The sequence below is a fragment of the Acipenser ruthenus genome, chromosome 8, assembly GCF_902713425.1.
Source record: "Acipenser ruthenus chromosome 8, fAciRut3.2 maternal haplotype, whole genome shotgun sequence".
NCBI classification, from domain to species: Eukaryota; Metazoa; Chordata; class Actinopteri; order Acipenseriformes; family Acipenseridae; genus Acipenser; species Acipenser ruthenus.
This window is the reverse complement of record NC_081196.1, coordinates 3826677-3898765: the sequence shown is the minus strand read 5'-3', so window position 1 is coordinate 3898765 and position 72089 is coordinate 3826677. Positions and strand designations below refer to the sequence as shown.

The following is a 72089-nucleotide window of genomic DNA, read 5'->3' as shown; positions in this document are numbered from 1 at the left end:
TGTTTTCCTCTATGTGTTCCCACTTGACCATGTTTTTCACTATGTTTTCCTCTATGTGTTCCCACTTGACCATGTTTTTCACTATGTTTTCCTCTATGCGTTCCCACTTTACCATGTTTTTCACTATGTTTTCCTCTATGCGTTCCCACTTTACCATGTTTTTCACTATGTTTTCCTCTATGTGTTCCCACTTTACCATGTTTTTCACTATGTTTTCCTCTATGTGTTCCCACTTTACCATGTTTTTCACTATGTTTTCCTCTATGTGTTCCCACTTTACCATGTTTTTCACTATGTTTTCCTCTATGCGTTCCCAATCTTTGTCTATGCTTTCTTGTTAAGTTGGCATTGCCTTTGTGACCTTGTTAATGCTTCCTATTTGAAGTTAACGAATGGGAATATGTTTCTACTCAGACATAATTTACCAGTTAAAGCACTCAAGTATTTATTTTGATACCCATCGGAAAATAAAAGGCTGTTGGCTTAAATGCTTCCGATAAGATTTATCACTGGGGGGGGGGGGGCAGCGCACATTTAATCAAAAGAAACTTAATAACCCATATCAGGAGCGCACTGAGCTCGCAGATAAGCTCGTAATAAAAGTGTCCGAAGTCATAAACCTGGTAAAGTTGTCAGTTACAGGCCTGCTGAAATATTTTCTCACCTTGAGGAGCGGTCCACCGCATCATTACGTGGTGTCTCAAGCAAATAGCACTCCGGCGGCCACCATATCCATTATCTCACTCTTACTGTACCACAGCTTTAGTGACCCCTTCCCAGCCCCTAGCCAGCCACAGTCCCTCCCAAAAAACAACGTTCTAGAGGACATTGTACTGGTCTTCTCCTGGTTTAAAAAGTAGGAAAAACACATCCTGTGGGATCGATTGGTTTAATATATATAAATATTATCCAGTTCGTTAATGCCCTGCCCTTTGTAAATCCAGCTGTATACAGCCCTGATGATGAAAAATGACCTTGTTTTGGCAGCATTTCCTTAAGAAAGATGTCTGGTTGAGTTTCATTGGGTTAAATCAAGCTGCCCAGTAAAAATTAAAAAGGTGTTCAGCTTCAAATCAATAACTCTGTTCATCAATCATAGTGCTTTTAGTGTTTTACTCCACAGTTTATAAGCTGAAGGTTATGATGTAATCACAACGCACTAATAACAGCAGAATCTAAATCTCAGTAATAATTATGCACACAGCCGATCAATACGCTTATGCTGCACTTTTCAGCACTGTGTAAAATACTAGCCCAGGCCCAGTATTAAAGGGGAACCGTAATTTCTTTCTGACAGTTGTCACCTTTACGACTCCACAGTTATTTATGGGGCATATGCCACCGAGATGGATTTTTCCCCGACGCTCCGAAATGAAGAGGTCTGTCTGCTGCATTCAGACACAGAGTATGGAAATGACTCTTTGTCAGAGAAATGTCCTAAAATTTCCAAAGATGTTTTTTAAATATCTGAAACACTCGCATGGCTCATATTTCTCTCCAAAATCCCCTCTGAATAAATCCATAATGGATAAAGTCAGAATGGGATGAATCCACAGCCTGTCAGGTGATAGATTGTAGTGACCAGGTAAGTCAGGTTTAACCAACTCCACATTCACTCCATAATGAGTGATTAGGAGAGATTCTTACCATTACTGTGTATGTAGATGCTACCAAAATGGTGCGAGAAAGTAAGAAATCAATTGGTAGCAGAGCAAATAACAGATATCTTTTTGGAATAAACACCATTATGCTAGAAAATATCTGTCTCCTATTTTGTCTCTCTTTCTCTAATGTCCATTTTTTTTACCTTTAAACTGTGTTGATTTCCTTTTTCCGTGTCTACATGACCTGCTGTAACTCGTGCTATTCAGACCTCTGCGTGGTTCAGTCACTGTGTGTATAATTGTACCAGGTTATTATGTTTCCTATCTATGTTTTGGCAGGGCAGCTTCTAAACCTCCATAGAGTTCACACAAACTGTTTTCAAATGTCTAGCAATGAAAAGCCATGATTGAAGAGGATATAGTCATTTAGCCAGCTGCTTGCAGTTGTTTTGATCCATTGCCTGGTTTAACAGAATGACTAGGGCATGATTGTGTTATGTAGGTAACAGCAGCTGTATTTACTATGCAGGTTCTCAGTTGGTGAAATTAATAGTCGAGGGGTTTGAGATTTTTTATAATTCTCTCTGTCTGATCTGTTGCATCCATCTTCCAGTTCTATTGAAGCAATTAATAAAAGGGGGTATTGTTTATCCATGTCGTCATTGGGATCTTTAAGAGTCAACTAGACTAAGTTCTGTATGCCAAATATTGCAATCATGGCTGTCATTTTTAATTTTGCCCTCAAAGGCAAACCCAAATATCAATAATATTGCTATTATGGTTATGTGTAGTGTATTAGCATGTAGGGCTTTAAACGTGTAAGGCTTTCTCTCTCCCCTCTCTTTTTCGATGCAGTATCTCTGTATTTCTGTACAGAAACAGATACACTACACACATATTGAATGGCGCTTGTGGTTTCTGCTTTACTGAGCCAGTGTAAGTTAGTTTTAGTAAACAGATCAGACACCATTTCCCAAGGCCACTGCAAGCCTGCTGCTGTATGAATGGAATGCAGCACAATGAAAAGATACCCAGCGGTCTCAAGGTTCAGAAATGTCAGTTTGGAACACAGGGCTGCAGCACATTATGAGATGCGGTGCTGCTTGCAGCTGTACAGTGAGGAAGCTTTGCGTTTGCATTACACCAAGGTTATGGAAACCCAACAGTGTATGTGAGTCTAACAGCAAGGTTATGGAAACCCAACAGTGTATGAGAGTCTAACACCAAGGTTATGGAAACCCAACAGTGTATGTGAGTCTAACAGCAAGGTTATGGAAACCCAACAGTGTATGAGAGTCTAACACCAAGGTTATGGAAACCCAACAGTGTATGTGAGTCTAACACCAAGGTTATGGAAACCCAACAGTGTATGTGAGTCTAACACCAAGGTTATGGAAACCCAACAGTGTATGTGAGTCTAACACCAAGGTTATGGAAACCCAACAGTGTATGTGAATCTCTGTAGTGAACTTCTCTCAGTAGCAGTAGTGTCATATTTTTAATCATTTAAATGACAAAGGTATTTGCTTCTGTCACTGTCTGAACAGACCCCAGGATGGGAATTGTGCTGTTGCCTCTCCAACTGAGCACGATAAGAGGATCAGTGTTCAAAAAAATAAGACCAACACGTACAATCTCGTACAAACCAGTGCCCTAGATTTCAGGACATGAGCAGAAATACACCTAATGCTGACTGAGCCACTGAGATCCGTTTTCACACATTACTATCCTAATCTGGTAACACTTTGCATGAAGTGTCTCTAATTACTGTGTATTTACAGAGTAGTTACTTAGCAAATACATGCGTACTTACACATCATTACAACGTTACAATGTACCTGATGTGTAATTGTTTTTTTGCACAATATAACCCTAAGCCTAACCCTAACCCAAGCCCTATTCTGATACAATTGTCTACTTACATATATCGTGCAAAATGATTTGCACATTAAGTACATTGTAACTATGCATAGTATCATTGTAGTTTGCGAAGTAACTACCATGTAAATACACAGTAATCAGAGACACTATGTAAAGTGTTCATCTTAATCTTTTAAAACAGCTGTCATAAATAAACTAAAGTAATATTCTATGGGATGTCTGTCACCGGTAGGATTCACACCTTTTTTATTAATACTGACCCTGAATTGCGATATGTTTTTTTTTTTTCAGTGGGAGTTGGGTCCTGCTGCAATGGTCCTTAAAGCTGGATACCCTTTGTGGCTGAACTGAAGCATTTCATATCTAGCTTGACAGCTTGATTTCAAGCCTTGATTTGGCCTTTCATTTTAATTTAGTCCCCAAAGGAGCTGAGCATTTGTGTCTGCCTAAGACATGAGGCTGTTTATTCAATGTGCCTCGCTCATTCTCTTCCATTAAAACAAAGTACATTCAAGTGTTAGCTGACTGGTAAGAGAAGGTGTTAAGGGTTCTGTACTGTCCACACAGGTTTTACTGTACCCATTTGGGTGGCCTCGATTTGCATTGCTGCTCTGTCAGTAAATCCATGTTTTTTGGGGGTTTTTTTTCAGGCGATGGAATACCTGCACATTGGGAGATAATATCTTATCTGCTCAGTCGTGTGATGATGAGCGGCTCTGCTGCCTGGGATCATGTTCCACTCAGATTTCATCTGGCTATGCGGCCTGTTTGCTCAGAACAGAAAAGACACACGTCTGGTAAAATGATACCTTTTGTTGTGCTAAACAATGGCGGTGAGAGAGGCAAGCAGTCCGCCAGATTCCAAATATAACCAAGTGCGGTGTTTCATGCACTTGTCAACCTGTTGCAGCAGAGCAGGCCAGTTCAGCAGCTACCCACACTTTGAGCTGGGGTTACCGTGGGTTTAGACTGAATGACAAGCCAATGGTCTCAGTGTTAAGGCATTACATTAAACAACAGCAGATTTGGATACTGCAGCTGTTTGTATTGATATATAGAGACGTGGATTTCAGGGCCGATAAGTGAACATAAGAGTTTTGCGCCACCACACTTACACAAGAGTCTGCAAGATTATCATAGATTTTGTATTCGTGTTGCTCCAGCAATGTGCACTGTGGTTGTTTGAAACACCCAAATCGAATTTTGCTTCACCACTGCAACCCACTTTCTGTTTTTTTTTTTTTTACAATAAAGCCAATACTTGTGCTGTTTATTTCTGTTACCCTGGACATGGATTATTCTATCCTAGGATTGCCCACTTACTTGTATATGGATAAAAGCAATTGTATTTATGTAACTAGTGTCACATACAGTATGCAAATGTTAACTTTTGAAGCTACATTATGAAAACAATATGCTATTATCATAGCACACATATGCAACATCAGCAGTAAACACCAATCCGTACAAGATTTTGAAGGTTATCAGGCTTTGAATCAGACCAAACCTCATTATCTGGCCCTGAATCAGACCTCTAAACCTTGTGAGCTGGTTTGTTCCCAACCTCATTGTCCCCACTGATCCCAGTCAGCAAAGGTTGAGAGGGTGGAGGGTTTGATTCAGCCCTTCTAGTTCTAAATCAAGAGTGGACACCATAATTACAGGAGCAAAACAGGATTCAATACTGTGTTTTGTTTTTTATAGCCTTTTACATTATTAACAGGGCCATTAAAAAAGCAGGTCTTAATAAGAGTGCTGTTCAGGAAACCTCTTTATAACCTCCAGGAGGAATCAACGTGTCAGTGGGCAGTTGTACAGAACCCTGGGCACATTCTTTTTTATTATTATTTTGTGGGGGAAATAATTGGTACAGTTAATATGGTACTGTGATTCTAGAAACTCAGCACTTTTTAAAAGCTGGATAATTTATTCTGACAACAAACCCTTCATAAATATACCTATACTGTATACTCTATACTCCTGCAGGAAGACACAGTAAGTGCAGGCATGCTGTAATTGATCTCCCTTGGTTATCTGCAAACCCCCTAAAACGTTGATAAGGTTTTATCCATGTGACTTTTAATGGCTACCACTAGCCCCCATTACCAATAAAACAAAAGAAATGTTGAACATCCCCCACAGTCACTGTCATTACTTCATATTATTATTATTATTATTTATTTCTTAGCTGACGCCCTTATCCAGGGCGACTTACAATTGTTACAATATATCACATTATTTTTACATACAATTACCCATTTATACAGTTGGTTTTTTTTACTGGAGCAATCTAGGTAAAGTACCTTGCTCAAGGGTACAGCAGCAGTGTCCCCCACTGGGGATTGAACCCACGACCCTCCGGTCAGGAGTCCAGAGCCCTAATCACTACTCCACACTGCTGCCCTCATAGAAATCAGTATTAAAGAGAATCAGATAAAGCAACCGCAGGTTAGAGGTGATTCTGCAACAAGGTGATTCATTTTCTAGGCAATGTTACCATGTGGCGTGCCTTCCCCATTGTTACACCATCCATTTACCATGCCTCACCTTCCTGATCTGTGATTTACAGATTACTGATTTTACTCTGCTTTACTACACTGTGCCATGCTCTTACCATGGTATTCCACGGCAACCCTTTAGGACAATGCTTTCAGTTCTTATAGAGTGAAGGGATGCTTCATTCCAATGCTTCCGCTTGTTTTCACCTCTTCAGTGAATAAATATCTCTCAGCCAGGAAACCCTGCAGTCTTCTACTGGAGACCCTGTCAGCGACTCCACTAACGGTCATGTCTTTCTATCTAAAGTTGGGGCCTGGGTAGGTTTCCATAGCAATTAGGTTAGCTGCCGCTCAGGAAATTGAAAATATGTCTGCAGTAATCGACTGCTATGAAATGATTGGAAAGTATCCACAAGGTGGTCAGGGAGGGTAGTTCACCTCATGGTGTTTAGAGATCCTTGCAGATCAGGGGCCCCGTAGCAAATATTTCCCAGGCCGGGTCTTCGGCTCCAAGGTTGAGTTATTTGATTTGCTTAAGTTGAGTGGAAAGAGGTGATTGCCTTGACAGCAGGAATGGAGGTTGCCAGTTGATCTTCAGTCCTCTTGATCAGTAGAAAAAACTGGTTTCAGGAAGGAACAGTTCAATTGTTATTTGAAGTTGTCTCGCTAAAACAAGCAGTTCTCTACACCAGCAGCAGTGTCAAGCTACCCGTATCCTGACCCACAAGGTTATACTTCTGCAATCCACTCCACCCCATCTCCAGTGATTAGCAGCAGCCAGTATGTGATCTACGATCTTGTAGTCAATTTTCAGTGGCCAGGCTAATTACACCAACAGCACTGAACTCATTATTGTGTTTAGATCTTTTACTGCTGTTACATTATTCAGAGTCCATTAAAAAGATTACTGCGCCTTTGAAAATACATGGTTTGCACAAGAACATCCCCTGTGGTCCTTTAAGGTGCATTACTGTATATAAAGTGCGGGGTGTCCCTGGAGCTGCAGCACAAACTTCTAAATGTTTCAACTGCCTCCTCCTCAAGGGTTCTTGTCTTCACAAGGGAACCTGTTTAAAACTGCTTTATTATTTCTGAATTTATCATTTGTAATTGAATACGGTACAGAATAAATAGTAAGGCATCATTTGAACCTGAGGCCTTCAGAAACTGCATTTGTTTCAGTGTCTTTTCACTCTTGTCGTGTAGATATCATTCTTTTTTTTCTATAGAACAGCTTCTGTGTATGCAGATCATAATCTAAATGCTGCTGGAATGTTCCGAATAATGACCTTTTGACCACTGCTGGCCACACATATTAACGAATCAGATTGTGACTTGCACCACAGAAAAATATCTATGTGAAGAAAAATGACACCAAATATAGAAGGTCATGTCAAGAGAAACCAAAGTTATATCCCCATGTGTGACCTCTCATCTTCTCTAAAGCTGGTTATGTCACATTGGGGGGGCTGTTATATATATATTAGGTGGTGTGTTGTATGACTGAATACCATATGGAGAGCAAAGCTTCCAATTTCAGTTTTGGCTTCCAGACTGTCAATACAGGAGTGCCATTCTGAATTTAAGACAGCACACAGAGCAGAGGTCAGTAATTGACTGAGCTCAGAACCACAGTATGTGTGGTTGTATGTGTTCCCCTCGACTGGCAGACTCGACGGTAGGTGGAAACCGGAAGTCGGACATCTTGGGGAAGTACTCTAAACAACTCCATTGCGATCAGATACGGGTCAGGCAGTGATTGGATAAACCATGGCAACAGGCTGATTGCAGGGAGGAGTTTGGTGGTATAAAGGGGAAGCAGCTGTGTGAGTACGGTCCTTTACGGTGACGATACTGATGCGCCGGAGTGCTGTGTTTTTTTTTGTTTTGTTTGAGTTCCAGAGGAGGAGCGAGCGACCCAGGAGCTGCAGCCACAGAGCCAGCATGGAACCTTGAGCACCTTCCTTCACGGCACACGCACAGCATGGACACCTGGAGCACCACTTTCCCCAGGACCTACAGAGCATAGTTTCATGCATGGAGGATTGTGGTTTCCGAGTGTCTATCTAAATAAATTATTATTATTATTATTATTATTTATTTCTTAGCAGACGCCCTTATCCAGGGCGACTTACAATTGTTACAAGATATCACATTATACATTATTTCACATTTTACAGATACAGTATTAAAATAAATACACACAGTATTAAAATATATATATATATATATATATATATATATATATATATATATATATATATATATATATATATATATATACATACATGTGTGTATATATATATATATATATATATATATATATTGTATTTTTTGGAACTAAAGCTCATGTGATACCCTAAAATAATCAGCGAATCAGTGACCAAGCGAGATCTCAAACAGCATACCAACTAAATTGCAGTTGTTTTTCATACAGGAACAGAAACAGTAAAGATCAATGTATGGGTTACATTACATACATTAAAGCTGGAGTTCCCCTAGCCACTACCCTGTGCACCCAGCAAAGGCAGCCTGACACTGGGCTCAAAGTAACACCCAAAGGCTTTGGTCCAAAGGGTTTTGCCGGGCTAACAAATGTACGAGCGTGGCTGTGATAATCATCTCGAATTGGACTCCAGCACGCAGCTCCATCTAGTGCAAGGTCGCTATGTTGCTTAGTAACCATGACACATAACTGACCTTCACTGTGTGGTCATAAAAATGTATGAATTCCCCTTCCCAGCACACACACACACACACACACACACACACACACACACACACACACACACACACACACACACACACACTGTTCTTTTTCCTAATCTGTTTTGTTTTTCAATTCCAAGCTAGTGACTGCCTTAGAAAACCAATCATTTGTGTTTTATAATAGAAGGCTATTTGAACCACAATGTAGCAGCTTGAAAACATGTGAGAGAAGATGATTCAGCTACAAACACTGTAGAAAAATATGCAGATGTGATGCAGAAGACGCTCGATTTGGAATAATAGGAAGAGAAAAATGAACATTGCTTTGCTAAATACCATGTACACTTCACCCTCATTATAGTGCTGCCCTTGGGAGGCAGTATTTTGTGTGTTTTCAATTTTAATAGACGTGATTTGATAGGAGCTTGGGGCAAGGTATAGCAGCCTGGCTGCATATCAGACGATGTCTTACAAACAAACGCTTTACACACAGTATTAAAAGAGTGACAAGTGATGTTAAAAAAGCACTTTCTTATTAGCACTAAAAACATTAGCACTGGTTTCCCCATTGATTGTGTTCTTTGCTGTTTGTATTGCTTTCAGGCATTTGTATATGTTTCTCTTCCCCACAATAATTCAGTAGAACCCCAGAATAACAAACACACCAGGAATGGAGGATGTTAACAAGACGGGAATGTCTGTAGCTCTGACACTTGTATGATTAATGCAATGTATCTGAACAGTATTAATAAAATGTCTGCTGTACATCTTTACCATGAGAGATGAAAATAAGAAAACAAAAAAAAAAACAGGAGAGTTCCTGGGAAAAATGGAATTCCAGGAAGTGCCAGATTTCATGTAGTCATGAGATATTTTCTTTATTCCAAGTCAAATCAATCAGCCATGCAAGAACGTGATGTCATGCAACAGCATTTTTGTTTTTCAGATATGATCATTTTTTCTCAATAACCTTAAATGGGTTGTGGCTGTGCGCAGGGGGGATTCTGAAGGGAGAGACACATTGGCAGGTGGTTCTAACCGGCCAGACACTCAGTGAGCTCACTGACACCTGCTCCCCAGTTCCTGGGTGTAGAAGAGGAAGCTGGCTCGGTCGCAGGGTACCAGATACACTTGGAAGCTACACATGATTCTGAAAACTCTATTGAGGCCACATGGGCCCTTTATACTTCGAAACTTTACATGGGCTCTTTATACTTCGAAGTTTTCAGAAGCCAGCAGGAGTTGTGAATCTAATCAGCAGTAATACGTGAATAAAGACATTTCACAGCCATACGAAGCTGCTCTTTAGGTTCAGCTGCTAAATGTTCCTTTAAAGATATCCGGCCAAGGCACCAGGGGACTCTGAGACACTGTTTGGAGTTACACACCACCTTGCTTGTAATGCTGAGTGTCATGTTCCTGCTCCTCCAGGGCATACAGATGCTGGGGTGGCTGCTCTGCAGTGATAGCACTGCCATGGAGGGAACATCTGCTGCAGTTCCACCGGCTTGCTGCTCTCTGTGACTAGAGGAGCAGGGGGTGGCTGAGTGGGAGGCTGCGTGTGAGGTGAGTGGGCTTGACTGCTTCTGCTGGTCGATTACACAGGTATTAAGGGTGCTGTAACAGGTGAAACGCTGCTAGGGTTTTATTTATTCTTACCCTAATTGAATACCTAACCCTAATCCAATATCTATAACCCTAACCCTAATCCAATATCTATAACCCTAACCCTATCTCAAACTCTACTTCTAACTGAACCTTACTTTAAAAAGCTCAAAACAGTTATGAGACCAGGAAATGCACCCACTTAAATTACCCTGCTTTTTAAACGCCTCATCATCTGATGGCTGAAACAAATACTATTTACACTTCTGCATGTGGTCATTGTCATCTGAAATGATTAGGAGAGCTAAAACAATGAAACTGACAGACTCCCCCCATGTTCAGAAGGCAGTTCCTTAGCAGCTCCGTTGAGTTCCACCGGACCTTGCCTGGAGCAATCGGACATGATTCCAGGATCCGTTTACTGCAAAGCAAGCAGTACATGCGGTAAATAATGTGACTGAGTGCACAAGGCGATCATTTGTGGAGCATTATTAAATGGCTTGTAAAGGCTCTCTGGTGCATTTTCTCGCATCATTGCCTGTCAATGTTGCCCATCACAGAGGATGGCAATCTTTTTAACTGCTGTGTTTGGAATCTGAGCAACTTCATGCACTTTCACTGTATCTAAATATTGTTGTATAGAATGAAATGTCTACAAACTGGTCGTGCTTTTATATAAAGCTTAGACAACTTAAATATCGTTTGCTTTGCTTTCAAGTGATGTTTGACCACATTGTGAATGAGTAAAATCCAGGTAATCTCTAAAAAAAAATTGCATGTACTTATTCAAACACAACATCCTAGTTGCTTATCCATCTGAGAAATATTTGTCATGCAGAATTTCTGTTAAAATTGAGTCGCATGCAGCCATTTGAAATTATGATGTAGTTTTGTTAAAATTTTCAGGAGCATAAAAGTATGGAGCAATATCTATATATCTATCTATATATATATATATATATCTATATATATATATATATATATATATATATATATATATATATATATATATATATATATATATATATATAATTAAGAGGGAAAGAATTGTAGCCATGATACTATAATAATAAAAACGACTATTCTAGTGCTGTGAAGAACATAGATGTTATACCTGCGGCATTCAGGCCTCAGCTCTCGATGAATTGGATTAAACCAGTAGCTTCTACAATCGGAAGAGCACCAGCATAACTCCAGTGCATGATGAACCTTCAATGGTGAATCCCCAGTAGGGCTCCAGCCTTGTTTTGTTTAGAGCTCTTTTCTCAACACTTCCTTTCATGTGAAGATGAAAGCTTGGTGTAGGGGCTCCAGACTCCAGCTTGAAAACACTTGTAGATTCTGCTGCTCGAAAGGCTGTAGCCAATCCCAGCTCATGCATCTCAAGGCTCTTTATTCTTACAACATTGGAAGATATTTATAGAGGATGGATCCTCCACTGAGATGCAACGTCATGATTGTTTCCTGGGATGAATGGGCTTTTGAGTACGAAACATGTGCCATTATAATTCAAATTAGCCAGAGCAACAGGAATGTGTTTAGGACAAAATATGTAAGCTCTACTGCAAGTTTTTTTGTTTTAAAGAACACAGTGCTCCCAAACAACATACTGTGTTCCAACACAAAGGGAGTCCTGAGGATCACAAACTTCAGTACTTCCTGCAGTATCCAATAACCAACCTCAACCCTCCTTAGCTCTGTTAATGTCCTAATGTTTACCTGTCTTGTACCCTATTATGAGTGCTCTGTATAATTCTCCATGGTTGATTCTCTTTAGATCACCATGTGCCATGCTAACTAGCCAATCCAGAAAACATGCTTCTGAAAAGACTCCGCAAGGCTGATTTTCAGAAGCGAGGTGGGAGTGCCGTTGTGCACTGAAGCGTCATGACATGTGTTGGAGAATTCATCATCCCACCTTCCCCATGAGATGAATTGTCACAAAGGAAAAATCAATAGCATTTCCCCTGCCTGCTCTGTCATTATTCTGTGGCTGCTTGTACCCACAGCTGAGATATGCATGCCGGGCAATCCGTCACAAGGACAGCTAATCATTTAACACTGCTTGTATGGAGTGTAGCTCACCTATCACAGGTATGAGTTAATGTATGAACAGGGTAAGGGGCTTGTTAGAAATCCAGCACCTGACAAGATAACTGCCGGTAACTGTCTTTCTGATCTTTGCTTAGAAATTGCAGAAGTTGGATCCCACATCCCTGCCTTTTTTGATGCTGTTTCAAAAAATACATTTGTGCCCAAAATGGTAGACGTGCCCTTGAAAACTTAAGAGGAACACTGTGGCATGGAAGATAAAGAATCCCCTACAGGATAGTGGACCACTTGCTCCATGTATGGATAGTATTGTCTGTGATGAATGTGGCAGAGATATAGTTAAATCCCTGCCAGTTTGTTGTGGGTATCTTCAGATTTTTCAAGCACCAGGGTGAAGCTAAACACAGTTTACACTTCCTTTTTCTATTACTTCCTGTTGCAAAGGTATAGTTCCATGACCAAACAGCCTCACTCTCTTACTCTGGTAGGAAAGGGTACCAAGGAGGATCGACAATTCACACAAAGAAAGAAACAAAAAGACGACAAGGTAACTGTTCAAATAAAAGTAATAAGTCGCTTCCCTTGGTTTAAAGATTCAAATGCGCTACTGTAATTCCCTCAGTGATCCAGAAGTAAACCAAGTAAACACTCTAGATCTGGCAGAAATCCTTCCCAGCAGGTGGCTGGACCCCCTGCGGAGCCTGCATGAACTCTACAAAAACAACGTGCAGCACCTGGAAGAACAGGCACCCTAGACATGCTCTGCACTAAACCATCTGCTCAATGTGATCTGCTGTGATCTAGTGTCAAAGTAGACCAAAAAGTGAATGGGTCAACATATATCAAGCCTGCTTGAGTTTCTTAAAGACCTGGTGCTCTGCAAGGGCAGAAAAGGAGATTTAAAGTTGAAACATGTGTTCAGGTCATTACAGTCCATCTCTTTAATCCCAGATTGCCCAGCTATCCCAGGCAGTAATTACACAGTATCCCATACCGGACGTTAATGCCAACAGATGTACGTCGTCTAAGACAAGCATTATGTACTTAGGGTTGTGCCAGTAATTCTGATTACATCTTGTACCGCTGCACTCAGAACCTTGCTAAGATGCACTGTGGGCCCTTTCTTTCACTAGGCACCCTTCTCCAAGATATTCAGTTGTCCTCAGATCAATTGTAGTTCTTACTGTATTTAAATGTACAGTTAGTGAATGCACAATATTTCCCTGGGAGTAATATTCATTTCCAGGTAAAATTCATGTCCTTTTCAGAGTGAGGCTGTGTTTGTGATGTGCCTCTCTGATACCCAGCAGTTAAAGTGTTTTTCAAAGACGTATTGAAGTGTAATCTGAATCTGTCCTCCAGAGAGGGAGTGGAGGGGTGGGGAGGGATCAAACAAATACTGGTTTCCGTTGGGTAAACACGCAAGCACATGTGTGCAGCGTATTCCATATGCTGCTTTGTATATTCAACGTCACATTAAAAACAAACATTAAAGAGTACCATGTCCATATCAGTTGCAACAATACATGTAAGATGTGTTGGACTTTGCTCTGTTGTTTCCTATCTTCCCAGATCATTTAAAATAGCTTTCAGTACTTTTTCAACATGAACTATTTCTGCAGTATGTTGGATGCACAATATTAACAAGAAAACCTGACATTGCATTGGACTGCAATGGCATGCTTCATACTACATATATGACTATTTTAGAAATACTGCAATATACAGCATTTTGAGAGATGAAAACAGAATAAGGACTTAAAAGCAGCATATGCTTTTTTTCTCATGAAAACGCTTGTGAAAAAAAAAACCCGTGTGAGTGTCTCTTTAAATTGATCCTGGTTGACCTGTTATTGTTGTCCAGACGCTGACAAAGGAAGATGGAAAGGCTGCCGGTTTAATGTCGGCTCTCCTTCTTCCTCTGCTGCCGTCACAAGAAACAGTTTCACAAAGATTAGGAATCGGTGCTCTGGTAAAGAAGATTTGCATAGCAAACTGTGAAGCACTTAATTCCGCTAATCCGGGTAATTCGCTCTACTGTGTGTCACATCACCACATACAAGCAGAGGAGGCCAAAGAAAAGGGAAGAGAGAGCCCTCTGGTGTATATCCTTGGCACTACAGCAAAAAACATAGCAACAGTAGTATGCTACAGTACACATTCTATTTTCAAAGCTTTTTACTCCAAAGTTTAAATTACAACATGTTTACTAAACATCCCACTCAAACTGCCTTACAATAAATACTTTTTAGTTTTCTCCTTTTTCAATATTTTCCTCTACTTTCCTTTTTTAGTTAGCCCTTGTAGTTCCCAATAATAATAACTGATCAATATACTTGCTTTGATTTTAATGTAATATTAAATAACTAATATGGTTAATGAATTGCCAAAATAATCTTGTGCAGCTTGATAATGCACATGCAAATATTTAGAGTACAGTATAGTATAGTTCCTAGAATTAAACTGTATTACCTGCAATAAGGATGAGTACAGTGTGTTCATCTCTGTATGATTATAATAACCCTGCTGCACTGGACCAGATGGTATATACAGCGATATACAAGAAAAAACCAGCCCTTTAGTAATACAAACAACTTTCCTGACAGGTGTCACCTAACAAACTGCTTTTGTTTTAAAAATCCATTTCGTATTACCTATCTTCCTGCTGTTTGCAAGGCAGGTCTAAGATGTGTTATTTTCTACCTTCACACACCTTCCAGGAGTGAAGAGTTATTCTTTGCATGACTGGCTTTCACAAGGACAGAAGACATGACCAAAATAATGTATTAACAGCCTTTGGGGTTAGTGGCCTGGGAACTTGCCTGATCTCCTCATAAGGAATCAGACCAAATATAGTACCTGCTTCCAGCTAGCTTTATCCATGAAGATAATTCATGTATACAAAACAGAACAAACTGTGGTGTTGTCTTTTTATTATTATTATTATTATTATTATTATTATTATTATTATTATTATTATTATTATTATTATTATTAGTCTGAATGGGTTAGACATTTTACAACCTTAACCCTGGATGGAAATATCTTCAGATAGTTCTACAAGATTATTATATTTTAAAAAGATTTCATGGGTTTTAACTATGTATTATGTATTCCAAGTATGATTCTCTGTGGCTGTTGAAGGTGCTGTCATCTCACAAGACAAAACAAATGAATTATCCATCATTATAACTGCAGCACAGTACAGTTAAACTGCACAATACAATATCCGCCCTTCTGCAATTGCAGGACCAGTTTGTTGCATTCTAGCTGCTATGGGTTTTAAGCACATTAAACAAGTCCCTTCTGTAGTGGTTTGATGAAGAATTATTTATATTCGTTTTTTGAATACAACATTATTAATTACATACAAACCCGAACACCAGCAGTTACCACTAGTTGTTTCTTCATTACAGTGCATATACAGTATATTGAACCAATACGTACTTCCAAAAAACAAAACCCTATCAAGATAAACAACACTGAACATGGAAGTGATGAATAGAAACTGAACCACTCAATGATCTGACCTAAATAACCAGTGAGTTTGCTGAACCTGTGATGTGTTTTCCACACACCAGGATACCAAGGGGGTTTGTAATCTGTTCCCATGCGTTTTAATAAAACACGAGGCGTGCCGTGTGAGACTTGACCGTTTTATTCCCCTGCTTGTTTTTCTCAGAAAATAACCTGCATGAAAATAGATCTTCCACCGAATCGTTCATTAAAGAGGGCTGTGTTTATTTCTGACTGTTTCCAATGAGAACAAACTTATTGACATTGAACATTACAGGAAGCACTGTGTTGAGGGAATGGGAGTTTAATGCAGCTGCAAATCCCACAGCAATAATGCAATCCCATCTTTTATACATGAAGAGATTCCAGGTGGTGCTGGTGAGCTGGAAACCCTGCTGCTGCCTGCAGGCCTCTTGGATCAGTCAGTCCCTTACTGTAAGCAAACAGTCAACGAGCCCCTAGCTTGGTTCTTCTCTGTCTAGATCTGTGGTTCTCAAGGCTGTGCCCGCAAATTTGTGCCCGCAAAACCGGACTGTTGTGCCCACGATAGTAATTGACATAATCTGCAATACAGCAATACTGTACTGATGTATCGCTAGGGGAACTGAAGCCATTACTATCAACCGCTCTGTTCTCTCAATCTCTGCTTTTGTGACCATTGGTTAAATCTGTGTTTAACCAATGGTCTTTGAGGAACACTAGATTCTTAGGCGACAATCTTCACAATTATTACTAGATAACATTATCTAAGATTTATTTAAGATTTAAAAGCTGCTGTGTCCTGTTAAGTTATAGACATGTAGATACCGTGGTGTCTGTTTACTACAGTCTTGACTTATAGTTTTACCTCTGACCTGTATTTATTGTACATACAAGGATCTTGATTAAAAAGGCCAACATGTTTTGTGGAATGCTGTGCAAGGTGAAATGAACTAGGACCTGAAAAAGAAATCTGGGTATCCAAGAACTTTCTTTATTTTCTAAAATCTCCTTTAGCAAACTGTGTGCATATGACATATACATAGTGAGTTAAAAAAAAAAAAGACAGAAAACACTGAAAACATTAAACGCTACTTCTAATCTTCCAAGAACAGCTGAAGCTTTGGAAGGTAGAAAGCTGACAGAAAAATGTATTAAAACATGACTCCCCTTGGCGATGCTATTGACTGAGTGCCCACTGTGCCAGAGAGATACACAAGGATTTACAAACACAGGCGTTGTCACCTGTTTCTGTGAATGCTAATGCTGGGTTCCTCTTAAAGGACAAGCACACATCTAAGCCCCAGCTCCTCTCTGCACAGGGTGACTTTGCGTATACCTGCTGCTCACAGAGCCCAAGGCTCTCCTAGAATCTCTGCCAATGGGCGCTTTCCTCAGCCTGGCTGTCTCACATCCGCAGACATGTGAAAACCAAAACATGTTGCATACAGGTAACATGCACACTATCATACACTACATTGAGATTCGTGCATAGATCATTTTATATGAAACGTGTGCATTAGATTAATGTTATATCATATTATTCTGTATACTGTTTAGGGTACAAACTCATGACTTGCACAGTAGATTACTCTCGAGGAGTTGAACAAAGCTCACTCACATTCCTGATGACTAGCAGCCCTTGAGCTAGAGCATTATTTATTATAGGAAAGAGTTCAACTCAAACGCAGGCCAGTGAGCTAATCTTGTGATGTCCAAAAGGGTATAACAAGAATATCTAGTCTCATTAGGATCATTTTTATTTTTATTTTATGTATTTATTTATTTATACAGGAAATTAACCCATTGAGGCCGAGGCCTCATTTACAAGGGGGTCCTGTCATACACAGACACAATCATACATAAAACAACACAATTAATATTTGTGTGGCCCAGCCTTAGACAGTAACAACAAATAAACAAAGGAGCAGTAACACAGCGGGTATTTATTTTAATTTATTTTCAATGTGGACTAAAAGAAAAGCAATGGCATGGAGTTTTCAGCAAATCCCTGATACGCTCTTTATAACCAAAACATGAGAGGCTATCAAATTCCATTCTTAAACCAGGTGAAAAAGTGTTCCAGGTTTTTGGGAGTCGATAAGAAAAAGCCAATTCTCCTAATCGCGTCCGTATCCTTGGGACTACCAAACTACCAGAATCATGAGATTGCAAACTATAACCAGTATTGAAATTTTTTGACCAAAGTATTAAGATAATCAGGAACCATACCTTTTAATAACTTTAAAAACGAAGAAATACCAGTGATAAAGCCTGCGATTTGTCAATGAGAACCATCCTAGTTTTTTATACATCTGGCAATGATGTGCCAAAAAAGGACACTCTAAAATAAAACGGCAGCATGAATGATATATTACATCCAATTTTTGCAAAGACTGCTTGGAAGCAAACTGGTAGATAAAATCAGCAGAGTCCAAAACAGGTAGAATAATAACAGTCACTAACTTTAATCAGCTAGCCTGTATAATGCATATAGACTCTACTGTGACTCTACAAACAGGACCCAACCTTTTGGAACTCTAGGGCAGCAGTACTGTAGCTATCCTGGAGTTCGCAGTGGTTCTAGTCTATTGATATGACAATGGGCAATTTACTGAGCATTTACTGTGAAAAACCAAACCAAAGAAAAATAATGCCACATAACCAGCAACTAACATTAATGCAGGAGTTCTTAGATTAATACACTGAGTTACTTAATGAAAGATTTATTTTGGGGGAAGGGGGGGGGGGGGGGGGGGACCACTGGAGCAAATGTGTAGTAAATCTCGATAACTGCCGAGTGCACTAACAGTAGATTGCTGACTAATAGTACATTATACCTTGAATTTAGTTTTCTCCTTCACTCTCTTTTTCTTCTACTTATTTACCTGGTTCTAAAAATAAACATCCATGTAATTTACCTTCTATGGTAACAACATTATTCAAAGCAAACCTAGCCTTTGATGACAAGTGAGAGGTTTAATGAGCAACCGGAGTCTTTGTGTCAAAAAAGAACCTGATGTGGTTCCTTTAAAACTCCCAAGGGGCAGAGGATAGCTCACAAGCTGGCATGATCATGAGGCACGAGCAGGGTGCCACTTCACAACCTGGCACGATCGCTGAGGCACGAGCAGGGTGCCACTTCACAACCTGGCACGATCACTGAGGCACGAGCAGGGTGCCACTTCACAACCTGGCACAATCACTGAGGCACGAGCAGGGTGCCACTTCACAACCTGGCATGATCACTGAAGCACAAGCAGGGTGCCACTTCACAACCTGGCACGATCACTGAGGCATGAGCAGGGTGCCACTTCACAACCTGGCACGATCACTGAGGTGTGAGCAGGGTGCCACTTCACAAGCTGGCATGATCACTGAGGCACGAGCAGGGTGCCACTTCACAACCTGGCACGATCACTGAGGCACGAGCAGGGTGCCACTTCACAACCTGGCATGATCACTGAGGCACGAGCAGGGTGCCACTTCACAACCTGGCACGATCACTGAGGCACGAGCAGGGTGCCACTTCACAACCTGGCATGATCACTGAGGCACGAGCAGGGTGCCACTTCACAACCTGGCACAATCACTGAGGCACAAGCAGGGTGCCACTTCACAACCTGGCACGATCACTGAGGCACGAGCAGGGTGCCACTTCACAACCTGACACAATCACTGAGGCACGAGTAGAGTTTCACTTCACAACTTCATCTTCTTTCTATTAAGGTCCTGGGTGACATACAGTAGGTAGCAAACAAACAGACAATTATAAACATTTAACAACATTACAAAAAGAAATCATGCAAAAAAAAGCAGCTGTTTAAATGAAGAAGACAACTAATATTAGGTATCAAAAAGTATGAATAGACAAGAGTCCTGTGATGCTTTCAATCTTGGAGTGACCATAAAAGACAAAATCACTTCCTGTTAAATAAAAACAAAATATTTGGTGTAGGACAGAACTAGACATTATTCCTCAATGTGTTTTAGCAGTGAGCTGCTATACACCTGTGCATCAGACAACACGGTTAGCAATGAGTTGCCAAAGAGAAATCCACAGGGATCTACAGCTAGTCTATATCTTTGCGGACCTACTGGCTCTATTAGGTGGAAATCCTCTAATAGATCTCAACCTCGATTGTTCTGTGGTCATTTTTTAAAAACGCAATCATATTGCCACTATAGTGTATTTCCATACAGGACATGTACAGCAAGCAAGAGAAGCAATCTTGCTGAAGGGGTATGCTCCTGAGCGCATCCCCAACACAGCTCTGGAAACCATATTGGCATGCTGCCCCATCCCCCTCCAGACCTGTCAGTCAATAGTTTACAGTGTAAATGTTTAGTGGATGCCATGGTTCATAATTGAAGAGGTAAAGCACTCTTCTCAAGCAGAATTAGCTTTGATAAGGGCAAAGCCACCTATAGGTAAGCTGTTAGTACAAATGACTAATGCATGAAACATATGGGCGAGTAATGAATTCTTCCCCAGCTATGATGTCTAATGCAGTCCCTGTGTTTTTCCGCACACTGTATACATGCTGAGAAACTGAAGGAATCCCCATTCCTCTCCACATCACATTTAATTAGTTCCACTTCACACAGCACCTTTTCTGCTCGAATGGAGATTGGTCTGTGCTCTTAGGTTTGCTTCCTTTTTTCGGAAGTGCGTTTTATTATTTATTATTGATTGATGAGGATGCTTTTATTATGATTTATTTAGGTTTCGCTGGGTTTTGGTTTGTTGTTTTCTCTCTCTCTCTCTTCTTTGTAATTGTATAAGCTGTTGTGTTACCACCATGATAAGACTCCTGCTTTGTTCTCATTGAGCCCACAATTAAATGAAGTCTCAACTAGAAGATGGAGCACCTGTTTTTAAGTCAGTAGCTTTAAATACAGTTTGAATGTTTTGCTATCATTCTGGGTGCTTCAGAGTTTTGTAGCTCCACATTTGTCTCTAAATCTTCCTATACCTGGCTTTGAGCTTGTTTGGAGAATCCTAGATGGCTGGACTGGACAGCCATCCTCATTACAGTTTAGCACACAAGTGCCGTTTTCTCAAGTACTGTATAATACACCTATGTGAAAAAAAAGATGAAGTGTAATTTAAAGCTTGACACGTTTCATACAAACCCAACGCAAACATGCTACGTTTCAATCTACACAGCAGTCAAGCCGCGTTCACTTAGACGGCAATCTTAAATCTTTATCCCGGCTTCGCCCTTTAAAGGCATTTAACCCTTACTCTCCTCCCCCTTTTTTGTCAAATTAAAATAGAAGTCGTCATATCCGTCACATGTGTTTAAGGAAGTTCTTTTACAAACATTCCTCAGCGCTGAAGTTTCAACAGGCATATAGAAAAGTTTTTTTCACGAAAAAGCTCAGCACAACATAGACAGTTGAACAGCATGACTCGATGTAGTACTGAGCAATGTGAAGACGTTTTAAATTAAAGGGAAACTGCTCTTGGCTGATGGTTGGGATAGTTCTTGTTGCTGTTTTGTTTTGCACTGAGTGTAGTAAAAATGAAGACGCTTTCGTTACTGTGTTTGATGTTTTTCTTTCCCAGTACTTGTGACTCGAAGTTCACTTTCCCCCTAAAGATTTACACTGGAAACTTCAATTCGTCCGTGGATATAGATTTCAGTTCTTTGGAGAAAAATGAATCTAGTTCGACAAATGAGCTTTCATTGGCAACAGACCCAAGTGGGAAAGTTAACTTTTTGCAAATGGTCAACAACTTACAAGGAGACTCAGGTCGTGGCTATTATATAGAGATGTTACTGGGAACTCCGTCTCAAACGGTAAGGAATATAACTTATGTATTAACTGAACTTATCAATTAATTAATCCATTTATTTATTTATTTATTTATTTATTTATTTATTTATTTATTGCATATCGTGTTATACTGACTTTGAATAACTCACAAACGTGAAAACCATAACCATTTTCAACAGGTGGGGTTAACATACAGATCGCAATACGACAATCATTTATTTAATTTGGGTTTAGGCTACTACTACAGGAATTGTTAAACTATGCCTTCTATTCAGTGTGATACAGTACTTGTGACGGGGGTGTAGTGGTTGTCGCGATAAGAAAAGGTAACACATTTGAAGGTGTTGAAATGCATGTAAACTGCATACCTGTACCCTGTTACTGTAGCTGTCTTCACACTGGTGGAGGTTATCACGTTGATACATTGTAGATTAGGACTTTCACATCTGCTTATTGCTAGATTGATTCCTTCCAGAACTTCTTTTTTTTGCTGTCTCCTGAATTTTGTTTTAGAGGTATTAGTATTATTATTATTATTATTATTATTATTATTATTAGTTTATTTAGCAGACGCCTTTACCCAAGGCGATTTACAGAGACTAGGGTGTGTGAACTGTATGCATCAGCTGCAGTCACTTACAACAACGGCTCACCCGAAGGAGCACAAGGAGGTTAAGTGACTTGCTCTGGGTCACACAATGAGTCAGTGAGTGAACCGGATTTGAACCGGGGACCTCCTGGTTACAAGCCCTTTTTTTAACCACCGAAACACACAGCCATTATTACAGTACCAAGTCACTGTCGCACAATTACAACAGTACTCAGGGATAGAAACAAGACTCCCATTGCATAGCAGTTTGATCCATGCCTGGTTTTACTGCGAGTTTAATAAGACTCTGAGCGTGTTCCCTATACACTGCTGCTGATCACACATGCTTTAAAACCTGGAATGCGTGAAACCTCTATTCAATAGGAGTCTTATTTCCATCCCTGCAGTGCAAACTGTAAAACAATGAATTGAGCTATGAAGGAAAAGGACAAAATGATACTACGTGACAGCTATTGACATATATCGGAAATATTAGGTTAAGAAAGATAAAAGTAAAATCCACAGCACTATTTTTTCCCCCCCAGGGGAGAAGTTAAGTCAAGTAAACCCTAATGGTTAAGTTTAATACCTCTGTTTAAAGTCAGTGATGTACTACCACGCCTAGATTGTACACTATCCTCTATATCACCATGCCAGCATCCACCACAAGCAAATGTAAAGAGAAGGTTGGTTCATACTTGACTACCTGCGTTGATAAAACTGTCAACCAGCCTTAAAGGTGTAACATATGGACAGATATCCCCAGGTTATGATACACTCCTATCCTTTCATCACAGCTGGACAAGAGGTTCTCTAGATGTATGTATAAATGCAAGTGTGACACAGTAACAAGTAGCCTCCATATGCCCCCAGATTCTGATGCTGTTAATAACTTTGGGTAAAAATGTGTTGGATGAGAATTACAGCAGAAATGCTTGCTGAAATTTCAATTACAATGCTCTTTTGGTTCATTACAATTAGTTAGAATTATGCTGCAGTCATTGAAATTATAATCACAGTTACACTCAAGTAACAAGTAGCTTCACACATTAACATGTTTATTCTACCAAGCAGCAATCACAGGTGCAAATGCACAAACATAATGTAGAACTTTCTTTTTTTTTTCAAGCAAACGGGGTCACTAAAAGTAGTTGAAAATAGCAGAAGAATGTTCGCTTAAGGTAAAACATGACATGGAACTGTGAATGATTCAACTTGGAAAGGTGTGGAATTGAACTGGAATTGATCAACTGGAGGCTGAGGTTCAATTACAATTACATTGTATTTTCAATTATAAATTACACAATTACAATTGGAATTGAGCCCAGGTCTCGCTGTAGCCCTAAAGGGAGATAATTATGTATAAGCATGGATCAGTAGGGAAAGCATACATTTATTTCCTTCTGTTGATCCCTGCATATCTTTTTTATTTTTCTATTCTAAAATAAAATGAATCTTTTGCTGCTATGAGCCTTGCTCCTGACTTTTAAGATCCTTTTATTTCTGCCTCTCATGATCTCACATGATCTAGCATGAGTCTGTCCTGGAGTTATAGAGGCAGCTGATGAGGATTAATAAGAAACAAGGGGCTTGAAAGAAGCTTTTGCTTTCAACAGAAATGCCGGTGCCGGAGGCTGGCCATGTACAGAAGTGTGTCTGGCCAGCCGGCCCGCTCTGCTTTGTACAGTTCTAGCAGCATGCCAGTTTCTGTCTCCTCGTTCGGTGCACTAGCTGCTGCACAGCACACATACTGTGTTATACCTTTTTGTTTGGATGTCAGTTTTTTGTGAAAGCTTGCAAGGCTTGTAACTTCTTGCATTGGTTTTTATCCTGCTTCACAATGGCGGGGGAATGAAACAAGCAAAGTTCCACATTTGTAGAACAAGGGGGTCCCTAAAAACTCACAAGTAACCCACATATCCACGGTTGGGTAATTCAATTCCAATTCCCTTTTAATCCGTCTTGGTTAGAATTGATTTAAAGGGAATTGACATTGGGAATTGATTTTAAAAAGGAACTGGAATTGACCCAACCCTGCCTGCTCAATAGATCTGTGTGCACACTGGGCATTGTTCAGCAAACATGCTTGTTGTTGTGTGTAAGAACCTGCCACACATGCTGCTCCTGAACAATTTAATGAAAAAAATAAGGCTGAGTGGAGTACAGTAGGCTGACACTAAGGAACGTATTCTATTGGCAGTCAGCAGCTCTAATTGTTGGAAAAACGCAAAAAAAATAGAAACATTTGTGAATCTATTTTTTTCCCCTCACAAACAGTTTTTCCTTTGTTTTAGGTACCACTACGATGAATTGACAACCCCTTTTTGCATAGCTGTGTTATTCTAAACATCGCTGTTTAACGTAAACTTTTATTTTTTCAATTCCTAGTTTGTTCTGGGTTGAAACTTGGAGACTAGACAAGATGCCATAAGCAGTGCCCTCAAACTGGTGTAATCACACACTGTATGCAGCAGGAGAAAGGACAGGATTAATGCTTAAATCTGGACTTGAGCTACTGTAGGGTTACTTTCTAGTTAAGAAGCAGGTTATTCCACTGATTGATCCTGAGAATGGAGAACCTTATCTTTTACTGGTGTTTGTGGAAATTCTTCAGTTGTCTTCTGTTATTTTCTTTAATAGCAGCGTGTTTTAATAACAGATGTTCATCAGATACATTCATCTTTCTAAAGTGCATATTTGAGACCAATATACCGAACGGATGGGCAAATTTAAACCTTTTAAGATTCCTGGAATGTTATTGTTATCTTAACCTCTGTAACACTTGCTCGTGTATTTAAGTTTATTTTTAGTACCACTATCATGCGTTTTTTTTAAATGAAGCCACAGCAGTATCGATCTGTTTATCAGAAAGGGGAACAAAATACATAAAACTAGCACAATCCCATTTTGCTTTGTTACTTCTCCAGGAGTTATTGCCATTGCCTATGTTTGTGTGTTGTCAGCGCTCCAGATTTGTGTGTTAGCACAGCCGACTTCCCTGAGGTTGCAAAAGAAAGCAGCCATACCTGTGATGTAATTAGGAGTCCCCGTGCTAAACGAGCCAGCATTTCAATGAGCTGCAAATTGCCGCATCTGTTAACCCGTTCAAGAAGACACTGTGTCACTGGAGTGGTTCACATCTGCTAATCTCTACAAACAGCTAACAGATGCAGCATCTTTTGCTCGCCGTCTGCCAATTAGTGCTGCGAGGCGTAGATTAGCTGGGCGTGCTGACTGTGCATATGCGAGGGTAAAAGCAGTGCAGAGTGCTTTAGGAATACCCTGTAGCAGCTCGGGATTGGGACCGGTGACAGCCTCTTCTGCAGTCTCCTCACACCCTTGTGCTTCTTTCCATTATTCACTTTATCTGGCGTTTGTGGTCGTGCAGCATGCGACAGCATTCGGTTTTTATCTTTTGCTTTCTTGTCTGTCAATCAAGATTTGATTTAGGGAATCGATGGGGGTGCAATTTCATAAGCAGCATCCCAGCTTGCTTGAAGCATGTGACCTTTTGTAACAGCAAAATATAATGTGATGTGGAAGAAAGAGCTTTGAGAACACAATGCAATCCACAAAACGTATTCAATCACTCTTTCAAAATGAGATGATGGCGTGCTTACCTATAGTACATAAGTGTGACTAGGGTGTACAGTAAGTGTTCCCTGTGTTCAATTTACAATTGGAAAATGTTCCAGTGCAAGTTCTATGATTTTTATATTAGGCGGCTGACTTGCAGGAATCAGTGTGGCAAAACGTTTTATCTTAAAAAATCATTTTACCATTAAAAGCCTGTAAGTTGTGTATACAAAGCTACAGTTTACCTACAAGTTCTTTCTCAGACTGCATGGAATGACAACAGGACTGCAATGCAGAAATAAAGTAAGAGGTCTTCTGCGGGTTTCACAACCTACGGTACATCCACACGGCTTCATCTTTCCTCCCTCAGGCGTACCTGCTTGTCCCGTTGCGTTTTATTTCTTATTCAGAAGATCTAGCTCATGTCTTGGGTGGAAAGGTTCCTGTGCTAGAAGCCCTTTCCAATCTGAGTCTGCACACTTCAGTGGAGAGGCGCTGTCCCTGTGTGTTCGATTTATCCATATTTTGGTTGGTATTTTATAGGGAGGGCATGGGACCTTGAATCAGTGTTATCTGCACTCTTGACCTAAGCTTGCATGATTCCCATGTCCCCCTTGTCACAGTATGGGTTCTCCTGTATATATTCAATGCTTTTCTTCTTCTTCTTCTTCTTCTTCTTCACAGATGAATATACTGGTAGACACAGGGAGCAGTAACTTTGCAGTGGCTGGTGCTCCTGACCCCTACATTACCCACTTCTTCAATTCGAAACTGTAAGTAGAAAATCCACAGGAGGTTTGACCTTATTCTTATGAGCTTTATCAGTAGTTTTACTGGCCCCCCCTTTTCATTGTGCTTAACAAACCTGTAGTAAACGCCTGCTTTCTGGTTCCGTGTGTGACGTGGTCGGATTTAAATCTCCACAGATGGTGTGATTAGGGTATAAGGAAGCAGCAGCAATTTTCATTATGGTGTTCTCCTTCAGATATTTGCATATTGTAGGGGCAGCAGTGTGGAGGAATGGTTAAGGTTCTGGACTCCTGACCGGAGGGTCGTGGGTTCAATCCCAGGTGGGGGACTCTGCTGCTGTACCCTTGAGCAAGGTACTTTACCTAAATTGCTCCAGTAAAAACCCAACTGTATAAATGGGTAATTGTACGTAAAGAATAATGTGAAATAATGTATAATGTGATATCTTGTAACAATTGTAAGTCGCCCTGGATAAGGGCGTCTGCTAAGAAATAAATAATAATAATAATTATAATAATAATAACGTTTGAAATACAAGCATAGAACAAAGAGATCTTTGACAGAAGAAAAGGGAGACCAGTAATCATTTTGATAGTGCTAAGAGGAAGTAAAAAAAAAAAATAAAAAAAAAAAAAACACCTTGGTTAGCAGTCCTTTAAATTTCAGTGACAGACTTGCTGTGTGACCTTGGAGCCTTTTACTAGATCCCTTTGGGACTGCGTTGGAAAGAAGAGGTTTGTTATGGTTAAAATGACTCCCCAAGTCCCCATGTTGCTCACCTGGTAAAAACACGGCCTGTGGTGTGCAGGGTGGGTCAGGGGAGCGCAGATCCTGGCTGTGCAAAGTCAGCGGCCTTTGTTGGGGATTCTGGAAGGAGCATTGCATTGGCTGTGGTGCGGGTTAGAGAGGCAAAAGCAGCAGGGATTGTTTCTCCTCGTCTCGCTACAGCAGAACCTACTGGCCAGGCGCCGAATGGGCGGACACTTCCAGCATCAGCCCTGGTCCTCCAGAGCTGGAAGCTTGAGGACATCTGCTCTCAGGTTCCTGGGTATAGAAGAGGAAGCTGGCTTGGCTGTGGGAGCGGAGGACTCCCACTGCACCTTCAGTTCCCCTGAGCTGTGTAGGGAATTACTGCAGTGAGGGAAAACAATAATTGGACCGTCCTAAATTGGGGAGAAAATCAGGTGTAAAATAACTGGGCACCAAAAACACCAGTAGCTAATTGCTGGTGCCAGTCTGGAAATAAGGTAATTCATTTACCAAAAAACCCTGAAACTGGGCACTGGTGGCTTTGGTAACAAACAAAGGCACACTGGTCCTGTGTCTCTCTCTCTCTGCTGTACAGGGTGGTGCTCTCAGAATGTGGCACCAGTATGATGATAGAAGTGAGATAGGCTCTCTCTCTGTAATTGGAGCCTTTTATTTTCCTTGGCTTGCATAACTAAAAACAGTGTGCTGTTTTCCCCGGTGCGTGTCAAACCCCAGCCTTGGAGCAGGTAGTAATTAGCAGAGGATATTGCAAAGGGGACTTCGGCAGCTCCTCCTCCGGCACATATCTGAAATGAGAAATCTGAGCCACTTACAGGACTGGAATTCAGTGCTAAATACAAAGTGGGGAGGCATCTGCTTTCAAGGGATATATATGATATAAAACTGACAGCATCGTGGTGTGAAAAGCAGTATCATTCTGGAAGACAGCCATCTCTCAGCAAAGGTGTACAAATAAATACATGGAAAATGTGATCACTGACAATACAAGCTGAGAGATCCTTAGCACTGGGAATGCCAGACGTGGCTCTCAGGCTTGTAAGAATGGTTTAAGTGGTGCTGAAGCACTGCGTTTGGTTGACCATTTCTCTTGCTGCTTAGAATTGTCCATATTAGAAATTCAGTACCTGCTTCCTCTTTGATTAGCTGGGGGAGGTAATCTAAACGGTGGCAGACCTAAACACACTGTTGTTTTTAAATCATTAAAAGAAGAGAGCTTTGTAAAAATCAGCATCTCTAACAGTGTGTATGAGTATTTTCTGTCATTAATCAAGTAAAATGCCAGTGTTGTTCCTCTTTTAATATTTAATAAGTGATGGTGTTTAGATCAATTTAATAGACTCTCTTCTGTTTTTTATGTCCATAAGACCCCTATTGCATCGCAGTTTCATCCATTCCAGGTTTTAATACAAGCTTGATCAGCCATGGATCACACTGCTGTGCAATGGAAGTGTTCTTTCCATCCCTGTACAGAAGTGTCAGCGATTCTGTGTTTTGTTTCCCAGCTCCAGTTCATATCACTCCTCTGGAATGGAAGTCTCTGTGAGATACACACAAGGAAACTGGGTGGGCAAGCTTGGCACGGACATCGTTGCCATTCCGAAGGGACCCAATGGCACCATCACCATCAACGTTGCCACTATTCTGCAATCAGAGAATTTCTTCTTACCCAGAGTGAACTGGCAAGGGATTCTGGGGCTGGCCTACAAAACGCTGGCTAGGGTAAAGTTTCTCTTTAGTGTGCCTGCAAGCATAACGCTTATATTGTACACATTGATGTACCCGCCTTAAAAAACACTCTGGATAAACACCTCCTTAATGGCAAATAAGGCTTTGAGTTATGTTGCTTCTTGGAACAAACTGAAAAGTCCCCAGAATAACATTCATAAATGCTCTTGATCATTTCTGAATGAGGCATTGTGAATGTTCAGTAAAGATGCTAAACAGATTCTGCCCTTCAGCACACAGAGAGAGCTGTCTTCATGTTGTGCCACGTGGTGTATATCCTGTACCACTGTGTGCCCTTCTGATAAGCTCTTGCTGATCACAATGTGTAGTTTGCAACGTAATGACCCTGCTAAACAAGAACTGTGGTATGCTAACCCTTCCCTATAAAAATACATAAGAAAATAATCAAATACACCCACTGTAACGCCCTTCTATTGCCAATAATGCTGCCATTTCCTCAGTCAGAATCTGTTAATAGACTTGTGTCTAAGAGAAGTCTTAATTCAGATATACTGATAACATTTTACCAAAAAAATGCTATTATTATTATTATTATTATTATTATTATTATTATTATTATTATTTATTATTATTATTAGGAAAGGGAGAATTTAAATGAACTGGGCAAACCATGCCAAGTAAAGATTAAATCATTGAAAAGTGTACTGCACTTCAGCTTTAGAGACTCTTGAGAATCAGAGAACATTAGGTAACAGCTTACTTCCCCCTATATTCATATACATGTCATGCTGTCAGGTTTTTTTCAGATCAAATGGTGTTTAAGGCGCTGTCAAATACAGTATTCAGTTTGCAAGCAAATCATTTTGTTACTGTTAATTTCTGTACTAGTTCCCCAGTGTGAAGGCAACAAGGAGGGCTTACGCATTAACTAGTCCAGAAGTGAATAGTAAAGCGGTATTGTGTGTGAAAACAGTATCAGTTCTGGTTTGTGTATTAGAACGTATTAACTGCTCCCTTGTCTATTTCTGCAGCCGGACAGTTCAGTGGAGCCTTTCTTTGACTCTCTGGTGAGGCAGACTGGGATCCCAGACATGTTCTCCCTCCAGATGTGTGGAGCAGGATTGTCAGCTTCCAGCACTTCGGATCCCCTGGGAGGTGGCCTGGTAAGTGAGATTCACTGCTGCCGGCAATGCTTCACTCTCTGAGAAGTTTAATGGGATGGGCTGAAGGCAGCAGGGCGCCCAGGCTTTAAAACATGGAGCGAGACATTCTCTGTGATGTTGTTTGAAATGAAAAGGGTTTGATATGCAGACCCATCTGTAGTAACTTCAATGTAGGGTTATGCTATAGGGTTGATATGCAGACCCATCAGTAGTGACTTTAGTGTAGGATTGTGCTATAGGTTTGGGGTAATTGTCTGATATTACTGACGCATTTAGCATTTGACAATGTGCCTCCCAGCCGCAGAACTGTAATGAGGCTGGTAGCTCTCGATTGCCTCTCCCCCTTTCACATTCTGTGTTACAGGTACAATAATATGACACCACACCTGGCCTGCATTCTGTAGCTTGCCATATACAGCGTAGAGAGAAAGGGTTAGAATTATCGTACAGCAGGAAAAACTGGCTTTACGTGAATCAAAGTGAAAACAAAGTCTCCCAAACAAAGAAACCGCAAAACTGGTTGGGATAATGTTGTTAGGTTAGCTAATGAGAGGCAAGCCATGAGCTTATTAACCCTTAAAGCACAGGTGTAAAGAGTGATCAGAATCAGAAAAGGTGAACTGTGATATTAGAGCATGATCACATGCTTATAAACTTCTTCTGAAAAGTTTTCAGGTTACCTAATCAGAATATTAGTTGAGTTTTCTAAATCAAAATTGTGTTCATGTACCAGCACTAAGTGATCTTAGGAGTAATTCTGAAGTCCTGTCTGCATTGTATGTGCTTGAGGTACTAAATACAAATGCAAATACCCTTTCCATTTCGATTGCCCTTATATTACTAATTGGAAGAACACTAAGCCAGATACATCTGTGCTTGGAGGATGAGATGTACCTGGCTTGGTGTTCTTCCAGTTGAGGAACCCTGCTGTAAGCCATGTAATCTGTGCTTGGAGGATGAGATGTACCTGGCTTGGTGTTCTTCCAGTTGAGGAACCCTGCTGTAAACCATGTAATCTGTGCTTGGAGGATGAGATGTACCTGGTTTGGTGTTCTTCCAGTTGAGGAACCCTGCTGTAAGCCATGTAATCTGTGCTTGGAGGATGAGATGTACCTGGCTTGGTGTTCTTCCAGTTGAGGAACCCTGCTGTAAGCCATGTAATCTGTGCTTAGAGGATGAGATGTACCTGGCTTGGTGTTCTTCCAGTTGAGGAACCCTGCTGTAAGCCATGTGATCTGTGCTTGGAGGATGAGATGTACCTGGCTTGGTGTTCGATATTAGACGTGTTTCTATTTGCCTGGTTTTAAAATGAAGGTTTTCCTAAAAGCATAGCTTTTCCATAGTGCCTTGTACGTTTTACAAGAACAAGTTGTAATCATGTGTTCTCCACATGAGTTCCCCTTCCCCATTTATTCACCCAGGTTGATCCTTATTTGTATTACATCAGATACAATCAAAAAATAAAACTCTTTTGTTATTAATAAGTTGGTTGCATTGCTCATATAAGTTTGTTCTATTTTCAGGTCATGGGTGGGATTGAACCAACTCTGTACAAGGGGTCTATATGGTACACCCCCATTAAGGAGGAATGGTATTACCAGGTGGAGGTCCTTAAGCTAGAAGTTGGGGGCCAGAATTTAAACCTTGACTGTCAAGAGGTATGTACTGTATTGCACATTAAGGGGGGTTAGTATTGTCTAAACAGGCACACTCCTGTAAATGTGCCTTTAAATTAATCTGCCACGAAACCTGTCTTTAAATCCTAAATGGGACTGAACAGCCTTTCTCATTCCATTCATGTGACAATGGGACCTTTCCACTGTTCCAGCTTCACCTACTCTCTGTCTATACAGTCACACAGTTTAAAAGGAAAGACGAAGGCTATTCAGTAAAATGTTTACAAAAATAAAATAAATTGAAGCTACTTGTTAAAATAAATAAAATTAAAAAATCCTCTATCCTTGTTTGGTTTTTTTTAACCATATTTCATTTTCCCTGTGTCCTGACCTTTATTATACATGTATTTTATTAAAACTTTTGTTCATTAAGGGAGAAAAAAAAAACAATTTACTTTCACAGGTGATAAGTGTACAGTACATACTGCACCCTAAATGCAAAGCGGTTATCTTTGCATGTCTAGGTCCTGTTTTGTACGTGCCAGGGTTTTTCCTAGTAACTGTTTGCCAGTTTGGCAGTACCTGTATGTATTGTGCAAGAGCCTGCTGCTTGCATTGTTTGTGTTGAACAAAGCTTCAATATCTTTTTCCTGTTAAGGACAAAAAAAATAAAAAAATCAAGTCATTTTTTTAAAACGGTGCTCTGCCTTGCATTCCTCTCTGAAGCCTTCCTCCCAACAGAGGCTTCCTTTAGAGACTTTGTTCCTTCAAGGCCTGGGCTCACGAAGCTGTCGCTTTGTTCTGTATCTCTTTCTCATTTCAGTACAACACTGACAAAGCCATTGTGGACAGTGGAACGACGCTGCTGCGCCTCCCACACAATGTGTTTAACGCCGTCGTGGATGCCATCATCGCAACATCCTTGGTAAGAAAGTTAGGGCGGTTTTTCTTTTTTTTTTGGTTGCTTTTTTTTAGTAATTGCGTGTTTGTGAACAATATATTCTTGTAAACAAGGTTAGAGCAGTTACTATAAATTTAAATTTGGAAATCATTTTTTCTAACTTAACATTGTAGTTATTTTTATTTATTTTATTTATTTAACCAGGAGATTTACCCAGGCTTTATTTACAAGGAGGTCCATGGAAAACAATAAAAAAAAGACAATTGCACTGTATAAAAAACAATTGCAATGTACGAACCACACAATAAAGCATGTGTGGTTCAGATTTAATGAGCAGCACACAGAGAGCTAAGAATAGTATAAATTAGACATGTCTCTCTTTGTTAGCATGGTCTGAAGTAGAAGCATTGGCAGGAGGTTCTAAGCAATTCCCTAATGTGATCTTTAAAACCAGAGAAGGAAAGAATATCAAATGTCATCTTCATACTATGATGGAAACAGTTCCACGTCTTTGGGAGTTGCTGTGCAAAAGATAATTCTCCTTTACGGGTTCGAATCCTTGGAACAGCCACATGAACAGAATCCTGAGAGTGTAAACTAGAGCCAACGCTGGTTCTTTCTACCAGAGCACTCAAATAAGAGGTACCAAGCCTTCAAAACCCTTAAACAGAAAGCAGTACCAGTGAGAAAGCCCTCGCTTCAGAGGTGAACATTTAACTCTAGCAGCTGGTTTGTCAGATCCAGATTAGCACTGAGTTCGGACTGCCTTCCTTAAAGTAACATGGGCTAGTCCAAGGTTAGTGCTGACCAGGGTCTATGTAACCAGCTGTATATTGTCACTTTTTTGTGTCTTTATTATTCTTTTTTTAATGTAACATGCAGCTGGATACTCTGGTAAGGTTTTACTATAGGGGGTTTAGAACAACGTTTGTCATTATAAGTGTTAAAAACAGATTTAACATATTTCAAGTTACCTTACGAGCTCATTGCACATAATACAGCATGAGAAAAACACACCAGGGTTGGTGTCCATTCTTGTTTTTCAATTCCAATTCCATTTCCAATTCCTTTTTAAAATAATTTCCTCAAATCCAATTCTCATTCCTGTTCCCTTTTTAATCAATTCCAACACATCATTGATCAAAATTGCAATGAACAGTATTCTGGCAACAAATTACTTAAATTGAAGTCAAGGTTAGTCAATTAAATTGTTCATTTGAAGCCAATCACAACAATTATTATGTCTCTAAAACATCAATTCCAATTCCTTTGAAGGAATTGCAATTGAGAATTGATTTTTAAAAAGGAATTGGAATTGAAAACCAGGAATTGGCCCCAACCCTAGGTAAACCAAAACAGGGTTCCAAGTAACAAAGACTGTATTTGCATGTGTATTTGCATACAGCCACTGGCTGGTGACTTTAGAAAAGGGAAATTGCCATGTTTGCATGAAGAGGGGGGTGTCAGACTCTTTCCTTACTTTATAACTTGTTGTACAAACAGAACACTGTTTATATAGAGAAGCTGCATCTCCCTTTTCTATTCACTTTGTCATGGTGACCAACACCAGAGTCAGAAGGTTCATCGTGGGTGCTTTGGCTGGCAGTTGCTTCACTGAAATGTCTGCAAAATGAAATGTCCGGTCTACACATTGTGGGCTCTTCTCCCAAAGCCAGTGTGGATTTCAGGGCACTGTGCTGTTGGATGAATCCTATTTGAGAAGTTTGGCTCCTGTACTGTCTTTCTCTTTCTCTTTGTCTGTGCTGCAGGCTGCTTTTTATATTTTCATGTATTGGTTCCTATGCCTCTGGTCCTGTGTCGGCTTGCTGGCTTTAACATATTCCTCCTCTTCTTGATAGATCCAGCAGTTTTCCAGTGGTTTCTGGACTGGCACCACATTAGCCTGCTGGACGAAAGGAGAGACACAGTGGAGCATCTTCCCGAAAATCTCCATCTATCTGAGGGGAATGAATGCCAGCCAGTCCTTCCGCATCACCATCATGCCACAGGTAGTCCTTGTGTGTGTAGTTTCATGTCTTACCTGTATAGTGTTATAAACCAGTGCCAGAGAAAGGGAACAAATCGGTTGTTGTTTTGAAGTGCACCCAGGAAAGTACAGTGAGCTTAGTGGGCTGTAATTCTTGTGTCACTTGACCACTTGATGTCAGCAGTGTTTCACTTTAGTAAAAGCATTCCAAGGTTTCTCACGTCTCTCTTGTTGTGTCTGTGCTTCAGCTCTACATTCAGCTCGTGGCAGATGTTGATAACTCACTCGAGTGTTACCGCTTCGGCATCGCGTCCTCCACCAGTGGTTTAGTGATCGGCGCCACAGTGATGGAGGGCTTCTACGTGACCTTTGACCGGGCCCAGAAGAAGGTTGGCTTTGCCGTTAGCACCTGTGCAGGTACATTTTAAAATCACAGCACGTTACTGGTTGGAATTTTATTTCCTGGATTAATTGTGCAATTGGGTTTTTCAGAATTTAAAGAGGCGATCAGGATTACTTTGATCCACAATACCAGGATTATTGTGATCCTACTGCAGAGGTATATTTAGCTTTTAAATGGCCATAGAACATCAATATTTTGTTTGAAATGTCATAGCAAACACACACACTATTTGTCCAAATAGAGTGTTATAATATAATATTTACATATTTATTTAAGTTTTGTATCCATGCAAGCAAAAAGGAAACACGTATTTAGTGGTAGGGCTTTAATAAAAAAAGCATACGCATACGTCTTCACATACGCCTCCACAAAGCTCGTCTGAGAGATGCCGGACTCCCGACCGACGAGGAAGACAATGAAGATGTCTAAAAACACATATCCTTTTTTCAAAAGTTTTATTTTTATTCAATTTAGATTTAGTTATTTAATTTCTGCTAACCATTATTTGCATGTGTTATATGTGCACTAACATTAAAAGTGATTTAGATTTTGTTAAATAATATAAAACAAAATAAGTAAACTTGTATATTAATCATTATTACCACTCTTTAAAAAAAAAAAAAAAAAAAAAAAAAAAAAAAACTTAAGAACTAGCCTATTCAAAAAACTGGATTTTGTAATCGTGATTATTTGTTATCTGGATAAATGTAATCCAGCAGTGACATTTTCAGAAAAAATGATCCAGATAAAAGTAATCTTGATCACAAAATATAGGATTACCAAATCAAGATCACTTTGATTCAGATTAAAAGTTTTGAAAAACAGTCCCTGGTGTTACTCCAGATTACTGAACTTCCCCTATCCTACATGTTTTCGAGTCACCCTGTACTAAAATGTGTTTATTCCTGTTGACAGAAAAAAGCGGCTCCCCTCTGTCGGAGATCGGAGGTCCGTTCCTGGCCTCGGACGTTTCCAGCAACTGTGCAAAGACCCCAGCAATACAGGAGCCAGTCCTGTGGATCATCTCCTATGCGCTGATGGGCCTGTGCGCGTTCATTCTCATCATACTGGTCATCCTGCTGCTCGTGCCTTGTCGTCATGGCGACGATGCAGGGGGAGGAGTCACTGACGAGTCCTCCCTCATTCACCATCGATTCAAGTGAAATGAAGACACTAAACAACGGCTGAGAAATGATCTGCTGCAAGTCCTGCCTGCAAACGGAGCTGGGGAAAAGAGAAAGGCTGATAACCTGGGGCACACTGATGGCAATGACTATAAGATCTGCACTTTTATTTGATCTTATTAATAACCTGGAGAAAGATGGCATCTAATTATTCTGGTCAAGCCATTCGATAAATAAATGTATATATAAAATGAGATGCCAGTAATAGTTATTGGAATCAGTTTGTAAATGGTTAATGGGGAGAATGGGGAGTTTTGATGTTGACCAGTGTTATGACTGTCTCACAAAGAGAACTTGAGTGTTTGTTTAAAGGCCATTGCACACTGGACATGTTCTGTAATTTCTTGAATGTTGAATTTGCTTAAGTTGATCACACCAAATACATTGGCCGACTTGCACATCGAGGACAAAGCTGTGACTGCTTTAAAACCTGCCATTGCGTGAAGGCCTGGGGTCCCCCAGCAGTAAATGCAGTTTTATTGGTTGCTGTCATTTTAGTGCACTGACGAGAGCTGACTAGAAATGATTTTGAATCAAGGCGTCAATTCCAGACGATGTGCAAGGTACAAGAAGAAATGCACACGTTTGCAAGCCATTTGATATGTTCAGTTCTGATAAAGAACCACATCCAGTGAGCAGTGGTCTTAAGATTGAAGAACATAACATTCAAAATGTGTTTTTTTTTGTTTTTGTTTTTTCCATGAAAGATTTTGTTTGAAAGTTTCTCATCTTGATGTTTTTCGAGAAAGAATAAACATTTGCAACTTTAAAGAAATTGCCAAAGATCAACTTGCTCAGATTATTTATTTTTTTCTTTTTGTGAACAGAGCTCATAGGTTTACCAGTAATAATTAAAAAATGAATTCCTGCTGGTTTGGAGAGAAGGCCACTAGCTTTGTGACTATTATTCAGTTGCAGTACATCAGGACAGCCACCACACCTGGAGTTCCTTAGAAATGTGTGTGCAAATGGATCAATGAGTTTGCTCTGAAACAGGCAAGCTAGTTAAGAAGAACTTCTTTTGTTCTAATGTTACACCAGCGGTGGTGAGTTCCAAATGAACATGAATGCAAAAAAAGTTACTGGGTAATATTTATAGATCACATTGATTAGGAGACTGGGTGTTTGGGGACTTTCCTTTCTACCCTGAACCAAAATAATAATAATAAATAAAACCTCGCTCCAGTGGTTTGGTCAGGTTGAAGCATGGGCTTATTCAATATCACTCATTCCTCTCTTAATAAAAAGAGGATTGCCCTGGTTGATCGCCACAGCATTCTTGATGTGTTCAAGGTTGTTTTTTTGTGTAAGGCTTTTATTTTTATTGACGGTGATTTGTGAGATCTCAAACTGAACCTTGAAAAGATCTAGAACAGAAGAAATAAATCTTGCTGTCTTGCTTATTGAACTGTTTACTGGTAAACGTGGATCTGCATATTAATGTAAATGCATGTACTTGAGATATATATTCATTTTCAGATGGACCAATGTGTATTATTGATAACAACGCACAGCAATGGTTCACTGTGACCATCTGGTTGATTTTTTTATTTTAGTTTTTTTTTTTGTTCTGTAACTGTAACGCTGGTCTGACGTTCCGGCTGTTGACACTTTCGGTTTGCAAAGTCTCAAATAATATGTTCTTGCACGTGTTTAATAAAACTGGGGTTCAAAGCATACTGCTGCACGTTGTTGACACAGGAGGACACAAAGGTGACTATTAAAACACTCGCTGGTTTCACAGATCCTCATATGATTTTGGTTTTGAAAACCCTGTCCAGTAACATCATTGATTTGATCTTACCCTTATTTAACTATCTGTGATTCCCAGTATTTTTCTAGGAGGATCACCTACACAAGTGTTTAGTGATTTTTTTCCCCCTGAACTATTGTCAGCATAAGTTTACATGCTGTATGAATTTGTATACATGCAAATCTTGAACTACATTTTCTTTTGGGTAAAATTGCATTTTAAGTATAGGAAAACATTTTGACAACAATGTTAAGCAAACAGTAGGGTGACCAGATTTTAAAGCTCAAAACTAGGGGTGCTGAGGGTGCGGGTTGCATGGCTTCCATCATATACAGGGGTTACAGTTTTGTTCAATGGCTTTCAGCACCCCCACTTTAAAAAATGTTCCAGTGCAACTGTTTTTGTTTTGGTATTATGTTTGCAAATCTCCAGTCTGTCGGTACAACCCCTGTTTCAAGAGATCTTACGATCTTTTCAAAATATTAACCCTGCATTGTGACAGTGATGGCCTACTGTAATAGCCAATAGTACATGCCTTTTACCATAAGTCCCGCCTTACACTTGACTCCTCCTCCATCCACACACGCACACTGCACTGAATATAGTAGATAGATAGGTAACATGAACATTTTGTATGGCTCTGATTTATAGAAAATATTTTCAGAAAAATCCAGTACTACGTTATGTATTATTATTATTATTATTATTATTATTATTATATTTATAATAAATAATAATAATAATAATAATAATAATAATAATAATAATAATAATAATACATTAATTGTGGTAGACAAGGCTGAGAAATCGCCTTCAAGTTAAAACACTAGGAAGCCTCCTGGATGGTATTGGAGGGGATGTTCCAGAAATCCACAAGCCACATTTACAGCATTTCTAGCAGCGAGGACTGCCTTGTCTAATATTTTAGTTAATTACAGCAACACCTGAATTATTTTGTAATCATAGGAACTCCCCCTTTCCAATACTGCTATTGTTTAAACAGCCGTAAACAGCTGTCTACAAAGTGTTTTTTTAGCTTTATAGCCTATGGAGCTTTATTATTATTATTATTATTATTATTATTATTATTATTATTATTATTATTATTATTATTATATTTACTGCTTCAGATACGAAATTACATGAAAAGGTAACACGTGTTTCAACAGTTCTATACTGTAACAAGACGACGGATGTAGCGACATTCGCTACCACTGAGGAATTAGCACGTACATCTGTGTTAATCACTTTATAAAACATAATGTTTTGGATTACCATAGTACCGTTTTTGCAGTTGGCATAAACTAAAAGCGGTTACGTTATTTTGACAAAAAGGTATTTAGTGTGTCGCGCTATATGGAAGTGGCTGAAAATCGGGACTTTTTAAAGATTTTGAGCAGCATGTCGGGAAACCGGGACGTCTGGTCACCCTTGCAAACAGGCATGATTCAAAGAGAGAAAACCTAGCAAACCATTACCGTAAAGGTCAGAGCAAATTGAATGTAGTTGTTTTACCTGCAGGCAGGAATGCAGTACACTGTATTATATTTTGCAGAATTGATCTGTGTTTATTTTATGGAGGGGGTGGTGGGTAATTTATCGAGATAATATAGTAGTTGTAATTTAGTATTTTTTATTTTTTTTTGCTTGTTTTGGAATAACTTTTCGCCTCCCCTTTACGAATTAATTGCACAATTAACACATTTCTCAGTTTTAATTAAGGAACCAAAACACATTAGACTGTGCTCAGAGTCATTTTAAAAGGAAAGTAGTTAAACACAACAAAAACGTATAAAACCAGACACCCTCAATACATAGTTTTTCAATGCTAACTAGCAGTTTGAAGTAGCCATTGAAGCCTATTAGTTTGTCAGATGAAAACAGATTTTGAAGCGTTTTGATAGTTAAGACTAAATCAAAGTATCTATTTTGAGGTATAAAACTAACTTACCTTCATAAAGGTAGATGTATGGCGTTCTGAGTATGTTCTGTCACTGTCTGGAGGAAATATCTTAGTATGTAGCCCTTCGAAGAAGAGCCACTTCTGTACATCACCAGTGGGCGTGATCTTGTAGCAGATGTATATCTATACATTGGCCTGAAAGTGTGAACAGTTGAAACAAGAGCTGAATGCTTCAGCACCTCACCCACGAACATGAAATTCAGTGGCGGAGTACGAGGAGGTAAGTAAAATAAATGCGGAAATGAATATGCAACACGTATTAATTCACCAAGCTCGTCTGATCGGTGCTGGTGAAAAACAAGTGTTATAGAGTCATGTTCTGCTTCCCTGATTAATAATAGTCTGTTTTAGAAAGATTACCGGTCCACGTCTATGATTTTACAGATTTCTTCAAATTCCTGGCACTTATCGTAGGCTGTGGATTGGCTTGGTACCTGGGGCAAATATGTGCCGTTCTATTGCCCCCGGAAACCTTTTCAGTTGCTGTGAGCCAGATTCTAGAGAAGCCTTCCATTAACGGTAAGACGCGCTGGATTTTGAGGTGGTCTTGGTGAGGTTATCGATTACTATCAGCCAGGGTAGGGGACCTTGGCTCTTCCAGTCCGTTCTATTGCTAGATACACCACCCATGCTTCTGCTGGTTGAATTGATGTTATGCATGGTTGAAATAAAACAAAATAATTCTGATCACTAAATCCTCACTAATTTTAAAAATGGACATCAGTAATCTATCTGACAAGTTGTCATTTGCTGTACAATTATATTCGAATGTTTATATATATATATAGATATATATATATATAGACAAACATATTAAAGTTATAGTTAATATAATACTACACCAATCAGATAAAATAATGATAATAATAATCCTCATCATCACATTGCACTAAAAGAGCCAAGGTCGCCTAAAATGGCTGTGATTTAATGAATGACACCGGTCAGCTAAAGATCCTATACACTGGGTTTGAGTTCACATTTTGGAAGGTGGGTTTTAGAGATTGCCCTTGGTTTAATTGTGTATTTAGTGGAACCTGAACATCTGATAAAAATGGCTGACTGGCAGTGTTGAGAGGTAAGTAAGCACATTGTTGGGAGTTGTAGAGGGAGAGCACAGCATACAGCTGAGGAACTTGTTAGACGGGATTCCTGTGTAGGTTTGTTAGTTTCGGTTGTCGTAATAGGACCGAACCAAGTTGCCCTTTAATGATTTTGCACTTGCTTCCCATTTATCTTCCACACACCGATGCTCAGCTAACAACATCCAGTATCTTATTCTATAAGTGGAAATTGCTGTCTGATTGAAAACATACCAAGTGGAGCCTCTCTGTCTTTATCTTCCCAGCCCCTCTTCCTAAAAGGCAGAAGTGTGATCACTCGTCTCCGTGCCCAATCGGAAGCTTTGCGTTCAGGGTGCTAAGTGGAGGGGGCAAAAACAGTGTACCCACAATCTGCTTCGAAGAAGTGTTAGTATGTTGTTAATGAGCTACAGCTGGCTCTGAATAACTGACAGTAATGCTATATATATATATATATATATATATATATATATAGATAGATATATTGTTACTGTATTCTAGATAGGTCTAGATTCTTGTGATACGTAAACAGGTAACAAGTGATTACTTATGACAAGCCTCTGTGGTTTCAGAATAAAAGATTCCATTAGCTGAGAGGTTTGTAAGATAACGCTGCACTTTTTATAATCTGACAGTTTTGAAGTGTTTTTCACTGGCTTATATTGTACTATGCATTTACTTCAGCTTCTTAAAAAATCTGCTATTGAATAAAGATCTAAACCGCAAAGATATTAACAACAAAAACCTGTACAGGGCCTTTTATACCGGGGAAATCTACAGAACATTATGCATACATAAAGTGATGCAGAGATATGAAATATTTGTACTGTAGACTTATCTTTTTGGTAATTTATAGATGTGCAGTATTGTTTTGCAGTTGTGCTATACCGTTTGCATGGGATAGAGTAACACAGTTCTGATCTAGAATGTGTATTATGAACTTCTGATCTAGAACTGTGTTCTGGACGGATCTAGCGCTTCCACTGTGAATACAAGGACGCTGTAGCCAGCCTCAGTGTTTGTTGCTGAAGTGCGCCACTAAAGTAGATTTTGAGACACTAAAGTATTCACCATCTGCTTGGTTTCAGCATCATGAAAGAAGGGAAGGGGAACACAAGAGAAGGGATAAACATTGCAGCTGTTGATGGTAAGTGGCCTGATGGAACCTGTTTATTTACCTATTTTAAGGATAACAAGAGTAAGTCCGACGTCTCATCTCACTAAATGTTTAAGAGATCGACTTTATTGGACACAATGTCTCTTTTGTCTATGACTTAATATGGCTGCCATATTGTGATCCATATTGAGGCTTAACATTCGGTAGACCATGGATATCGCCTGACTGCTGAATTCTTATTTGGAACTTACACATTTAGTGAGTTAGTAAGTCTTTAAAGGAATCTTGCATTTGCAAAAACATATATTTTGTGTTTGTCTGTTTGTTTGTTTGTAGTATTATATCAAGTGTGACTGTAAAGGTAAAAACTGTAAAACTATAGTAACTTGATTTAGGCACTGGGAAAAAAAAAATAATGTCAAAAATGTGTGTCTAACCTTTTTTAATTACAGTTTTTCCAAGCAGATGTTTTTATTACAGCCCAGTGTAGCAGGGCACCACATGGCACATCAGGTGCAAGAGTATATATTAATAATATTCATTTTTAAAATTAGTGATGATTTAGTGATCATCACTGCATCCAAAACACACCCTGCACCTGTATTACAGCACATTAATAACTCTCCTGGGGGTCATCCTAGATCCTGCATTGCTCTCTTATGTTGTTAAAATAACTTCCAGCTCTCCCCTTTTCATTTTTCAGCTGCTACAGGAAAGGTTCACGGCTCAGATAGCTTCAACATGTGGGAAGGAGGTACTGTATAGCATGAGCTTCTCAAGTACTGTCTGTGTGGATCCTGCGTGGGCAACATAATGGGGTTCATTTTCAAAGGCGACTATATTTTGTGTGGACGGCTAAAGTTACACTTTTTTAGACAGGTTAAGTTAGGGCTTCTGTAGACCTGATTGTAAACAGTGACACAGGGATGTAGATTTGCTGTTTGTGCACATAGACGTCTAACTCCAGGCATCACTGTCAAGCCTTCCTGAGGTGTCGTGGGCTAGTCAATGAAACACTGAAGACAGGAGGGGCCCACCTGATGACCCCTTCAAAGTGCCCCACCCAGCCCATTCCAGACGGTTGCTATGCTGAGGCGCTAGGGAGGCCACATTTTGGTTGATCCCTGGAGCCAGCATCACTGGCATTGTGTGTACCGATGCGCCAGGGAGGCCGCAAGTAGGCTGATCTCTGGAGCCAGCATTACACTTCAGCCATCAACACCGGGCCAAAAGGAAATCCACGTTACCTGGTAGAAAAGCGCTGAAGTCCGCACCACGACTATCTCATTTTATCTGGGTGAAAGCAGAGGCCAATATTAGCATGAAGTAAATGACAGCTACTCTCATGCTATACAGATCACAAAAAGATGAGCAGGTAATGCTGTCTTTTAGCTTTTATTATGTCACTAAATACAGTTCACGTACATACATTTCAAACAGTCCCAATCGCAGCTTTTCATTAGTGTTTTAATGCTCCCTGTAAACCTCATCTGCAGTATTCTGTATTTATTTTTCAATCATGTCCAACCTATTTGTAGGCTACATATCCGACAGCAATAGGCTGCCAGTTGAAAAACGTAACCCCCTTGTCGCTTTTTTAAAATAAATAATATATCCCCACTTGAGGCAAGAAACCCATGTTCAGAAGCATATTAAGATTTATTTTACCAAAAAAGACATGGAAGTGTTTAAGAGGAGCTACAACCATTACAACCATGTGAACCCCTTTATCATCTTTGTCCATATAACCCATTTAATACAAACAAGAGCCAGTGCTTGTATCCAAATGACAACCCAACCTGGTGTGGGTACTTGAATGTTGCATTGGTATTGAAAACAAATGGGTCACAGGGAGAGCACTGGCTACAGTACTGAGAAGGAGAGCGAAATGATTCTGTGGGTTCTATGGTCTTCTTAAACGCCCAGAAACAACTCTTCAGAAACCATCCACTGCTTTACTAGGGTCTTGTGAGTCCATACCATAATCATGGGACCAAGTGGAATGCGGTGATGTAGCGCAAGTGTACGTCTTTACATTTCATGAAGTGATGGGAATATTACCTGGAATACTATTTTTTGTTATCTCTATGTACTTTGAAGTGGTTGTGACTTTGGTTGGCTTAGCCTTGTCTGATAAATGTTCTATAGCTGTGTCCTCACCCAGTCTACTCAGCCTTAGCTGAAAAATGCAGAGCCTTCTTAAGGGGCATATGTATTTGAAAGAGCTGGACCCTTTAGCTACGCACTGGACTTGCCTGACCTGAGCACCACGTCACTGGATCCTCAGCTTATGCACGATCCTTGCACTATTGCACTACTAATATGCCATTGTAGATGTAACTTGTTGTAATACTAACTTGCTGCATCCTAGTTCACATTATATTCAAGTAGTATTATTACACTTACTGTAAACTATACTGTATTTAAATAATAATCTTCCATTGTAACCCTGTACCATCTGTAAGTTGCCTTGGATAAAGGTGTCTGCCAAATAAATAAATAAATAAATAAATAAATAAATAAATAAATAATAATAATAATAATTGTCTTAAACTGAAAAGGAAACTGAAGGAAAATGACATGTACCCTTAATATACCCACAGATAATGCAAGACCGCTGATTCAGTTTATCAACGGGATTCCAAACAATTCAATTGTTCTAATGGCCACTTATGATGATGGAAGCACTAAGTAAGTACATCAGTGTTTATAAACAAAGACACAAAAGTCTATTTTTTGTATTATCCCAAAGTATTTAAGGGTGTTTTAATGTTGTTTTTTTATTTTCTTTAATAACAACATTAAGGCTTTCACAAGAAGCTAGAAAGGAAATTGAAAAACTCGGGAGTAAGGAGATTCAACAAATTGGTTTCCGGTCAAGTTGGGTCTTTGTGGGAGCTAAAGGATTCACCCTGCCTAAGGGACTGAAGAAGGAAAAGGTGAGTGTGTTGTATCCTATAAGTAGGGCCCTGCGTTTCTCATGACTCATGACTATGAAAGGCGCTATATAAAATACAGACTGATTGATTGATTGATGACCAATTCGAATGTTTAAAGTAACGCAATGGGATTGATTAATGATTGCTCATTACATGGCTTACTGTGGAGGCTATAGCGACATCTTGGGGCTGTAGGACTAAATTACAGATAACAAAAAACAAGTCGTGAAACGAAGGGCCCTACCTATAAGATATATGACTATCTTGTATCCTGGTTAAATAAATACATTTGAAATTTGAGGGGGAGATTTAGGGTTAGGGTTACGGTTAGGCTTAGGGTTTGGATTACGATTTGGCTGACACTTGGGGATGTGGTTATTTATGAAACAAGACCATTCATAACACCTCTTTTTGTATTTTTTAATTTTTGTAATTTGTATTTTTTTTTTTTTTGCAGATGAATCACTCAAATAAAGAGAAAAACAGATACAACGGCTGGCCTGCAGAAGTACAAATAGAAGGCTGTGTCCCACGAAGGCAATGATTGAAGGCATCGCTCCACTTTTTTAATGGGATCATTTTGTTTGCTTTCATAAAAATGATGTTAAGTAATAAATATATGTGTTATATTTTGTTGTAATTAATTATGAAATGTTATTTAAAGATATACAGCTATGGCCAAAAGTTTTGCATCTCCCTAAGAATAAACTAACTGTGCTTCATGAAGCTGAATGAAACCTGCTGAATAATGTAATGTTAGCATATTGAATTACATTGAATTACATACCGCTTTATAGTCAAGTGGGTAAGAGTCAAATACTTGGGATCCTAACATACAAACAGTTTAAAGCATTACAATTTTAAATAGTGGCTCTTGTTGTCCGTTTTTTTTTTTTTTTGACGGTGTGAATAGGACCAGGTATTTGATTCCTAGGAAATACATTTTATTACTTCTCTAAATATTTGGGTTATTTATTAACTTTTATATTGCTTCAGTAGATATGGGAATGCATGAGCCACAATGTTGTTTTTTTTGTTTTTTTTTTAAATAACGCAGCAGAAGCAGTATTTAGATCCATGTGTGTTTGGATCCATTGCAAAGACTCCATGATGTGACAGTGTAACTATATATCAGAAAATAATAATACATGCATTTCTTACTGCAGTACAGACAGGCTTCTGTTTAATCTAACATGAAACTGCAGCCAACACAATGTGTTTCAATAAATAAACAAATAAATGCATAAATAAATAAGCGTTTTTATATATACAGTTTAATCCACCCTATATTGTTTAGAAAGTCTTAGTGAGGCTTTGGGCTGCCTCTTATTTTTATTGCCTGTGTGGTTAATTTAGTTCACGGTAGTTAATCCTTAACTATAAAAAAAAAAAAAACTCATCAGATCTATAAAAATTCCAAGAGGAAATTAGTAAAAAGTATAGGTAATGTTGGTGTGATGTCATTTCCATCTGCTACAAAGAAACTTTAGATACGGCTTTATCACATTGATATCACTGTCTGCTGTGTATTAAAACATACAGTAAGATCATCAATCATAGATAATAATAAAAATAGATACAGGAGCTTATTTTTTCTGGTTTTGTTTAAATATCTGAAGTGATGGGCTGCATTGTTCGTATCTTTCTAAAACTCACCAACAGGTGGCGCCATTTACCACTGCCTGGACTTCATTACAGCGACACAGCGTGCTAGGCAGCCTGTGCTGTCCCGTATAGGAACAAAATCAGGTTTCTCTAGGCACCTTGAATAAGGAATTATAGTAAAAATGATATGATTTTATGTTATATAATACCACTACTATTACTACTACTATTAATATTAATAATAATAATAATAATAATAATAATAATAATAATAATAATAATAATAATAATAATAATAATGGGATTGTAACACAACCCAAAAATCAGCCAACAAGCAAAAGAAGAGATATTTGGTTTAATACTGCATGTGAGCGCTTGTGGATAGGAAAGACTGCGCTAAAGTGAATAAGCAGGTTTTCAGAAGGGCCCTGGAGTCTGAAGTTTGATTGTTTTATATGCAATTGGAGTGCTTTGCAATGATCCTTTTCTAATTAGTTACTGTACCTTTAAGCAATGTTGCTAGTTCTTTAGCGCCACCTAATGGACTGTGCTTGTTGAATCCCTCTCATTTGAAGTGAGAGTTGTAGATAACCCCTGGGTTTAGAGGCTAAACTAAAGAAGTTCCCGATTCTGCAGCACGTATGTTATACTGTAGAGTGGAACTAGGCTCTGTACAGTCTAAAGCGCTTGGCTACTGAAGTCAATGTGCTCTCTTTCCTTGTACCTGCAGTCTGTGTCTGGCCTGCCCATCTTTAAAACTTCAAATATCTGTTATTTCATGCAAGGACATTATTGAGATTCGGATGTTCGATGTATCAAAGGTGTGTGTGTGGCAAGACTGTTGAAAACCAGATCGAAGTCTGGATTAATTCCAGCTTGTAATTCAATTGTCAGTTTGTCCTGTAGTCCTCTTCTGGAACAGACTGAATAACTTCCCATCTCTTTCATTTGCTAATCACCAAGAAGCGCCCACTCCTCACAGAAACTAAACTTAAAGTTGAGTTTCTATTTACTAAATGTTGTTTGGCATTGGCACAAAATGTGATGACACATGGAGGATAATTGTTCTTACTCAAGTGAATCATAAGATTTGGTACACCATGTTCTGCCAAAACAAAAAGCAAATTTCCCATGACAAGTCTTTACAACCTCACTTTGTGTTGCATTCCACCACTTCATACAACTTCACAGCATGTCACTCATACACATCAGAATTACATTACACGTTCCCCTGAATCATCTGGTCCGCATTGTACAAACTGCAAAAAAGGTAGACACTTCATTTACATGGGCAATAATGACTACCTAAATGTCACCCGAAACCACATCTGTAAGTTTGGACTTTTTACAGCCCCAATTCTCTTAAAAATGTTTAATCTAAAGCTTGAAATACTATCAGTTATAAACTTAGGCTGGGACCAAATCAAATTACATTACACTTGAAATGTATTTGCTTACGATTGTAAGTCGCCCTGGATAAGGGCGTCTGCTAAGAAATAAATAATAATAATAATAATAATAATAATAATAATAATAATAATAATAATATTCAAAACAATTGCTATGGGAGAGGGATGAGTTAAGGATTTATTAATAAAAACACAGTGTTATTAACATGATGACTAGAATTTGATCAAAGCCAAGCGTGCTTTGTTCAGACGCTCTCGACGCTCTATGAGATTTCGGCGCTTCTCTGCTGCAGTTCCCTCCTCCTCCACCAGCTCATCCACCAGGTCCCTCTTCTGGAGAATACTGAACATCTCTTTCTGCAGCTTGGTGATCGACTCCTGTATCTGGTAGTACTTGATAGCCATGGGCACAAGGTCCGCCAGACGATTGGAAGCAATCTGTTCAATGAGAATCAAGGAAAATTACAGGATAATACAATAATCACACACAAGGGGGGAATTCACAAAGAGAATAAAAACCCCTGAAATCAATGCGTGTGCCTCCCTGTGTTTCTAGAGGCTGATTGGTGCTGGTCTCTTTCCCCAGACTTGTTTGCCGTAGCAGACCCCCTGAACGTTTGTGTATCTACAAGCCCCTTTGTCGAGCCCCCGCTGTTAATAAGATAAAGACAAAGTTAAGATAAATATGAAAAACATACACAACCTTGTAATAGGTTTTCAGATGGGTTGTCAGAAGTGAGACCTCTGATTTTCTTCTCATCAGACCCTTGTTATTATTCTGCATAGAGCCTTCCTCTGTGTCCTGCATCAGCTCCAGCTTGTAGCTGTAAGTCGCATCCTGTGTATAAATCATTGACTCCATCCTGAAGAGCGTGTTTATCATGTGCTTGGCTTCATCATCTTGCATTTGGCGGATTTTGTCAATTATAACCTTAAGACAGCATTGCAATGACATTATTACATGTCCAATACTTGAACCTAACACTGGCTCTGCAAATACTGCTTATGTTTCTTATTTTAAATTGTGCACTAGCAATACTGCATATTATGTAATATATAATAAAACCCTACAAAAGAACCAGCAACTTTGGTTAATTACATAATATATTAAAAGATAAAACACTTAATTTAGGTGTATTTTACTTTAATGGTTTGATTATAAAAAGATCTGTACACAGTTAACTCAAATTTGAAATGGGTCACCAGTGGCTTATTGTACCTTCTAAAATAATTGCTGTTGTAAGTAGGGTTAGCAGATTTCCATGCCACAGCAACTCTGAAGCCATTAAAATAAAAGTATATAGTAACACAATCATAAAGATTAAACATTTGGTCTATTTATTGCAGCTCATAACTCGTTTTCTTTCATCATCTAGTGAAAACATGTTAAATGTACAAAAAGCCCACTTCTGGTCAGGTGCCCCAGAAGTCCAGACTATCTTCCCTGCTGAAGTTTGGAGGGTGATAACAGGAGATTGGCTTGACAGCAAGACCAAGATTGCCCATTGAGCTTCAGCCCTTGAGCGGTATGGAATCAAGAACCTCAACTGAGCAGAAATAACAGGGAGGAAAGTGATGATCAAAAGAGAAGAAAAATAAGGGATTCTGGAATTCGGCAATTTCCTTACCTTTGTCTCCTTCAGCAAGTTGGGCAATCCAACAAAATGCTTATAAGCCAATTCGTTAAGCACAGACTTCACCTTATCTGGAAACATATACAGTATATATATCAGGGTAATATTGTATATGTGGTTGGAGTAATATCATAACACCACAATGTTGTTTTTTTTTAGTTTTTTTTTAAAAAGAAAATAAGGACAGTGGTTACCTGAAATTTTTTTCTGCATATCCAAAGCAGGTGCCTCTAAATTGCTGATATGACGTTTGGCTTTACATTCAAAAACTCCGTAGTGTAAGAATCCTGGCAACTGTCTTCCACGCGTGCTTTCGATATAAGCTTCTGCCTTGTTACGGAAGTCATCCTCAGCTATGGAACAAACAGTCATTTAACATTTCCTGTATTTTGTTTGTTAGCGTTTACAGACAAAATCCCCCAGATAAAAAAAAAAAAAAAAAAAAAAAAATCATCACAAGCTGTTTCTAGAAATAAACCAAAATTCTCTTTCAACTTAAAGGAGTGTTAACCAAAAAAATAAAAAATTAAGAACTATTTTCTTGCCTCTTTTAGCATTAGCATTTCTTGTGAAGAAATGATTTTGGTTCTTTAAATGTTTTTTACACTTTAAATCATGGACACAACAATTTGTCAAGTGCAACGTCAAAGCTAAAAAAAATTACACTTTCTCTTGGGGGGCTTCCTCTGTAAAAAGTTACATAACCTAGTCTTTGAAATACCTGTATATTCCAAATTGAATAGAAAATAAGCAATAAACCAACAGAAGAAAGGGGGCCAGTGATAATCGTGCTAATGCTCAGAAAGTAAGGAAACTTTCTAAAACCTTGAGCACTTTTTATAGAGCAGTTACTGGTATAGCCTGTCCTTTATGGAACTCTCTGCCTTACCCTTAGGCTATCGGGAAACCTTCGGATCTCAAATAACTACTCCTGAGCTCCCCTGGTAGCATGGTTCGGCATGGCTTGGTATGTCGTTGTATGCAGGTCCACATCAACAAGGCTGCATAAACTCAAACTAATACTTACTCTCTAAATCGGATTCCTGCTGTTCCAGATAGCAGTGCCACTTCTCAAAACACTCTCGACTAACAGGAAACAGCTTCAAATTGCTCACAAAATCCTGGGAAAAATCTCCAGATGCCAGGGCAATGATGTCATTGCAGAATTCCCTTATTTTCTGTGGTTGAATCATGAGCATAAGAGATACCATTAGATGACTGTTAAACTGTATATACTTGTTTTGTAAATTGCTCAAGCTTTTTTACTAGTAATCTAACAATTTAAATGTTAAAGAATGCAAACATAAGGAAGGGCTTGTAGGACAGTGGGTGTGCATTTACATTACAGGAGGGACATTTAAAGGTGTGAAAGTAAATCTTTATCTTAATCTTAGTCCTTGCATGCACAGGGCATGGGAATGTAGTGCTTGTTATTCATTTTCTTCCCGTTTTCGACATGAAATTTGCATTGTCTGGAATACAATGGCACCTGTCCATAGAAAGCTCTTGATTTTATGATCACAATGCTACAATATGTGGCTTCATCTGCTGCCTTTAAAATGATGACTTTGGCATTTCTAAGATTATATTTCAATGGGTTTTAATGTCTCACATGAGCTGCCATGCCAGGCATATACTGGTTGTTCAGCAGCATCAGAGTCCAGGGACTTACATTGCTCAGGAAGCTTTTTTTTTCGGAATCATCAGATGGTGCGTCTCCCATCGATGCCAGTTCCTGGTTGGTTTCCTCAACTTTACTCTGAAGCTGGGATTCAATTGTAGAAAGGGATTTCTGTTTGAAAAGTGTCATTAGAAAAAAAAACAAGCAATTGTTAAAATTGTAGGACTGGAAATTGCAACATATTTTGTAAAAGAAAAAATAGTTTTTGTCAATCATGTTTTAACTACTGTAGTAAGACCTATTGGTATGCCCAGGTCTCGAAAGTAATCCTAGTGTAGTTTTTAACTTTAGTAATTTCGTACATTTGGATTTTACTATCACAAAAACACAAATGTCATTTTATTCAGTTTCATGTGTCTTTATCATACCAATTTGTTTGCATTCCATACTTTTCCCAGTTCGTCTTACAGGTTAAAATGTGAATGCCTCAATCTTGAAAACAACACCTGTCCTCGGCCGCTCACAGGATTTGGCTAAAACCTTCCCCGTAAGCTTAAAACCACAGAAACTTTCTTACATTTTTGCACATAAACTAGTTCATGATGGAGTGTTTAAAGACATGGATGAGCTGTAAAAGCTAGTTCGTGGGACCACATGTATTTCGATATATTGCTTTCTTACCTTGATCTTATGGACAAGCTCACTCGTGAGTCTGTCTGCCAGGCAGGGCACAGTTGCCTTCTTCTCAGCCAGCGGTCGCCTTGAACAACAGACATCAAATACTGAGCGAATCTGACATATAATAAATAGGTTTCCCTGGTCGCTGGTAATGGGAAACCAGTATGTTTGTGATCACGTGCAGTCATACAGGACACACTAAATCCCAGCTCGCTCAACGAAACGTGTTGAGAAACAAGGAAGCATGTGTCCCTGTGTGGATAGATCTGGGTTTTACTTTGAGTAATGGGTTTCCAGTAATTTTTGTCTTTGGCCAATTGGTAAAGACTCTTTGAGCATGTGACTCATTGATCAAGATGGCTACTTACACAGAAGATGCCTCACGGTTTGGACAGCGGCTGATCTGTATGCTGACAGGCCATGCCTGTTCAACTCCAAAAGCAAAAACTGCCATAAACACAATGGTTACGTGATGCTTGAAAACGTTTCCCTGTGTTTTCTAGGCCATTTTTAGCTAAATGACATGACTGTGGCCAACTCACACTAAAGCATGTAACAGCGATAATGGTCAAACAAGCGCTTCATCTTGTATATTCACACAAACACCCTCAAAAGGAAACAATTGGCAAATGCCTACAAACTGAAAAAACAAACGTTACTTCGGTAGCTACCCACACAATCATTATTACATTTGTGTGCTTGATTATTATTATTATGATTATTATAGCTGATAGTGTAAGGATTATTGCCCACATTGCCAAACAGGTAACATCAATATCGACCCATGATGTCATAGGGAACACAAAAGCTCTTCCTGTAGTGATTTAGAGAGGACACACCCCTGATCTCAAATCTCAATGCACTAGAGCTGACATTTTGAAAAGAGATTTGAAACAGACTTTAAAATTATAAGTGTAAAAAGTTGTCAGTATATTAACACTGACAAGAACAACGACAGGTACTTTATTTCAATAGTTGGAGCACCAGGTGGGAGCTCTATATTTTTCTGAACCCCGCTACTTACTCTTTAAAAGGTGTTGTAAGAAACCTCACCCACATATCCATTCACACTCTCATACATACCATTTGAAAACATGGTGAAAAAGCATGGTGGAGTTTGTTTACCTGAAATGCTTACTGGATTCAAAAAACTCCTTTTCCTGTTTAAGGGCTTCGGACAAGGACATCTTGTCATCAATGTCCTGTTGTCCACGACACCTGACAATCAAGTACCCTTTCTGCAGGAAGACAAGCTCATTCCGGAGCAGCTTGTTCACCTGTTCTTCAGCTCCTTTGTCTATCAGGTCTGGTTTCGTTAGCACAGCTGTGAATCCATCAGAACAAGGAGACGCATTCAAAAGGGCACCGTTATTTCAATCATGAAACCTATTTCACACTGTTTTAGAGATGGTTCATTTGTTTATTCACAGCATTCCCAAACCTGAAGGAACATTGATAAACACTCTTCCGGCTGGTTTCACAGACCCTGATGAGCAATAATCTTGGACTGCCAAATGTTATTTTTTTTAGGTAAAACGATTCAAGATTAGTACTTATCTGGGTCTGTGAAACCAGCTGTTCAAGTCACAGGTTAAGCCTCATGTCAACAGTACCCAGAGTTCTCTCTCCTGAAGGATCCACTTCTTTGGCCATTTTCAAGGCTTCAGCTGTAGCGATGTCAGTGTTGCATGGAATGACCACCAGGTTTATTGTTTCTGCCTTCTTGATGTAAGAGTTGATTAACTTCTTGATCTGAAAGTAGACAGAGATTGAGGAAAAACATTCTTAAAGAGGTACTTTATACCACGTGTGCATTCGTTACTGTGGCAGGGACTGTGTCCCACCACAGGGTTTGTTTTGTGGTTTTGTTTCTTAGAAATGAAGTTTTGATTCATTGATTGCCAATTTGGAGCTGGGCACATGTTTAAAAGAAGAGGTGAAAGCCGGTTCATTTGTTCCTCAGCTAGTATAAAGAAGTAATTAGAGAGAGTTCATGTAAAGTGTTACTTGTTTTTGTGTCCTGCTGAAGGAGCAACACCCTGAATCATGCCACTGTTGGTATGTAGCTCGGTGGTGATGCATGGTATTGCACCCTGTACTGGTTTTGTGTGTTTAAATGAATGTGATCTGTGCTTCTTAAGTATCAGGATGTGGTTGAAATCTTACTGTCTTGTGTATGTCATGTGACTGGTTTCCCACTGCAATTCTGGCTATTCCTGGCAGGTCAATGAGGGTTAAATCTGGAGCCGTTCCGGACTCGATCTTCAGAGTGATCCGCTCAGTGCTGATTTCGTTATTCTTGCCAGCCACAGTATCTTGAGCTGTGGAGATCGACAGAAACAGTGTAGAATAAACTGCACAATAACACGGCCTGTGAAATTCTTTTTATTTTATTTTTTAAATTTCATTTTATTTCACAAATGTTTTATTTCAGATACACATTAATAAAACAACTCAAATAGATGTATATCAATAATAGTAGACATCATGTTTTAACTACATACATATGTTTTATTAAACATTATTCCATTTTTATTTATTTATTTTTTACATTTTGACAAAAATGTATACAAATACAATAAGAGATATATATATATATATATATATAGATATATATATATATATAGATATGTATATGTATATATATATATATACACTCTTCTTTTTAAACAGCTGAAGGGCTTTGGCCAAAAACGTCCTGAAAATATATATTTTTTTTAATCTTTTAAATTTTTGGTGTACATCTTTTAAAAAACTTTCATTCATATATCTAGATTTTTACACTGCCTTACTATTGTGGGGTTGTCATAATAATTGCACATACAGCAATTTACCCATTAAAAAAACATAGGATTTGTATGTCAATCCCATTGCACTGAAGCAGTATACAACAAGCTTGGGGTTTCTCAGTATTTAAACACTAAGCAGAGCAGATTCATTCATTCAAATCCATTCAAAACCAAAACAGCATTTGCTTCAGTGCAAAGTTTGCATCACTTTAAATAAAACAAAGAATTACCATACTAGTAAAACACTGTGCAAACAAACAAGCCATATTTTCCCCAAAAGCTAAACAGCTCAATACGCACACACACACACACATTAGATAGATATAAAAACAAGTAGCTCTAGAGTTAGAGTTAAGGGGAATGAAAGCAATGAATAGAGAACAATGGATAATCAGGAAATATACACATTTCAACATTACAAGAGCCAATTAAATCGTGTGAAAGTCACCTAAATGCTTCAGTGCTGCACTGATGAGCTCCAAACAGGGTGAAACATGTCTGCAGATACGGTACTTTGACACTTAAAACGCTGTGAATGTAGAAGCCTTTAGGTGACTTTCACACGACTCGATTGGCTCTTGTAATGCTCATATATGTATAGATATATATGAACATAATTTAGATATTTTATTAAACATGTAATCAAACAAACTACAAAACGAGATCACAAATGTTTTCTGGAGTAGCACAGCATTTCATGAGGTTTCCAAAATGTTACTTTTTTAGATTTGTCAGTTTTTTCTTTATGTATATGGAAAACCGTAAAGCAGTGTGTAATTCAATCTGTTAACATAACATTATTCAGCAGGCTTCATTTGACCTAATTAAGCAAAATGTGTTAATTCTATAGGGTGATGCATAACTTTTGGCCATAGCTGTCTCTCCTATTCAGTAACTTAAATATTTTTCCTACTGAAGCAAAATTGTCAATGAAAGCTTAAAAACGTTTTGTATTTGTTTTCTATTTTGAGTGCACACTGTTTTAGTTATAAGAGTGCAACACATGTGCAGAAACATCAGAACACTTTTGCTAAATGTTTCTCACCTTTTTTAATTTCTCTCTCCACTTCAGAGGGGTCTCCAAGCTTTTTCTCATAGTCCTTGTAAGCGATCATCCCTTTCCATTCATCCGTTTTTACATTTTTTAGGATCAGTTCCAGAGGACATCGCGTTATAAGCCCTTCAAACAAAATCAGAAAATCCAAACTATGTAGGCATTTGAAGAAGTCAAGGCAAGATCATGCTAAAATAAACAAATAATCATGGTAACACACCACACAGATGCTGTTTTGAGAAAACCTGAACCTTACAAAAATTACAAAAAGAATCCCCATTGAAGAAGCAAAACATGTTCTCCTCAGTTTGCGCCTGTGTCTACACAACGCTACACGCTGTTCCCTTATTTAACACCAGAGCTGTAAGTGGAAGTCTCCTTACCACCACCTCTTGGTAGAGATACACCAGACAGAGCCTCAAGTACGGAGCTCTTCCCAGAACTCTGGTCTCCGATGACCACGATGGTGGGCAACGGCAGGTCCTGATCCACACCTAGCGCTCGCAGGGAATCAATGAAATCAAGGTAGGGTCGCACCTTGTCCTCATAGAGATCATGAAAAACGTTATCCATTTTTTAAACTACGGTGGGGAGAGAGGGAGAGGCAGGTTATAGATACTTGTTTGGACTACAGTACATACTTTCTGTAGCCTGCCAACACAACGCATCCCACTCATCAACAGAGCTTCAGACAAATATCCCATGGATTAACCCTAAAAAGTGGGAAATGTATGTAGTATACAGCATACGCCATGTAAAAGTAGATTGCAAAGAGCAGAAACATTTGATACAATTAAACACTAAAGTCTTGTACACTAGTACCATGATTATTGTGCTTCTTTAACAGAAACAATAGTTGAAATTGCTTAGAAATCTTGTATCCTCAAATGCTTATTTGTATCCTTCTCCAGCTTTATGACAATAAATCTTCAGACAGCTCTTTACTTTTTCCCATATTGACTTATTGGTAATGACAGCAAATCATCCTGTGCCTTTCATACTCTCTTTCATACTCTCCAAGAATGTTCACTTACAAGACAGACTTTTCTAGAATTATGTTCTGCATTATCATATTGAAATTTCTAGCAACTTGTAGACAATACTATCATAGCATCAAAGGGTATGAATACTTCTGAATTAGTATTTTTGGAGTTAAGCCAAAAAAAATTGCTGAAATAAATAAATTGTAGACATCTATTTCTTTGTCACTTTTTTTCCTCATCCACAAAAACAAAACTTTTGCTACAAAAGATTTTTCCTATAATTATTATTTTTTTTTAAATTTCTAGAAATTTTTAATTTCCACTGGGGTATGTAAACTTTTGGTTCTGATTTAAGAAATAACCCAGTGCACATTGCCATTTTTAGATGTTAAAACTCCAAAAGCTGTACATGTGTGTATATAAAATTGTTATATATATATATATATATATATATATATATATATATATATATATATATAATTTCTTAAGAGAAATCTCAACTATCATTTCTGTGTGAATGTACATATTCTTCATTAGTCACAAATTTGATTACGTTTCAGTTATACACTCCGGGAGCCAATTGAGCATTTCCAATCAGTCCTAATCAATAGATAAGTAAGATGCAGAAGTTTGAGATTATGCATGGATACTAAAGGGAAGGTGTCTTGTGGGATGCAATGCCCAGTTTGTATTAAAAAAACGTCTTTATTAAGCACAACTGAACAAAATTACAAAAACGTTTAGTAACGCGAGTTAACAAAAAATATGCTTGAGTTACACAATACTTGGTCAGAAGGGAGATCCTTAACGTTACATTAACTCCAAATAACCTATACAGGAATAACACAAAGAGGGACGTTTGATTCTTGTTTTTATAAAGTATTTACTTACCTTCTTATTATTACGTACACTTGTTCTACACACAAAACATTGAATGTGCAGCGGATCAGTATACAACTGAACAGAATTTTAATAATCAGATTAATAATTGAACAGAACTAAGCTTGGAGAAACAAACCAAGCCTAGGTTTTGGGATGTGGTGTTACTGAACCCTATCAAAGTGACTCATTCTTTTTCATTGACCGGAACGCCTTATCCCTAACGCTACATCCATTCTCCTGCCTCTTAACTGTATTTAGAAAACAATTAACACATGCTTATACCAAACCAATAAACCTGAAACAATACAGAGGCTTGATATCAACATCAATATTAATGAAAGTAAAAGTCAACTAACTAAAACTGAGAGATCTAAATATATTTTACGAATCTAGTAGGTTAGTAGCTTATTCACTTTCCGATCACAAATACGCTTGCTAATTTACCTTCTACTTCATGAAAATAACCCTCGATCCAATTGCTGTACCCTTTCTGTTGTATGTTTTTTTGGAATCCCGTCATTATCTGCCCAATTATCAATTTCTTTAACTTTTATTTGAGGAACACATATTAAAGATTTCGTCCACATAGTGATATTATCAGGAGCTGTGTCGGCCATGACAGTTGCTCGCACACCAAGCCTCGTTTTCAACCAAACATGGCCGCTGCGTGAATAAGGTGTATTGCGATGCTGGTTTCTCTCTCGCTATCTCTGTGTGTTCCTTCTCCTACACGGACATTGTGTGTGTGTGGTCTGTTGGTATTTGTACTTTTATACAGTGGTATTGTTTTTTATTATGACAGTTTTACCGTGTTTTTGAATGTGTATCTCCACTTTATTATTATTATTATTATTATTATTATTATTATTTATTTCTTAGCAGACGCCCTTATCCAGGGCGACTTACAATTGTTACAAGATATCACATTATACATTATTTCACATTATACAGATATCACATTATTTTACATACAATTACCCATATATACAGTTGGGTTTTTACTGGAGCAATCTAGGTAAAGTACCTTGCTCAAGGGTACAACAGCAGTGTCCCCCACTGGGGATTGAACCCACAACCCTCCGGTCCAGAGTCCAGAGCCCTAACCACTACTCCACACTGCTGCCCACTTTATTGCTGGGTAGCAGCGTTGTTGTATTTGCACTTTAATCCATGACCTCATTCATGTGAACCTTGTTTAACTGTTTGAAATCTTGCTACCCCTTAATCGGTGAATTGAATTATTGTCTTATTATATCAGTACCGTTTGGAACTAGGCGTTGCTATTGGAAGTTTACAATAAACAAACGCTTGTTAAAATGTATCTGTGTGATTTTCGTGGTGACCCTGTTCCTACATTTTTAGATCTGTTATCTGAATAAAAAGAACCTGAAGGATCTTTTGTAATTTGTTGGGTGCCTTATCGCACTGAACTGGCGTAGTCAGACTACATTAGTACTTTTACATTCAACACTTGCTACATCTTGTGATATTTTGCAGGTGCTACACATACACATTACTGTATGCAAAAGTAAAAAAAGTAAATGCGTAATGTCAGTGAAACTCTCAGTTGACAGTCTATATAAACATTTCCAAGCACCTAATAAGAAACACAATATCTACAACCCCCATAAAAACAATAGTGCAGTGTCATCAAAGCAAATCATGTAAACTGAGAAAAACACCAGAATGCAAATGTACAGTACTCACCTGCTGTTCAGCTTCTATCTGCCCAGGTTATCAATGCACAGGGAGCTTCCAACAAGCAGCCTTTCAAAGCTTGCCCTTTAAATACCCTCACATCATGCTACATAATTCAAGAAGGCAACACCCACTGCTTGTTACAATGATGCTAAGTTTCATTTCATAGGAACATGAAACATAAAAGGGTAAAAGACTTTGTAGACACTAAAATCGCTGTTAATCCAGCACACATTGTAATAGCATAGCATCACCCTTCCCAAAAAAATAAGCCTGCCGCAACCTGTTGTTGGCATATACCAGCAATATTGTTGCAACTCTCCCGCAACAGGTTGCAGCAAACTCACAATTTACCATGCAAATTAGGTTGCTGCAACCTTTCTCTTGCAACCAGTTGCGAAAAGGTTGCAACTCAGAATCAGGAAGCTGCAGTGAAAGCACTTGTGCGCACCTTTATTAACAAATACAAAATCATAAACAAACAAAGCACAGGGCCTAAATATACAGTTCAACCCAGCCATCCGCCATCCGCCATCCGCCAGGAAGACCACTCTTTACCATCAGCATGGTTTTCTCCTCCAACAAGCAAAGGGTCTGGCCTCCTTTATAAACCATGTGACTGGGGCTTGATTGACCATCAGTTATTCAATCAAGACCAGCCACATTCCGCACATGGGTTCTGTCAGGAATGGAATGAATCCCATCCCTGCCAAATTTAACATAACGAGAAGGGCCTTACCAGAAGGTCAAGCCCTCTTATCAGGGTTCTAGTACTGTTAGAAAATGGCTGCGTTAAACCATGGGTATCGCCTGACTGCTGAATTTTTATTTGGAACTTACACATTTAGTGAGTTAGTAAGTCTTTAAAGGAATCTTGCATTTGCAAAAACATATATTTTGTGTTTGTCTGTTTGTTTGTTTGTAGTATTATATCAAGTGTGACTGTAAAGGTAAAAACTGTAAAACTATAGTAACTTGATTTAGGCACTGGGAAAAAAAAATAATGTCAAAAATGTGTGTCTAACCTTTTTTAATTACAGTTTTTCCAAGCAGATGTTTTTTTACAGCCCAGTATAGCAGGGCAGCACATGGCACATCAGGTGCAAGAGTATATATTAATAATATTCATTTTTAAAATTAGTGATGATTTAGTGATCATCACTGCATCCAAAACACACCCTGCACCTGTATTACAGAACGTTAATAACTCTCCTGGGGGTCATCCTAGATCCTGCATTGCTCTCTTATGTTGTTAAAATAACTTCCAGCTCTCCCCTTTTCATTTTTCAGCTGCCACAGGAAAGGTTCACGGCTCAGATAGCTTCAACATGTGGGAAGGAGGTACTGTATAGCATGAGCTTCTCAAGTACTGTCTGTGTGGATCCTGCGTGGGCAACATAATGGGGTTCATTTTCAAATGCGACTACATTTTGTGTGAACGGCTAAAGTTACTCTTTTTTAGACAGGTTAAGTTAGGGCTTCTGTAGACCTGATTGTAAACAGTGACACAGGGATGTAGATTTGCTGTTTGTGCACATAGACGTCTAACTCCCAGCATCACTGTCGAGCCTTCCTGAGGTGTCGTGGGCTAGTCGATGAAACACTGAAGACGGGAGGGGTCCACCTGATGACCCCTGCAAAGTGCCCCACCCAGCCCATTCCAGACGGTTGCTATGCTAAGGCGCTAGGGAGGCCGCATTTTGGTTGATCCCTGGAGCTAGCATCACCGGCGTTGTGTGTGCTGATGTGCCAGGGAGGCTGCAAGTAGGCTGATCTCTGGAGCCAGCATTACACTTCAGCCATCAACACCGGGCCAATAGGAAATCCACGTTACCTGGTAGAAAAGCGCTGAAGTCCGCACCACGACTATCTCATTTTATCTGGGTGAAAGCAGAGGCCAATATTAGCATGAAGTAAATGACAGCTACTCTCATGCTATACAGATCACAAAAAGATGAGCAGGTAATGCTGTCTTTTAGCTTTTATTATGTCACTAAATACAGTTCACGTACATACATTTCAAACAGTCCCAATCACAGCTTTTCATTAGTGTTTTAATGCTCCCTGTAAACCACATCTGCAGTATTCTGTATTTATTTTTCAATCATGTCCAACCTATTTGTAGGCTACATATCCGACAGCAATAGGCTGCCAGTTGAAAAACGTAACCCCCTTGTCACTTTTTTAAAATAAATAATATATCCCCACTTGAGGCAAGAAACCCATGTTCAGAAGCATATTAAGATTTATTTTACCAAAAAAGACATGGAAGTGTTTAAGAGGAGCTACAACCATTACAACCATGTGAACCCCTTTATCATCTTTGTCCATACACCCCATTTAATACAAAAACGAGAGCCAGTGCTTGTATCAAAATGACAACCCAACCTGGTGTGGGTACTTGAATGTTGCATTGGTATTGAAAACAAATGGGCCACAGGGAGTGCACTGGCTACAGTACTGAGAAGGAGAGCCAAATGATTCTGTGGGTTCTATGGTCTTCTTAAACGCCCAGAAACAACTCTTCAGAAACCATCCACTGCTTTCTCAGGGTCTTGTGAGTCCATGCCATAATCATGGGACCAAGTGGAATGCGGTGATGTAGCGCAAGTGTCCGTCTTTACATTCCATGAAGTGATGGGAATATTACCTGGAATACTATTTTTTGTTATCTCTATGTACTTTGAAGTGGTTGTGACTTTGGTTGGCTTAGCCTTGTCTGATAAATGTGTTCTATAGCTGTGTCCTCACCCAGTCTACTCAGCCTTAGCTGAAAAATGCAGAGCCTTCTTAAGGGGCATATGTATGTGCCTGACCTGAGCACCACGTCACTGGATCCTCAGCTTATGCACGATCCTTGCACTATTGCACTACTAATATGCCATTGTAGATGTAACTTGTTGTAATACTAACTTGCTGCATCCTAGTTCACATTATATTCAAGTAGTATTATTACACTTACTGTAAACTATACTGTATTTAAATAATAATCTTGCATTGTAACCCTGTACCATCTGTAAGTTGCCTTGGATAAAGGTGTCTGCCAAATAAATAAATAAATAATAATAATAATTGTCTTAAACTGAAAATGAAACTGGAGGAAAATGACATGTACCCTTAATATACCCACAGATAATGCAGGACCGCTGATTCAGTTTATCAACGGGATTCCAAGCAATTCAATTGTTCTAATGGCCACTTATGATGATGGAAGCAGTAAGTAAGTACATCAGTGTTATAAACAAAGACACAAAAGTCTATTTTTTGTATTATCCCAAAGTATTTAAGGGTGTTTTAATGTTGTTTTTTTATTTTCTTTAATAACAACATTAAAGCTTTCACAAGGACCTAGAAAGGAAATTGAAAAACTCGGGAGTAAGGAGATTCAACAAATTGGTTTCCGGTCAAGTTGGGTCTTTGTGGGAGCTAAAGGATTCACCCTGCCTGAGGGACTGAAGAAGGAAAAGGTGAGTGTGTTGTATCCTATAAGTAGGGCCCTGTGTTTCTCATGACTCATGACTATGAAAGGCGCTATATAAAATACAGACTGATTGATTGACTGATGACCAATTCGAATGGTTAAAGTAACTTAATGGGATTGATTAATGATTGCTCGTTACATGGCTTACTGTGGAGACTATAGCGACATCTTGGGGCTGTAGGACTAAATTACAGGTAACAAAAAACAAGTCATGAAACGAAGGGCCCTACCTATAAGATAGATGACTATCTTGTATCCTGGTTAAATAAATACATTTGAAATTTGAGGGGGAGAGTTAGGGTTAGGGTTACGGTTAGGCTTAGGGTTTGGATTACGATTTGGCTGACACTTGGGGATGTGGTTATTTATGAAACAAGACCATTCATAACACCTCTTTTTGTATTTTTTAATTTTTGTAATTTGTATTTTTTTTTTTTTTTGCAGATGAATCTCTCAAATAAAGAGAAAAACAGATACGACGGCTGGCCTGCAGAAGTACAAATAGAAGGCTGTATCCCACGAAGGCAATGATTGAAGGCATCGCTCCACTTTTTTAATGGGATCATTTTGTTTGCTTTCATAAAAATGATGTTAAGTAATAAATATATGTGTTATATTTTGTTGTAATTAATTATGAAATGTTATTTAAAGATATACAGCTATGGCCAAAAGTTTTGCATCTCCCTAAGAATAAACTAACTGTGCTTCATGAAGCTGAATGAAACCTGCTGAATAATGTAACCCCTGGGTTTAGAGGCTAATTCCCGATTCTGCAGCACGTATGTTATACTGTAGAGTGGAACTAGGCTCTGTACAGTCTAAAGCGCTTGGCTACTGAAGTCAATGTGCTCTCTTTCCTTGTACCTGCAGTCTGTGTCTGGCCTGCCCATCTTTAAAACTTCAAATATCTGTTATTGTTATTTCATGCAAGGACATTATTGAGATTCGGATGTTCGATGTATTAAAAGTGTGTGTGTGGCAAGACTGTTGAAAACCAGATCGAAGTCTGGATTAATTCCAGCTTGTAATTCAATTGTCAGTTTGTCCTGTAGTCCTCTTCTGGAACAGACTGAATAACTTTCCATCTCTTTCATTTGCTAATCACCAAGAAGCCCCCACTCCTCACAGAAACGAAACTTAAAGTTGAGTTTCTATTTACTAAATGTTGTTTGGCATTGGCACAAAATGTGATGACACATGGAGGATAATTGTTCTTACTCAAGTGAATCATAAGATTTGGTACACCATGTTCTGCCAAAACAAAAAGCAAATTTCCCATGACAAGTCTTTACAACCTCACTTTGTGTTGTATTCCACCACTTCATACAACTTCACAGCATGTCACTCATACACATCAGAATTACATTACACGTTCCCCTGAATCATCTGGTCCGCATTGTACAAACTGCAAAAAAGGTAGACACTTCATTTACATGGGCAATAATGACTACCTAAATGTCACCCGAAACCACATCTGTAAGTTTGGACTTTTTACAGCCCCGATTCTCTTAAAAATGTTTAATCTAAAGCTTGAAATACTATCAGTTATAAACTTAGGCTGGGACCAAATCAAAACTTTGACAACCCGCTAAATGCACTTAACAAAACTGTATTTAATACTGTTTTCTTTTTTTTGTAAGTATCTTATTTCTTCTACTCATAAAAAGAAAACACTATTAAATACAGTTTTGTTAACTGTGATTAGCGGGTTGTCAAAGTTTTGAGTTAGTCCCAGCTTTAGATTTGAACTCTGAAACGTAGGATGCTGAAGGATAAGGTTCCAAGTTTTGTGCTGTTGGAAAAAATTAACTGGCCTGACCAATCAGTGCTTAAAGTAATTGCAGCTACCAAAATAGTTCCATAAAAAGTCTGTGCCACGCCTTTATGCTATAGCAGACGTATTTTCATTTAAAGACATGATATCTGGTCCTATGCTAAGTTAAAGCCACCGTCTTGCACTTTCTGATTAATTTCACTGGGAAAATGAAAAGTTTCAGGTATTTTTAGCACAGACTTTGTTTTTAGGTAGCAGTGCCATCATTAAAATGTATTCCCAGGCAGGTGCATGATAAGAAGTAAAACATTTCCTGTTGACTGTTGTGGAAGATTTCTCAGAAGCTGTGTTGTACAAATCAGGGATGCTTTAAAGTGAAGAAAGCATATTCAAAACAATTGCTATGGGAGAGGGATGAGTTAAGGATTTATTAATAAAAACACAGTGTTATTAACATGATGACTAGAATTTGATCAAAGCCAAGCGTGCTTTGTTCAGACGCTCTCGACGCTCTATGAGAGTTCGGCGCTTCTCTGCTGCAGTTCCCTCCTCCTCCACCAGCTCATCCACCAGGTCCCTCTTCTGGAGAATACTGAACATCTCTCCCTGCAGCTTGGTGACCGACTCCTGTATCTGGTGGTACTTGATAGCCATTGGCACAAGGTCCGCCAGACGATTGGAAGCAATCTGTTCAGTGATAATCAGAGAGAATTACAGGACGATACAATAATCACACACAAGGGGGAATTCACAAAGACAATAAAACCCCTGAAATCAATGTGTGTGCCTCTGCGTTTCTACAGGCTGATTGGTGCTGGTCTCTTTCCCCAGACTTGTTTGCCGCAACAGAATGTTTGTGTATCTACAAGCCCCTTTGTCGAGCCCCCGCTGTTAATAAGATAAAGACAAAGTTAAGATAAATATGAAAAACATACACAACCTTGTAATAGGTTTTCAGATGGGTTGTCAGATGTGAGGCCTCTGATTTTCTGCTGATCAGACCCTTGTTATGATTGTGCATACAGCCTTCCTCTGTGTCCTCCATCAGCTCCAGCCTGTAGCTGTAAGTCGCATCCTGTGTATAAATCATTGACTCCATCCTGAAGAGCGTGTTTATCATGTGCTCGGCTTCATCATCTTGCATTTGGCGGATTTTGTCAATTATAACCTTAAGACAGCATTGCAATGACATTATTACATGTCCAACACTTGAACCTAACATTGGCTCTGCAAATACTGCTTATGTTTCTTATTTTAAATTGTGCACTAGCAATACTGCATATTATGTCAAATATAATAAAACCCTACAAAATAACCAGCAACTTTGGCTAATTACATAATATATTAAAAGATAGAACACTTAATTTAGGTGAATTTTACTTTAATGGTTTGATTATAAAAAGATCTGTACACAGTTAACTCAAATTTGAAATGGGTCACCAGTGGCTTATTGTACCTTCTAAAATAATTGCTGTTGTAAGTAGGGTTAGCAGATTTCCATGCCACAGCAACTCTGAAGCCATTAAAATAAAAGTATATAGTAACACAATCATAAAGATTAAACATTTGGTCTATTTATTGCAGCTCATAACTCATTTTCTTTCATCATCTAGTGAAAACATGTTAAATGTACAAAAAGCCCACTTCTGGTCAGGTGCCCCACAAGTCCAGACTATCTTCCCTGCTGAAGTTTGGAGGGTGATAACAGGAGATTGGCTTGACAGCAAGACCAAGATTGCCCATTGAGCTTCAGCCCTTGAGCGGTATGGAATCAAGAACCTCAACTGAGCAGAAATAACAGGGAGGAAAGTGATGATCAAAAGAGAAGAAAAATAAGGGATTCTGGAATCCGGCAATTTCCTTACCTTTGTCTCCTTCAGCAAGTTGGGCAATCCAACAAAATGCTTATAAGCCAATTCGTTAAGCACAGACTTCACCTTATCTGGAAACATATACAGTATATATATCAGGGTAATATTGTATATGTGGTTGGAGTAATATCATAACACCACAATGTTTTTTTCTTTGTTTTTGTTTTTTAAAGAAAATAAGGGCAGTGGTTACCTGAAATTTTTTTCTGCATATCCAAAGCAGGTTCCTCTAATTTACTGATAAGGTATTTGGCTGTAGATTCAAAAACCCCGTAGTGTAAGAATCCTGGCAACTGTCTTCCATAGCTGCTTTCGATATAAGCTTCTGCCTTGTTACGGAAGTCATCCTCAGCTATGGAACAAACAGTCATTTAACATTTCCTGTATTTTGTTTGTTAGCGTTTACAGACAAAATCCCCCAGATAAAAAAAAAGCAAAACATCACAAGCTGTTTCTAGAAATAAACCAAAATTATCTTTCAACTTAAAGGAGTGTTAACCAAAAAAAAAAAATGAAGAACTATTTTCTTGCCTCTTTTACCAGCATTAGCATTTCTTGTGAAGAAATTATTTTGGTTCTTTAAATGTTTTTTACACTTTAAATCATGGACACAACAATTTGTCAAGTGCAACGTCAAAGCTAAAAAAAATTACACTTTCTCTTGGGGGGCTTCCTCTGTAAAAAGTTACATAACCTAGTCTTTGAAATACCTGTATATTCCAAATTGAATAGAAAATAAGCAATGAACCAACAGAAGAAAGGGGGCCAGTGATAATCGTGCTAATGCTCAGAAAGTAAGGAAACTTTCTAAAACCTTGAGCACTTTTTATAGAGCAGTTACTGGTATAGCTTGTCCTTTATGGAACTCTCTGCCTTACCCTTAGGCTATCGGGAAACCTTCGGATCTCAAATAACTACTCCTGAGCTCCCCTGGTAGCATGGTTCGGCATGGCTTGGTATGTCGTTGTATGCAGGTCCACATCAACAAGGCTGCATAAACTCAAACTAATACTTACTCTCTAAATCGGATTCCTGCTGTTCCAGATAGCAGTGCCACTTCTCAAAACACTCTCGACTAACAGGAAACAGCTTCAAATTGCTCACAAAATCCTGGGAAAAATCTCCAGATGCCAGGGCAATGATGTCATTGCAGAATTCCCTTATTTTCTGTGGTTGAATCATGAGCATAAGAGATACCATTAGATGACTGTTAAACTGTATATATTTGTTTTGTAAATTGCTCAAGCTTTTTTTACTAGTAATCTAACAATTTAAATGTTAAAGAATGCAAACATAAGGAAGGGCTTGTAGGACAGTGGGTGTGCATTTACATTACAGGAGGGACATTTAAAGGTGTGAAAGTAAATCTTTATCTTAATCTTAGTCCTTGCATGCACAGGGCATGGGAATGTAGTGCTTGTTATTCATTTTCTTCCCGTTTTCGACATGAAATTTGCATTGTCTGGAATACAATGGCACCTGTCCTTAGAAAGCTCTTGATTTCATGTGGCTTCATCTGCTGCCTTTAAAATGATGACTTTGGCATTTATAAGATTATATTATAATGTGTCACATGAACTGCCATGCCAGGCATATACTGGTTGTTCAGAAGCATAAGAGTCCAGGGACTTACATTGCTCAGGAAGCTTTTTTTTTCGGAATCATCAGATGGCGCGTCTCCCATCGATGCCAGTTCCTGGTTGGTTTTCTCAACTTTACTCTGAAGCTGGGATTCAATTGTAGAAAGGGATTTCTGTTTGAAAAGGAATAAAAAGTGTCATCAGAAAAAAAAAAAAAGCAATTGTTAAAATTGTAGGACTGGAAATTGCAACATATTTTGTAAAAGAAAAAATAGTTTTTGTCAATCATGTTTTAACTACTGTAGTAAGACCTATTGGTATGCCCAGGTCTCGAAAGTAATCCTAGTGTAGTTTTTAACTTTAGTAGTTTCGTACATTTGGATTTTACTATCACAAAAACACAAATGTCATTTTATTCAGTTTCATGTGTCTTTATCATACCAGTTTGTTTGCATTCCATACTTTTCCCAGTTTGTCTTACAGTTTAAAATGTGAATGCCTCAATCTTGAAAACAGCACTGGTCCTCGGCCGCTCCCAGGATTTGGCTAAAACCTTCCCCGTAAACTTAAAACCACAGAAACTTTCTTACATTTTTGCACATAATCTAGTTTATGATGGAGTGTTTGAAGACATGGATGAGCTGTAAAAGCTAGTTCGTGGGACCACATGTATTTCGACATATTGCTTTCTTACCTTGATCTTATGGACAAGCTCACTCGTGAGTCTGTCTGCCAGGCACGTGTTGAGAAACAAGGAAGCATGTGTCCCTGTGTGGATAGATCTGGGTTTTACTTTGAGTAATGGGTTTCCAGTAATTTTTGCCTTTGGCCAATTGGTAAAGACTCTTTGAGCATGTGACTCATTGATCAAGATGGCTACTTACACAGAAGATGCCTCACGGTTTGGACAGCGGCTGATCTGTATGCTGACAGGCCATGCCTGTTCAACTCCAAAAGCAAAAACTGCCATAAACACAATGGTTACGTGATGCTTGAAAACGTTTCCCTGTGTTTTCTAGGCCATTTTTAGCTAAATGACATGACTGTGGCCAACTCACACTAAAGCATGTAACAGCGATAATGGTCAAACAAGCGCTTCATCTTGTATATTCACACAAACACCCTCAAAAGGAAACAATTGGCAAATGCCTACAAACTGAAAAAACAAACGTTACTTCGGTAGCTACCCACAAAATCATTATTACATTTGTGTGCTTGATTATTATTATTATGATTATTATAGCTGATAGTGTAAGGATTATTGCCCACATTGCCAATCAGGTAACATCAATATCGACCCATGATGTCATAGGGAACACAAAAGCTCTTCCTGTAGTGATTTAGAGAGGACACACCCCTGATCTCAAATCTCAATGCACTAGAGCTGACATTTTGAAAAGAGATTTGAAACAGACTTTAAAATTATAAGTGTAAAAAGTTGTCAGTATATTAACACTGACAAGAACAACGACAGGTACTTTATTTCAACAGTTGGAGCACCAGGTGGGAGCTCTATATTTTTCTGAACCCCGCTACTTACTCTTTAAAAGGTGTTGTAAGAAACCTCACCCACATATCCATTCACACTCTCATACATACCATTTGAAAACATGGTGAAAAAGCATGGTGAAGTTTGTTTACCTGAAATGCTTACTGGATTCAAAAAACTCATTTTCCTGTTTAAGGGCTTCGGACAAGGACATCTTGTCATCAATGTCCTGTTGTCCACGACACCTGACAATCAAGTACCCTTTCTGCAGGAAGACAAGCTCATTCCGGAGCAGCTTGTTCACCTGTTCTTCAGCTCCTTTGTCTATCAGGTCTGGTTTTGTTAGCACAGCTGTGAATCCATCAGAACAAGGAGAGACGCATTCAAAAGGGCACCGTTATTTCAATCATGAAACCTATTTCACACTGTTTTAGAGATGGTTCATTTGTTTATTCACAGCATTCCCAAACCTGAAGGAACATTGATAAACACTCTTCCGGCTGGTTTCACAGACCCTGATGAGCAATAATCTTGGACTGCCAAATGTTATTTTTTTAGGTAAAACGATTCAAGATTAGTACTTATCTGGGTCTGTGAAACCAGCTGTTTAAGTCACAGGTTAAGCCTCATGTCTCATGTCAACAGTACCCAGAGTTCTCTCTCCTGAAGGATCCACTTCTTTGGCCATTTTCAAGGCTTCAGCTGTAGCGATGTCAGTGTTGCATGGAATGACCACCAGGTTTATTGCTTCTGCCTTCTTGATGTAAGAGTTGATTAACTTCTTGATCTGAAAGTAGACAGAGATTGAGGAAAAACATTCTTAAAGAGGTACTTTATACCACATGTGCATTCGTTACTGTGGCAGGGACTGTGTCCCACCACAGGGTTTGTTTTGTGATTTTGTTTCTTAGAAATGAAGTTTTGATTCATTGATTGCCAATTTGGAGCTGGACACATTTTTTAAAAGAAGAGGTGAAAGCCAGTTCATTTGTTCCTCAGCTAGTATAAAGAAGTAATTAGAGAGACTTCATGTAAAGTGTTACTTGTTCTAGTGTCCTGCTGAAGGAGCAACACCCTGAATCATGCCACTGTTGGTATGTAGCTCGGTGGTGATGCATGGTATTGCACCCTGCACTGGTTTTGTGTGTTTAAATGAATGTGATCTGTGTTTGTTAAGTATCAGGATGTGGTTGAAATCTTACTATCTTCTCTATGTCATGTGACTGGTTTCCCACTGGATTTCTGGCTATTCCTGGCAGGTCAATGAGGGTTAAATCTGGAGCCGTTCTGGACTCGATCTTCAGAGTGATCCGCTCAGTGCTGATTTCATTATTCTTGTCAGCCACAGTATCTTGAGCTGTGGAGATCGACAGAAACAGTGTAGAATAAACTGCACAATAACACGGCCTATGAAATTCTTTTTATTTTATTTTTTAAATTTCATTTTATTTCACAAATGTTTTATTACAGATACACATTAATAAAACAACTCAAATAAATGTATATCAATAATAGTAGACATCATGTTTTAACTACATACATATTTTTATTAAACATTATTCCATTTTTATTTTATTTTTTTTACATTTTGACAAACAGACCTCACACAGAAAAATAAATAAGTTACCATCATTTCTCATTAGCGACAGTAACAGTAACATACAGTCCCCCACTCTTTATAATCATCAGCTGCCTATTTACAGGAAATACTGCCCATGCCCTCTATACAAATACAATAAGATATATATATATATATATATATATATATATATATATATATATATATATATATATATATATATATATACTCTTCTTTTTAAACAGCTGAAGGGCTTTGGCCCGAAACGTCCTGAAAATAAAATATTTATTTAATCTTTTAAATTTTTGGTGTACATCTTTTAAAAAACTCTCATTCATATATATATATATATATATATATATATATATATATATATATATATATATATTAACACTGCCTTACTATTGTGGGGTTGTCATAATAATTGCACATACAGCAATTTACCCATTAAAAAATAGGCTTTGTATTTCAACCCCATTGCACTGAAGCAGTATACAACAAGCTTGGAGTTCCTCAGTATTTAAACACTAAGCAAAGCAGATTCATTCATTCAAATCCATTCAAAATCAAAACAGCATTTGCTCCAGTGCAAAGTTTGCATCACCATTACCATACAAGCAAAACACTGTGCAAACACACAAGCCATATTTTCCCCAAAAGCTAAACAGCTCAATACGCACACACACACACATTAGATAGATATAAAAACAAGTAGCTCTAGAGTTAGAGTTAAGGGGAATGAATAGAGAACAAGGGGTAATCAGGAAACATGCACATTTCAACATTACAAGAGCCAATTAAATCGCGTGAAAGTCACCTAAATGCTTCAGTGCTGCACTGATGAGATCCAAACAGGG

The 72089-nt window shown here is 38.8% G+C and overlaps 4 protein-coding genes across 5 annotated transcripts in view; 2 read left to right on the top strand and 2 right to left on the bottom strand.

The window, feature by feature from the left end:
- Nucleotides 1-21140: 21140 nt before the first annotated feature.
- On the top strand, nt 21141-37039 carry LOC117407070 (beta-secretase 2-like). Its single transcript, XM_034922948.2, has 9 exons — nt 21141-21651; nt 26478-26566; nt 28817-29033; nt 30032-30163; nt 31687-31821; nt 32603-32704; nt 34540-34689; nt 34916-35084; nt 35986-37039. Exons 1-9 carry the CDS (start codon nt 21373-21375, stop codon nt 36231-36233), a joined length of 1521 nt encoding a protein of 506 aa, XP_034778839.2. The 5' UTR covers nt 21141-21372; the 3' UTR covers nt 36234-37039.
- A 3019-nt stretch (nt 37040-40058) lies between these two features.
- On the top strand, nt 40059-46360 carry LOC117407071 (protein FAM3B-like). Its single transcript, XM_034011659.3, has 8 exons — nt 40059-40190; nt 40355-40489; nt 41316-41436; nt 42138-42196; nt 42870-42920; nt 44770-44857; nt 44973-45105; nt 45563-46360. Exons 1-8 carry the CDS (start codon nt 40163-40165, stop codon nt 45647-45649), a joined length of 702 nt encoding a protein of 233 aa, XP_033867550.3. The 5' UTR covers nt 40059-40162; the 3' UTR covers nt 45650-46360.
- Nucleotides 46361-48279: 1919 nt separating this feature from the next.
- LOC117407068 (interferon-induced GTP-binding protein Mx-like) lies at nt 48280-59656 on the bottom strand. Of its 2 annotated transcripts, none has more exons than XM_034011654.3 (13): nt 59468-59656; nt 56279-56476; nt 55887-56021; nt 54219-54373; nt 53666-53804; nt 53178-53376; nt 52056-52134; nt 51426-51545; nt 50781-50931; nt 49948-50106; nt 49748-49824; nt 48823-49050; nt 48280-48557 (listed from the first exon to the last, which is right to left on the bottom strand). In XM_034011654.3, the coding sequence occupies exons 2-13, from the start codon at nt 56466-56468 to the stop codon at nt 48333-48335; spliced, it is 1857 nt and encodes a 618-aa protein (XP_033867545.3). In that variant the 5' UTR covers nt 56469-56476; nt 59468-59656; the 3' UTR covers nt 48280-48332. The 2 variants fall into 2 exon arrangements, with proteins under 2 accessions (XP_033867545.3, XP_033867546.3); XM_034011655.3 differs by lacking the exon at nt 59468-59656 and adding an exon at nt 58205-58315.
- A 5006-nt stretch (nt 59657-64662) lies between these two features.
- The window catches only part of LOC131737837 (interferon-induced GTP-binding protein Mx-like), a 13391-nt gene continuing 5964 nt past the window's right edge, over nt 64663-72089 (bottom strand). Inside the window, exons 4-13 of the mRNA XM_059029613.1 lie at nt 70856-71010; nt 70302-70440; nt 69804-70004; nt 68859-68893; nt 68218-68337; nt 67601-67751; nt 66778-66936; nt 66579-66655; nt 65654-65881; nt 64663-65400 (exon numbers count right to left, since the gene is read on the bottom strand). Coding sequence (XP_058885596.1) covers nt 65176-65400; nt 65654-65881; nt 66579-66655; nt 66778-66936; nt 67601-67751; nt 68218-68337; nt 68859-68893; nt 69804-70004; nt 70302-70440; nt 70856-71010 — 1490 coding nt within the window. The 3' untranslated portion in view covers nt 64663-65175. The remainder of the gene's footprint in view (nt 65401-65653; nt 65882-66578; nt 66656-66777; nt 66937-67600; nt 67752-68217; nt 68338-68858; nt 68894-69803; nt 70005-70301; nt 70441-70855; nt 71011-72089) is intronic.

Bases quoted from the DNA above. Each gene is read 5' to 3' on its own strand.
- LOC117407070 (XM_034922948.2), top strand. From the start codon at position 21,373: ATGAAGACGCTTTCGTTACTGTGTTTGATGTTTTTCTTTCCCAGTACT. The intron at 30,164-31,686 runs GTAAGTGAGATT...TTCTATTTTCAG, and splicing joins ATCCCCTGGGAGGTGGCCTG to GTCATGGGTGGGATTGAACC. The intron at 31,822-32,602 runs GTATGTACTGTA...TTCTCATTTCAG, and splicing joins TAAACCTTGACTGTCAAGAG to TACAACACTGACAAAGCCAT.
- LOC117407071 (XM_034011659.3), top strand. From the start codon at position 40,163: ATGAAATTCAGTGGCGGAGTACGAGGAG. The intron at 40,490-41,315 runs GTAAGACGCGCT...TTATCTTCCCAG, and splicing joins AGAGAAGCCTTCCATTAACG to CCCCTCTTCCTAAAAGGCAG. The intron at 42,197-42,869 runs GTAAGTGGCCTG...TTCATTTTTCAG, and splicing joins AAACATTGCAGCTGTTGATG to CTGCTACAGGAAAGGTTCAC.
- LOC117407068 (XM_034011654.3), bottom strand. From the start codon at position 56,468: ATGGATAACGTTTTTCATGATCTCTATGAGGACAAGGTGCGACCCTAC. The intron at 56,022-56,278 runs GTAAGGAGACTT...TTTTGTTTGAAG, and splicing joins ATCTCTACCAAGAGGTGGTG to GGCTTATAACGCGATGTCCT. The intron at 49,051-49,747 runs GTAAGGAAATTG...TGCTGTCTTAAG, and splicing joins ACTTGCTGAAGGAGACAAAG to GTTATAATTGACAAAATCCG.